This window comes from Onychomys torridus, chromosome 15, assembly GCF_903995425.1.
Source record: "Onychomys torridus chromosome 15, mOncTor1.1, whole genome shotgun sequence".
In the NCBI taxonomy this organism is placed as follows: domain Eukaryota; kingdom Metazoa; phylum Chordata; class Mammalia; order Rodentia; family Cricetidae; genus Onychomys; species Onychomys torridus.
The window spans coordinates 56560253-56632341 of record NC_050457.1 but is presented as its reverse complement, the minus strand read 5'-3'; positions in this window follow the sequence as shown (position 1 = coordinate 56632341).

The window sequence follows — 72089 nt, the reverse complement described above, 5'->3', positions numbered from 1 at the left end:
AGACAAAAGCAGGAAATGTCCTTCTTCATTTTATCAGTTAATTATTTTTGGTAGGGATGCTCTTGACACTTCCTGCTCTGGATTATATATTATATATTTTTTCTGGGATGATATTTTCTTATAGAAAAAAATATTCCAAAACACTTGCCTACTTATTATGAAGCACAAAAATATTATTTTAAGATTAATAATGTCTTAAATGTATTCTTTTTTACCCTGCAGTTCCATTCTATATTACAATTTTGTTGCTGTTTTGGTTTGTTTGCTTGATTTTGTTTTTTGTTATTCTTAAACACTATTCTTGTTCAGTTCATGTTTAGACAGCCATGGTGGTGAAGCTTCCTGGAGATACAATAGAAAGAGGCATTCTAACATGGAGAGAGGAGAGCTCAAGAGGAAACTTCAACCTAAAACCTCAAAAAGGACATATAGGGAAGTAAGGAATGCAGAGAGTGAGGGAAATTGTCTTCCCCAGGGAAGAGCACACCAACTGGATCTAATAACAAATGGTCAGCAATGAAAGTATATAAAAGTAATTTTACACAGATTCATAAGTTTATATTTATGTATTGAGGAATATATTTGTGTATGTATAAACTATACATATGGTGTGTGTGTGTGTTATTATTGGTATTTTTTGATTTTTTACTCTATTCTTTGGGGGGGGGGCTCACCAACCAGCTCCCAAATAAATAACACACAGAGGCTTATTAGTACTTCTGAATGCCAGGGATAAGCTTTCTTAACTTTAAATTTTGTCATCTACATTTTGCCTCTGGGCTTTTCCCTTTTGTTAGTCATTTGGCTAGCTGGGTGACTGGGTGGCTGACTGGCTGGCTGGGTGGTTGGGTGGGTGGCTGGGTGGCTGGCTGGGTGGCTGGGTGTCTGGGTGTCTTGGTGGTTGGGTGGTTGTATCGTTGGGTGGGTGTCTGGGTGACTGGCTGGGTGGCTGGGTGGTTGGCTGGTTGTGTAGCTGGCAGGGTGGCCCTGACATCCTTCTCTCCTTGTCCTCTTGCTCTTCCTTTTCTCTTCTCTTTTTCTCCTCTTCCATTCTTCTTCTTCTGCCATTTAGTCTCTCTGTCTGCCTATCTCTCTCTCATGCCCAGCTATAGGACATTCAGCTCTTTATCAGACCAATAAGGTGTTTTAGACAGGCACAGTAACACTGCTTCTCATAGTTAAAAAAAATGCCACTTAAAGGGATGCAACATAGCTTTGCATCATTAAACAAATGTACCACAGAATAAACAAATATAACACATCTTAAAATAATATTCTACAACATGTGTATGTATTTGTGTGAGTGAATGTGTGTAAAACAATTAAATGAAAAATAACATGAATTTGAAAGACAGCAAGCAGGGGAAGTTATATGAGTGAACTTGGAGGAGAGAGAAGGAGGGGAACCACAGATGCTTATAATATTAAAAATAAATTACAAATACTATTTTTATAACCTATTCAATCAAATATATCTTCCTTTAAATCACTCACACAAACTCCTATAAAATATCTAGAAATATTTTATAATTCACAATATCCTTTACCGAGTTGATAGATTCAAAACCACTGGTGTCCTGGCCACTCATTTATGTGGTCAAAACTGTAATATCCCTAGCTCTTCCTACATTGGTCAACTTGCTCTTCCAATAACTGTATACCATTTGTTTCTTCTAGCATCCAACATATCCAACCTCAAATTATTCTACAATGTATGTATAATGTCTTCTTGATCTGTGAATCTCATACCAGCCTATGACCTAAAGAGTACCTCTGACCTTCCCCCACCAAGAGTGAATGGCAGTACACAATGTGACAGTGGACAGTTTCAGCACTAGAAGCCAGAGTAAGTCCATCCATATTGATCAATCCTTTATTCCTCAATCTAAATGTCTATGAATATATTCTTCCAATTCTTTTTTACATATACTAACTCTAGAAATTCCAGAAAATTCTGGCCTTGTATTTAACCATTGCTATATCTTAAAATCTGGGTGTGGAACATGGCTTCTTTCCCTGATGCCTGGGTTTCAAGGAGGGTTAACTGTGGTTAACTTTGAGCACTGTCTGTATGCCTACAGTGGTGTCAGTAAATCTCCATCCTTAACGATGATTCTATTCACCAACTTTTTTTTAATACTTTTTTACTCAGTTCCCCAAACTCAACACAATGCATAATTCTTTGTAAATTGTCAAATAAGTAACAGAGTCCCTTTTACAATGTTTCAGTGTACACATACCCATTCTGAGAACAGGAACAAGTGAAAGAAGGAACAGGGCAAAGCAAACATTAAACTCAGCAGATCAAATACTGAACTCCATAGAACCATATCCAGCATTGAGACTTAGAGGTTTGTTTGTTTGTTTGTTTTTCCCCTAACCCCAAGTTGGTATTGGAACCTTGCCTTTACTTGAATTCTGTTTGTATTATTAATGTTCTCTGTCTTAAGAGGGCTCCACTTATTTCCTGAGGCTTTCCTTAGCAGACATTATATGCTCCTGGTATCACAAACACAAGGAACACTCAACTGTAGCAAGAGCTGCACTTTTGCACCTTATATATCGGCTACACAGGGAGACCTGCAGGGTTCTTGATTCTACCATGACATCAGTAACTCACTGAGACATGTGTGCATGTGTGCGTGTGTGTGCGTGTGTGTGTGTGTGTGTGTGTGTGTGTGTGTGTGTGTGTGTGTGTGTGTGTGTGTCTGATTGAGATAGAAGCCATCCAGAAACTCTAACTGTTGAAATTTTCAGGTCTGGACAACAACACTGCATGGATGATGCCAACCTATACTTTCAAAAGCAGAACACAGGGTTGACGTGAACTCTTCAGGAAGGAAAATATTTTAAATATATTTATATTTTTATCTCATTAATCTTCAAGAATTACTGCAAATTATACACATATTCTTCATGTATCTCGATTGTCACACTACAGAGTAGTTTATTTCTTGTTTGCTTCTAATTCCTTCAGTACTTATACTTTCTTTGCCCTCAAACTTACTCATAATGTTTTTGTTGTTTTCTGGAATATCTGCCAGGTTTTTAATAGTTTTTCTGTGGCCAGGGCTCAACACTGTCACTATAAGCTTGTCTAAAAGCAACAATAATTATGCCATTCCCGAGTGTCAGCGCCTTTAAAATGTTTCTGCTAGATTAATTAGTTTGTCATCTTTAAAGTCAGCTTTATTCTGAGTCAGAATCTCTGGGTATGGTGGAAATATAGACAGTTTTGACAGCATGTTACATAAGTGGGCAATAATATTCTTTAATCATATTAAGTTTTCCTTAATGCAGTCTTTTTGTGCACTTTACATTGTAGTCATTCTGCCTTCCTGAATACACACTAGAATGCCCATTAAACTGTGCTTACAGAAGTCTCTGTCTTCAATAGCATATATTCAAGTGTTTACAAGTTTATCTTGGGGACTTATTTTATAGTCTTCAGATCATAGTCAGGGACACATAACAATGACCATACTTCTTTGATCAAGTTTTATTTTAAAATTATACCCCTTTTATGTTTCAGATTATAAAGTAATTACATCATTTCCCCATCCATCCCTCCCTCTACCTCACTTAATACTCTCTTTTGTTCTTTTACAGATCAATGGCCTCTTGGTTCATTAATTGTTTCACACACACACACACACACACACACACACATTCTTAAATACATAAATCCAACCTGATCAGTCTGCATAACCTTGACAACATGTATGTTTTTACCACTGACCCTTTGTATATAAAAATTAACAGAAAACCATTTCATCCATTCTCAGAATCCCTTAATTACCTGTAGTTCTTTGGGTAGGTTTCAGTCTGCATGGCTTTCCATGTTTACTTTATCATGTCTGTTGTTCTTATTCTCTTTCAGCACATGACTGAGCAATCCTATTCATCATACTTTGTGGGTGTAGCGTCTGACATTACTACAAGACACAATCCCACAGCAAACTCCCCATCCTCTGGGTATTACAATCCTTTTGTCCTCTGTTCTCTAACATTCCCAAATCTTAGTTGTGACAGTGTTCTGTACTAATTCTTTTTTATTAATTAGCTCTATAGTATTATGAGAGGACAGCTTTCTGGGAGGGCATATTAGTGACTTGTTTCTTCATGGTAACGAGCACCCTGACAGGAGCAACAGTAAAAGGTAAGATTTATTTCCGCTCACATTTCTTGGTGCTATCACCATGGAAGGGAAGTTATGGCAGCTGAAGCCTGAAGAGGAGGTTCACATGTCATCCACAGTTGGGAAGCAAAGGAAGATAAACACTTCTACTCAATTGACTTTCTTCTTTTTATCCAATCTGTGACAGGAGTATTGGTGCCACAGTATTGGTGCCACCAACATTGGATGTGCCTTTTCTCATGTTAACCTTCTCAGTGTAATCCCTCCCCATAGTTATAACCATAAGTTTGTCTCTTTGGTAATTGTAGATATTGGCAAAGTGATAATTCAAACATCCATCATGGTAGTCAAGAAAAAGAATCTATAAAAGGAGATGGAAAAGTCAAGGCGTAGCTCTCAAGGACATGTACAATAAAAGTAAGTTCTTTCCCAAGCCTTACCTTCAATCAATTTATCCCAATTTTCTACTTGTATTTCGAATTCATCAAAGGATTTAACTATTAATTATGTCTGAGCCCTCGTGATTTATCGATCTCTAGAAATATGTATACAAACACATCTCTTAATCAGCTTGACTGATTTCCTGGGGTTTATCAATACAATTAAGTTAGCATAATAACCACAAGTTTTAATGCAAATTAGACTATTTTAAATCAATATATTTTCAATTTCAAGAAGGACTTATGTCTAAGATCAATCTATAAGGGACTACAATTTCCCAGCTGTGTATGTATGACATTATTCAGCATGCCAGGTCAGAAACAAACATCATACATTTTAAATGTACAGCTTTTATGGATATCATTCTCTTACATTTTTAAGAAGTTATTTTTTTTCTGGGTGTGCAAAAGATATGGAGAAACAAATTACTGATAGGTTATGGAAAGTCATAATTATTAGATTTCACTCATTGTCTTCGTTTGAGTACCTTATTGCAATGCTAGCCATTTTTTTTTTTTGAAAAGCATTAGCTGAATGCACTTACCTTATTGTAGTCAATAACTATAATGGAGTCTGTAATAAAATGATGAAACTCAATCTGATAAACTTCAAGTCCATTTAGGGATCATAAAATGGTTGCATAATTAGTATGTCTTTTATGCATACTAATGTTAAAATTTAATGTAATATTTTCTATATAATATTTTCAAAATATATCAAGACTTAAGTTATCAGGTAAATTAAATAACTTCACAAAAATATTGAAATATAATTTAATACTGATATAGTATGACCAAAGCACACCTATTAGATAGAGTATAAAGTGAAAACAGAACCTGCAAGGAATGGATATAAAAAAGGGTATTCCATGTCAATATATACTTTTTTAATTTTTTAAATTTTATTTTACATATCAACCACAGTTTTACCTCCCTCTTCTCCTCCAATTCCCTTTCTCCACCTCCTTTCTACCCCCACATCCACTCCTCAGAAAGGGTAAGGCCTTCCATGGGAATCAACAAAGCATGGTGCCAAAGAGCCAGCTCATGCACCATATAGGTGCCACACAAACAAACCAAGCTACATAACTGTCATGTACATGCAGGGGGCCTAGTTTGGTTGCGTGCAGGCTTGCTGGCTATCAGTCTAGAGTCAGTTAGCTGTCCGAAGTTCAGTCATCTGTCTCTGTGGGTTTCCCTTTCATGATCTAGATTCCCCTTGCTTCTATAATCCCTCCTCTCTTTCTGCAGCTAGACTCCCAGAGCTTGGCCCAGTGCTTGGTTGTGGATCTTTGCCTCTGCCTCCACCAGTTGCTAGATGAAGGTTCTATGATGACAGTTAGGGTATTCACTGATCTGATTAGAAGTGAAAGCCAGTTCAGGCACCTTCTCCACTATTGATAGGAGTATTAGATGGAGTCATCTATGCAGATTCCCTGGTACCATGTTTTCCCCTATCTGCACAATGCACCCCCCTCCATAACTCCTCCAATTCGACCATCTTGATCCCTCATGTATCCAGTCACTATTTCCTCCCCTCTAAACCCCTTCTCACCCCAAGTTACCCAGACTATCTTATTTATTTCTCTTTCCCAGGGCAATCCATGTGTCCCTCTTAGGGACCTCTTTGTTACCTAGTTTCTCTAGAGTTGTGGATTATAGTTTGGTTTTCCTTTGCTTTACACCTTCTGTCCATCAACGAGTGAGTATATACTGTGTTTTTCTTTCTGGGTCTGGGTTACCTCACTCAGGATATTTTCTAATCCCATCCATTTGTCTGCAGATTTCATGATGTCATTATGTTTTACTGCGGAATAATACTCCACTGTGTAAATATATGGGTATTTCTCAGAAAATTAGGAATCAATCTACCTCAAGACCCAGCCATACTACTCTTGGACGTATACCCAAAATATGCCAAATCATACCACAAAGATACTTGCTACACGACATTCATAGCAGCATTTTTCATAATAGCCAGAAACTAGAAACAGCATAGATGCCCCTCAACAAAAGAATGGATAAAGAAAATGTGGTACATTGACACAATGGAGTATTATTCAGTGGTCAGTGTACATTTTTATATAATGCTTTGACTGTCTTCAAGAAAGATTGTAGAATTCATAGACAATGTACTAATCTCTCTCTCTCTCTCTCTCTCTCTCTCTCTCTCTCTCTCTCTCTCTCTCCTGATCAGAAGCAGATAATTGTCACCAAAACAAGAATTTGGACAGATATCAAAACCTCTCTTTTAGGAAACAAATAATGTCAATAATCCATTGAACTTCTCTGAAAAAAAAAAAAAACTGTCTCATGGATGCTTAATTGCTCAGAAACCTGGCCAAGTTCTAATGAGATTAAAGTATGTAGGTGAATTTAGACTCAAAAGAGAATTAGAAGGCGATGGTATAATTGAAGATACATTCTGGTAAAGAAGATTATAAACTTTATAATGCAGAAAGTAAATTATGGTTATCCAAAACCTCATTTTAAATAGGAATTAAAAAAAAATCTCTAGAGGCTCTCAGAACAAGAGGGGGTAATGCAATTGTGATTGATTGTCCACTATTTCCTATATGGCAAGAACATATTGCTAAAAATACAAGATACTAGGCTAATGACATAGGTAAACAATCTGGAACTACACTTGAAGCCCTCCCTATGTCTGTGGCTGTGATACACACAATTGGAAGGGACAATGACATCTGCTAAGTGAGAAAAATCATCAACACTTTTGTGCACCTGTAAGCCCTGAGACCCACAAGATCAACCTGGCTGGGAAGATGTGGCCACCTGAGCAACAGTGATGTGACTGAGATGAGTGAGACCAACTGCTCATGGGCTGGATTGGAGATCTTCTCCAGAAGAAGGAATTCCTGCCTCCTACTGTAGACTTCATCCAAACAGGGCTAAGGAGGTCATCGACCGTGGAGGGGAACTGATTGTTGTTGGTTTGCTTACTAGACATGGTGTCCAGTATAGCATGAATCTTAAATAGTTCTTCTTAATAAAATCAAATCTGAGACCAGGTATTGGGGTGAATGCTGGAAACTCAGAGAAGCAGAACAAGCCACAGCCACCTCACCTCGCCAGTTCCTCAGGTGACCCTGTTTCCTCAGACTGGAAGCCTCTGAGTCCTCGTCCAGAATGAATCTCAGCTGAACTGCTGCTCAAAAGCCTGGAAGCTTAACCAGCCCAGTTCCTGGTTTTCACACCTTATGTACCTTTCTGCTTTCTGCCATCACTTCCCAGGATTAAAGGCATGAGTCACCATGCCTGACTGTTTCCAATGTGGCCTTGAACTCACAGAGATCCAGATGGAAATCTGCCCCTGGAATGCTAGAATTAAAGACATGTGCTACCACTGCCTAACCTCTATGTTTAATATTGTGGCAGTTCTGTCTCTGATCCCAGGTAAGTTTATTAGAGTGCACAATATTTCAGGGAACACAATACCACCACAGTCCAGTTGTCTTCTGTTTCTGTGCTTATATCCAAAGGTAAACACCACTCGCACACTTTGTGAGAGAACTTGTGTTCAGTGGAAGGCAGTGAATATGACAGCATTAGAACACTGACAGTATCTGACATTTGGATGCTCAGCCCTAAGCAGGTTATTTGTACCAATAGTGTAAGGCTCAGAGGTCATTGTGAAAGACAGTCTGAAACAGAGTGAGAAGACCAAAAGCACTGTTTAGAGACACTATCTTCCAGGCATGGGAAGCCACTGCAGTCATTAACTCATTGAGGCTGCTGCTCTGACCTGCACAAGACTAGAAAAAGGAGCCTACTCCTATGGTCCTAGAGACAATTGATTTAAACACAAAACAAGGCCAAAGGTAATGCATGTGAGGAAGAAAGGGAAGGGGTGAACAGGAGTGGGAATGAGAAATGACAGGATGGGGACCTAAGAATAATTAGACTGTGTCATGTACATAATGTAGTTAGAATCAATGTAACTAATAATAGAAAGTTAACTAAAAGGGATAACCAGTTTTGAAGGGATTTATTTGCAACACTTGCATAATCCATTTGAATAAAAATAAATAATGTATCAAATTAAGTAATAAGCAAATAATTACAGTGAGATCTTACACTGTAAGATCTCACTGTTATTTACCATAATTATAATTGTAAAACATAGATTTAAAAACATTACTTATTTCACACGTTGATGTAATCACATACTTTTTTTTTTTTTTTTCCTTTTTGAGACAGCATTTCTCTATGTAGCTTTGCACCTTTCCTGGAACTCACTCTGTAGCCCAGGCTGGCCTCGAACTCACAAAGATCCGCCTGGTTCTGCCTCCTGAGTGCTGGGATTAAAGGCATGTGCCACCTCTCTCTGGCTACACATACAATCTTACTTAATTTTCCTCTTTGTTAGTGTGCACTGATGTCAAAGACAAAAGCATACAAGAACGTTAACAGTTTTTGTAATGAGCTTTCTATTTTCTACCCAATTTCAACAACTTAAAATTTTATTCAAAAAATGAATTATCTACATTTTGAAAAATCTGAGACAATCTGAGTGCAATGTAAATGCCAATATGAGCAACGAGAAAATCCATGGTTGTCACAGTAAACAAGAAGAGTAAAGAGGATGCACACGGTTTATTTGTGGCTCTTCAGAGTGTTAATAATACCACGATGGAATTGAAGACATCTTTCAAAGGTGAAACTTTATTTCTGTTTACTATGTGTTATCTTATTTTGAACACTATTAGTTATGTCATCTATCATTGGGTATTTTCAAAAATTAAAACATAATTGTATCATTTTCCGAATTCCTCTTTCCTGCCCCAAATGACAATATAAGCCTTTACAAAACTCAAATAACACTGTGATGGTGTGGGTGAGAAATGTTTCTCATGGCACTGAACATCTGTATAGCCCATCCACCTTTTAGAGTGGTACATTTTAGCTGGAGTAAGTATGTCACTGGAGGTAGGCTTTGACATTAAAAGTCTTTTACCACTTCCAGTTCACATGCACTGTTTCATGTTTGTGTATAAAAGTGTCACCTCTCTGCTTCAGATTATGCTTCTCCACCATGTTGGATAATTATCCATCTGGAACCACAAACAAGAAAAAAGCTGTTTCTTCTGTTAATTATCTTGGTCAAGATGTTTTATCATAGCAACAGAAAAGTAATACACACACACACACACATAAAAATGTATACATGCACATATACATACAGGCATATATATGTATGCCTGTATGTATATGTGCATGTACGATTTTCATTGCCAGAATACTCATAATATGTGTTCTAAAATAAATTCACAAATTTTCCAGCTTCATGGAATAGCATATTAATGGAATGTCATTCTGTAGCTAATGGGAAACATAAATACCAATTTTTAAAAAATACAATTGTGATCATTAAAATGAGAAGTACTCCTGCATTATTCAATAATACTTTTTAATTTTAATTTTAATAATACAAAAATTTTGTAAAATTCTTTATAGAATTAAGAAAAAATATGCTCTTTGTCCTTTTAGACTAATTATTAAAGTTCTTTTCATAATTAGAACCTGAAAGTACATAAAGTTCTCACGCAGCTACGTGCCTGCTCATATAAATATTACTGACTTCACTGATATTCATGATTTACTCATATAACTTCTCTTGCCAAAGTAGACAATATACAGGTAATTTATACTACTGCTAAAAAATGTACATCACTGGTGAGAAGAATGCACTCATCTTTGCAAGGATCTCGACATTACTCAGACAAAATCACTAGGATATAATTGGAATGACTTACATCTTAGATTAAGAAGAAAGAAAAAATTCCATCCACTTCTTAACCTCATAATACTTACCATATCAGATAACTGAAGAAACTCAGAGATGAGAAGAAATGGGGGAATATAAAAAAACTGAATTACAGGAGAGGAGAACAGGCTCATTGGGTATCTCAGGGCTGTCATGAAGAACAGAGTATCTGGCCTAGGAATAGGCACCTGCTGAGAATATAAATAAATGCACACCCACAAAAACAAAGAATTTTAAAATAGATGTGGCATTCTTGTCAACTTTTTTGTTCAACAAATTGGGTCTCAGAATAGAAGAACAAACTTTATATTTTCTCATTAATATATGCAAAACATTTTACCATTATTTCTTAGAATATATATTGTTCTTAATTTGATAGGTAGAGGAAAAATTTTATAAATATATTTCTGCAAAGGGTTCCAATATATCATAGCCCAAAATATTTTGTCAGAACTTACTGGAAGTAACATAATTGAATAAAGAAAGCATTTAGAATATATAACATTACACTAATGTTGAAAAATAACTATAAATACAAACAATTACTGTGGTGGTATTATGTTCCCCAAAATATTGTGCACCCTAATAAACTTATCTGGGGTCAGAGAATAGACAGCCACTAGATCCAGAAGCTAGAAAATGGTGGCACTCATGCCTTTAATCCTAGCATTTCAGATGCAGAAATCTGTCTGCATCTCTGTGATTTCAAGACCACAATGGAAACAGCCAGGCATGGTTATACATGCCTTTAATACCAGAAAGTGAGCCTTTAATCCCAGGAAGTGTTGGCAGGAAGCAGAAAGGTATATAAACATGAGAACCAGGAAGTAGAATGTGGTTAAGCTTTTAGGCTTTTAGCAGCAGTTCAACTGAGATCCATTTGAGTGAGGACACAAAGGCTTCCAGTCTGAGGAAACAGGATCAGCTGAGGAATTAGCAAGGTGAGGTGGCTATGGCTTATTCTGCTTCTCTGATCTTCCAGAATTCATCCAATACCTTGCACCGAGTTTGTTTTTATTAATAAGACCTTCTAACAATTTGTACTACAAATGACATATTTACTTGACTGAAAAAGACATTCAATAGTTTAGTTTGGGTTATCAGAATTGTTATAATACTTTTGCATATATAATTAAGATTGCTTAATACTAATCCCTTAGAAATTTCCTTTGGACAATAAACACTATATTGACATATTTATCTCTGACCGATAACCCCATTAGCAGGAGACTGAAGTAGGAATATCAGCATAAATTTATTATCAGCCTGATTACACATTGAGTTCTGTTCTGTTCTGGGCAGTAGTGTGAGTAAGACTGATTTCTTAAGGAAAAGAAAAACTAAAAGATTATAGATTCAATCTCTCTAGCCAGGAAGTATTTGCAGCAGAATTGACATTTTCAGGCTAAGAGGACTGATCATATGTGCAAATGGAGGAAAGTCCTGATTAAAAATGTATATCTCAGCCTGTACATCTCATTGGTCAATCCTTCAGCAAGTTTCAGATGACTGTGCTTTTCTCTGTGGTGAAAGAAGAGAAAACACCCGTAATATTGAAATATAAATATATTTTGTTCCTAAGACTCTGTTGAAGTGTGTGTTTATTTTATTGTAGTTTCTTGGTAGAAAAAAAAAAGAGAGCATTCAAACATAAGAATAAAACCTAAAGCTGGGTGAGACAAAAGATTTTGGTAGCTTTAGCATATCCCAAGAGAGGTTAAAAAAAAAAAAAAAAAAAAAAAAGATTTATGTGGTTCAGAGTATTTGGGAGAGAAGATGAACTGAACTCTAGGAACACATACAACAAAAGCTATAGAGAGCAGGAAAAGGAAAAGATCTAGCAAAGAAATTTTCTTTTTTCATTCAGTACCTACAGTCAGAGCTATGAAAAGGATAAAGATGTGCTTGTGCCCAGCTGCTGGATAGACAGGGCTTTAAAAGCCAACTTGAATAGCATAGCAAGGGAATTTAGTTTAAGTGTGAGAAGCAGTTTAGTCTTTCACTAAAATTGAAGTTTGATATTTGTCTAAAAGTTGTTTTTACTGAAGAATTTACTTTGAAACCTGATGTCTTCCCTTAAACCCACATGTTGGTTGAGATACTTCTTCAGTATTATTATTGTTTTTAATTCTTGTTTAGGTTAGTGAGTCCTCACTTAATTCTTCATACTAATGAACAAAGAGAAAGAAAAATGGACTTTGGTGCATAACACACATTTTGAATCACAATCAAAATAGAGAAAAATTATGAAAGACTGTTTTTTGGAAAGAAAAAGGATACATGTACATTTTTTTTGCAAATAATTTTTGCTTTAAAACAAAAATCTAGACAAAGCTAGCATTGAGTTCTTGTTTTGTGCATATATGTGACCATATAACCCTTTAATCAAATGACTATCATGATATTACTTTTAGGGTTGAATATATTCTTTGGTGTGGATGTGTGAGAAATTCTTGTTAAAAGGATATGTAAATTAAGTGGGCTTCCCCAAAGTAAATCAGAATTCTACAGCAACTCTCCTCATAGGATGCAGCAGACAGAAAGCAGATGTGCAATCAATTGGCAGCTGTGATTCTGCATCTTTAATTTTTGGTTATAAGGAAGACAGGCAAAGTGGGAGATCCTGCTGTGGCTTCTTCATATTCTCCTTACCCTCCCTCACCTGCACTCCATCATCTAATCCATATCATAAATCTCCTCAAACACTAAAACATACACGCTAAGGATGTGTTCACAAAACTTTCTTTTATAAATTGAAATGGCCACTTGTCACAGGTATAGTCCTCAACACCTTCCTAGCTCTTCATGTTGAAAGGAACCATTTTCAACAAATAATTTACACTGTGCTCTATTTAAATTATGTGTGTTCAATCTCTTCATCTTGTACTAGACACTTTGTTCCTTATGTCTTTATGTATTAATAAAAGAAATATTTAGTTCTGAGATTTAAAAAATTTTAAGCTACAAAACAAACAGAAAGAAATAAAAGTTTCTAATATACTCAGAAGAAGGAATGATTCCTTGTGAACAAACAAGGAAAAGAAGACACATTTTCATATGAAATTGCTGATTCTTTCAAATACATTATTGATTTTTCAGATTCTATTATTTACAGTTTGTATGTGTTAGAGGGTTCCTAATATCCTGTACTATTTTTATAAATTTATTTTTTGTGTGTTTATTTATTTTTTGTTTTTATGGCAAATGCCACTCCAAATTTGCTATCATTCAATTTTCAACCATGTCTGTCTATACATACCATAAACAATCACCCCCACATTGTTTTACCTTGGATCCTTACACTTTATTACCTTAGTAATATTATATGGGTAAAATCAAACACATACAACTGCTTGTATTAATATGTTTATCATTGAAGACCAAGTATATGTGTATAGGTTTTTTAAATCAGAGTAGAATATATAAGCTTGTTATTTGCTCAGTATTAGAGAATTGGGACTCTACTCTCATGAAGGAAGATTATGAATGCAACCAGGGAGTTTTAAACATCACTAGTTTAACAAAGAAGTCTAGTTGTTAAAAACAGGTCTCTGAATAACTTTACCAGTTATCTAAGTTTATAAGCAACATCTCTTTTCCTGGCAGATGAAAAATATTTTTATATGCATGTATGCATCTAGTTTGGTGATTTTATATGTGTAGTTTTTAAACAGAAAATCAAATAAACATATAAAATATGAGAGGATTTAAGGACATTTTTCAACATGATCTTGTATCAGAGACAAAGTGTGTACACTATGTGCATATTTATGTTTAAACCACTTTTCTTGCCTGAACTGAATTCTTTGTTCTTCAGGAAACGTAGAATCAGAGATGCAATTTGTTTCCAAATTACTTTTTATTTCTTTTCCCTTTCATTATTCATTGTGCAAAATTGTGGGTTTCACTATGACATCTCACATATTTCTATAACATGTATTTATCACCTGCAATCTTAGTTATTGTAAACTGCTCCCCCCATGTTCATTTTCCTTTGCCTTCTAAGTTGATGCACTGTCTCCATTCTTTTAAATCTGTCTATTTCATTATTATCATTACAAATATACATACATATAAATATATAATCACAACCCACTGAGTCTATTAAGACTCCTCATATACGTATACATTGATAAATGACCACTTATTATTGGATAAACAATTTAATAGCTCATCACCAGGGAAGACTTATTCATGCCAACAGTCATTAATTGCATTTAGTTCTTCATCTACAGGTATATTTTGAAGACTTCCTGTACTAATTAGTACATGATATCTGTTCTCATTGTTCAAGTCTCATTTAAGCCACCATATTATGGGATTTCATGGGTGCAAATGATTTCTCCTGTACAGAAGATACAGTGCTACAACAGCTGCCTGGGCTGGCTCTCACAATTTTTCCACCGCTGCTTTCAGAGAGTTCCCTGAGACTTAGATATTTGCTATAGATTTGTAATTTAAAACTGGGTACCAAGGCAGATGTTCTCTCTGTTTTAATCTGTAGTGACGTTCATTAATGGTCTCCATCTGCTGTAAAAAGGAATCTTCATATAAGTGAAAGGTACATTCCTCTGTGGATGTAAGGAAATAGTTAAAATTCAGTTACTAATTGCTTGTTTTAAGAAAGTGGCGGTAGCGGAGGAGAATATCTGGACATGAGTGCCTTCAAGGGAAAATGGGGTGAAATAGGAATGTGATTAGATGTCTGCTCCACTGGAGGATAGCTGATATTTGGTACTGTAAAGGTTATCCAAACTCCATGGATTATCATATTCTCAAAATTCTAACCTTTCATTGTTATTGTGGTCTGGAACAATGACATCTAATTGCCTTTTAAATATTTGTGGTTTTGCCCATATACCTGGTCTGTTCTTAACTTTAGGCAAATAAATTTCTCTTTGAGTGGACAGAGGTCAATGAAATGATACATAATTGGTCAAAAAGTTGAGACTAAGGAACCAGCATTCTCTCTCTAAGTAGAACATCCATATTTACCTCACAACTGCAAAGGCTCAAGAAATATCATGGAAGAGGAGACAGAAAGAATGGAACAGCTGAAACGTGGGAAGGAGTGCTGTGAGTTTTTACCTTATAGAAATAACAAGACTCTTAGAATTATAAACACACAGTACATACCTCTGGGTTGCCTACTCATTAACTCCGTTGCATAAAGCTAGCCCAAATCCTACCATAGATGGGGCACGTGATCTCCAAACTCTTCCACAAACTCAGAGACTACTGAATATAACTTCTTTCTATGGGATGGATAATAATATTTATCATAGGATTTGGACATTGGGAGATAGCTCATGGCCCTGTGGGTGGCTTCATACCTATGCAAGTGTTGCCAGCTGGTGGAAGCCATGCATCTTCTGAGATCAGTGCAGGTGTATAAAGCTCCTTGAATGGCTGAGGCTGAGTCCCGTTGAGCAGAACTCAAGCAGCCAACACATACTGGATTTGGTTGGTTATACAAAAATTAAAAAAACAAATAAAATTAAAAAAAGGAAAATGACATTGTTGGTAGGGAGGGAGCTAGACAAGGAAGGAAAGTTAGATATGATCACATTTTATATAAATGTATAAAATTTTCAACAATAAAATTCAAAACTTAAAATTAAAAGAGGAGACAAACCTGAAATGGTGTGCCCTTGTCTTTATTAACTTTTCTAAGATTATCAAGATAATTTCCCTTCTTTCTGAATAGCATTTCATTTAAAAGTTTATTTGGGCTAAATTGATTTTAATGTCAAGGTTTTGATGAAATGAGCAAGATATTCTGGTTCAGATAATAATTTTGTGTCCTGCTTTAATAACTTCTTCAAAAATGGATTTTACCTGCATTGTCACTGCAATTCTTTCTTTAAATGTTGATAAATTTAAGATGTGCCTTGTGCTGCTATCTGAAGCATAGACACAGACACACAGCGACACCGGAGATGCAGACACACACACATTGTGTGTGTATGTGTGTGTGTGTGTGTGTGTGTGTGTGTGTGTGTGTGTGTGTGTCTGTGTGGACTTTACTTACACTACTACACCTTTTCATGGCTCATCACTTTTATTCCTCTTGATCGTTTCCTATTTCATTGCACCGTTTTTAATTTTTTTTCATTTTTCTTTATTAAGAAATTTTCTACTCACTCTACACACCACCCACAGAACCTGCCATCCTTCAGCCCTCCCTCCCTAGCCGCTCCACATCCCCACATGCCCCAAATCAAGGTCTCCCATGGGGAGTCAGCAGAGCCTGGCACACTGAGCCTAGGCAGGTCCGCCCCCCCCCCCCCCCCCCCTGCACCAAGGCTGCGCAAGGCATCACACCAAAGGCATCTGGCTCCCAAAAGCCTTTCCATGCACCAGGGACAGATCCAGATACCCCTGCCTGGGTACCCCCCAAAACAGTTCGAGCCAAACAACCATCTTCCATTTCCTGAGTGCCTAGTTTACATTTCATGGGCTTCCACTAGTGTGGCTGGTCGTCTCTGCTCATCATCCCATCATGATCTCAACATCCCCCACCTACACCACTCTTGGGCATATACCTAAGGAATGCTCAATCTTACCACAAGGACCTGCTCAACTATGTTCATATCAGCATTGTTCACAATAGCAAGGACATGGAAACAACCTAGATGCCCCTCAACTGAAGAATGGATAAAGAAAATATGGCACATATACACAATGGAATACTACTCAGCAATAAAAAATAATAATATCATTAAATTTGCAGGCAAATGGATGGAACTAGAAAATATCATCCTGAGTGAGGTAACCCAAACTCAGAAAGACAAACATAGTGTGTACTCACTCATAAGTGGATACTAGATGTGAGGGAAGGGATGGCCAGACTGCAACCCACAGCTACAGAGAGGCTAGCGTCACATGGATGGCCCTGTGAAGAGGTGGATGAGATCTACATGAGTTCACTGGGAGTGGAGTGATGGTGGTGTAGGGCAAGGAGTGGGGGATGGGAACATAGGGGAATGGGAGGGTTGAGCTGGAACAGGGACAGAGTGGGAGGGCAGGGAGGAAGATACCATGATAGATGAAATTTTTTATATTAACAGATAGTAATGTTAAAAAGTCTTCCACAAAGTATTTTCTGCAGGTGAGTTATATTTGTATATATACTTTACATTCACGAAAATCTATTAAAAATATTCTTCCACCTTGAGAAGGTGAAACATGTGTGAAGATAACCCATCTTAACTTGATATATGACTTTCACTCGCAGGAAACTTTTCATTTATTTTGGTTTCTGGTGTTAGAAATGAGAAGTTTAATATATTTGAATCTTTTATTTTCTAAGTAACATCTATGTCACAAAGCTTAAGAGGTTTTCTTTTTTATTACTTAGAATTCACAATTTTTACAAGGTATATAAAGATGAAAGATATTTTTAAATGCAGGCTTCTCTTATCTCAGTAAATCTTTACATATTTCTAGACTAAAATGTTTCCTCTAAATCCTGGTAACTTTGTATATTATTTCTTCACATCTTGACCTTCACATACTTGTTTGAAATTTCTTTAGAATTGCTGTGATGTTACTCACTTTTGTTTTCTTGCTTCTATTAACTCACTTATAAGAAAATATATTTCAGCATGAAATCAATCACTTATTAATGCTAGAAGAATGCACATATTTACTCATTTGTTATTTTTAAAGATTGTATCCCTGTGCAGAACTGACAAAGTTACAGTATAATAACATATTTTCTTTCCAATGGTGTTGTTTGTTATTCATTGAAGCAAAATGTAGTCATTCAACAAAGAGTGTAATTGTTAAATATTCATCAAGTTCATATGTGTTTTATAAAAAAGCATTTTCTAGTAATGTGTAATCATAAATGACGCTTTATTTTGTACCTAATTACTTGTCTATATTGTGGATGGGTATGTGCAAAAGTGCAATTACTTATGAAAGTCAGAAGGTAAAGGGTTAGATCCCCTGCAGTGGGAGTCATGGGCAATTGTGAGACCCTGTATGTGGGAGCTCTAAAAAGAACTTCTGAGTTTTTACAAAAGTACTACACACTCTAACAGCTGAACTGTCTTCTCAACATCAATGATGCCGTTTTTTTTTTTTTTTTTTTTTAAGCTGTGTGGTTACCTACTAAGACTTGAATAATATAAACTGTATTATTGAAAAAAGACACACAAATTCTGCAGTAGAGAGATGATTAAATAATAAATAAGTAAAAAAATGTATGGTATTATGCTGGTACATTACAATGAATACTTAAATATAATTTATTTATTTAATTTCTTTTTTTTTTTTTTCTTTTTTTCTTTTTTTTTTCGAGACAGGGTTTCTCTGTGTAGCTTTGTGCCTTTCCTGGAATTCGCTTGGTAGCCCAGGCTGGCCTCGAACTCACTAAGATCCACCTGCCTCTGCCTCCCAAGTGCTGGGATTAAAGGCGTGCACCACCACCGCCCAGCGAAATAATACTTTTTTGTTTGTTTGTTTGGTATTTTTGTTGTTTGTTTGTTTGATTTTTGTTTTGTTTTGTTTTTTTGAGACAGGGTTTCTCTGTGGCTTTGGAGCCTGTCCTCTACTAGCCCTGTAGACCAGGCTGTTCTAGAACTCACAGAGATCCGCTTGGCTCTGCCTCCTGAGTGCTGGGATTACAGGCGTGCGCCACCACCACCCGGCTTAAATATAATTTAATGCAAACACTATTACTAAAATAAATGTTGACATATTTTTTAGGAAATTTTTTAATTCATTTTACATACCAAGCACAGATCCCCCTCTCATCCCTCTTCTCCTGCTCCGCCCTCAGCCTTCTCTCCTACCCACTTCCCATCTCCTCCTCCGAAAGGATAAGGCGTCAAATGGTGTGTCAGCAAAGCCTGGTACATTCAATTGAGGCAGGACCAAGCCCCTCCCCACAGCATAAGGCTGAGCAAGGTGTTCCACCATAGGTAAGAGGCTCAGAAAAGCCAACTCATGCGCCAGGGATAGATCCTGATCCCCCTGCAAGGGACCCCTCAAACAAACCAAACTACACAACTGTTTCCTGTATGCAGAGGGCCTACTCTGGTCCCATACAGGTTCTACAGTTGTGAGTCTAGATTTCATCAGTTCCCAGGAGCTCAGTTCAGTTGTCTCTGTAGGTTTCTTCATCATGATCTTGATGCCTCATTGCTCATATAATTCATCTTCTCTCTCTTCCAATGGGCTTCCAGAGCTTGGCCTAGTGCTTGGATGTGGATCTCTGCATCTGCTTCCATCAGTTACTGGATGAAGGCTCTATGATGATAGGGTATTCACCAATCTGATTACTTGGGTAGGCCAGTTCAGATGCCCTCTTCACTATTGTTAATAGTCTAAGCAGGGGTCATTCTTGTGGATTCCTGACAATTTTCCTAGCACCAGGTATCTCCCTTTCCCTATAATATCTCCCTCTATCAAGATGTCTCTTTCATTGCTCTCCTCCTCCATCCCTCCCCCAGCTCAACTATCTTGTTCCCTATGTTCTCACCACCCTCCCCTCCTCTCTATTATAACCCTCACCCTCAGTTTACTCTGGAGATTTCATATATTTCCCCTTCCCAGGGTGGTCCATGTGTCCTTCTTAGGGTCCTCCTTGTTACCTAATTTCTCTGGAGCTGTGGGATGTAGTCTGATTATCCAATATTTCAAGAGAAATGAGTTGAGCATTGTTTCACATAGATCACTGGATTAAAATACTCACTCCTTGAATAGATGGATACCTTCAACTTATATTTTATGTGGACAGTATGTTCCACTTAAGCCTTCTTAGTCTTTTTTTTTTTTTTAATTCTGTCAGCAAAGTATTAGGAAGGGCAATCTACAATGAGAAATACCTTGTAGAAGCTGTAAAGTCTTCTGAAAGTTTTATGTTCTCTCATCTCTTGGAAGAATACATCACAGAACAGAGAAATGGGAACAAAAGTAATGATAACCCTCAGGCTCAAAATGGGGAGACAATGGAAAAGATATAGCAGGGCCAACTAAAGCATAACAAAGCCACACTCGTAATAAGCACCCTTGCTGACAATTTCTAGAATCATTCATCTCTGTGCTCCACACTTCAACACTGCTACATTGTAAAATCTCTTTACAGCTTTTGAGGATTGATGAACACAATCAATCCATGGAAAAGCTTGAGATCTCGCTGATATAAGTAAATAAATAATATCAGTTGTCAGGAAGAAAATAATAATTAAGAAATGGTAGCATATATTTCACTTGGTCTCATTTCTTTCTAGTTTGACATTTTTGGTTTCCTTTACCTATATACATTCTCTTTCTTTCTTATTGTTTGCTATTTTATATTCTTTGTTTTGGTAAATCTCAGGAGGTACAAATGCTTATAACTAATCCTTATAGTGGAAAGAGTTTATTTTGCCTTAAGGTTCAAGAGGAACAGTCCAAAAATAGTAGTTGGGAGGCATCTCAGAGTGGCCAGAATTATAGAGATCACATCTCAGCTTCCAGCAAAACAAGCGAAGGGGAGACATAGGAGTGGAATGAAGCTGTAAACTCTGAAAGCCTGCCTCTGTTGACCTACCTCTTCAGTAAGATGGTACCTCCAGAAGTTCCATAACCCTCCTCCCAATCGATATCACAATTTGGGGTCCATGTGATCAGACATTTGAACCTGTGTGATAACTTCTCATCCAGATCCCCACAACAAGCACACATGTCAATCCTATGTTTGCATCCCCTGTTTACTGCCCATTGGGTCAGTTTGTGCATGCAGGGAATGATGGGTGAACATGGTGCTCCAGGATGTTAAACATATACTTTGTAGCAGAATTACAGCCCCATCTCTAGTCTACACTTTTGATCACTAGCAAGATGTTAATTGCTATTTTTAAAATGTAACTAATCAGCAAATTCATCTGAAAATGTGAATGTTTTTGATGGGATTACAAACAGAGTAGGTTCACTCTAATAATTATTCAATTACTTTAATTTCAACCTTATCCTCTACAAGTGATAATAACTCCATGTGTCTTTCTATAGTACCTTCCTCTCTTTACTAGCTATAGGTTGTCACTATCAATTAAAAATACATTATAAAGGAATTAATAATGAATTTTCATATACTTTAAATGAATTCAGACAAATGTGAAATCTTGAAAAATATTTTTCATATCTTGATTCTTTCTACTTTGCCTGCTTCTTATATCTTAGTCTACTAAATTGCAGAGGGAAGGACTCCAGTTAGATTTATCAGCATATTCAAGTTCTATTTTCATCAATTCTGACTCATCAGGGTGAATGACATCCTTACATTTATATATCTAGCAAACGCTCAGGGGAAATCTAAGAAAACTGACTAAATTTTGTTGGGGAAAACAACTAAACCATAAAACATAATGGCCTTTTTACTTGGGAGTGTTTCTATTTTATAATGTTCTAGCTTATTTAATTTCCAAAGACATTCTTGCATTTTGAACTGTATATGACTCAGAATATAGAACACAAATTCATTTTGATATTTATGAAGTAAAAAACTTATTAGGACCAGTTATGAATAGATGCTATCATTAAAAAGATTATGAGAATTTCTGCATCTGAAGACATTCAGAGCTCTCAGAGTATATTAATTAACACTAAAAGGAAGTAAAATTTAAAATGATAATTTAATTGAATTCCATTATAAAAATTTTCAAATGTGGAGAAAAGATGTAGAAAAAAACCTGTAATGAGTATGAGGAATTACTTACTTTGAATTGGGCTTATTACATTAGAGGATCAGAATTCATTGTTTCATTTACTTTTAATAAGCTGCTTCACATTACTTTATTATTAAATAATTATAAGTTTTATTCAATTTCCTACTTATATAAATTTGTATCTTATAAGTTTGTTGAAAGTTTTATTGATCCACTTGGTGAAGTATCATTTCCTTTGTAGTGATGCTGTTAGTTCTGTCCTACAAGGAATGGTCTTAATACTTAAATCCACTGCCTACAGAAAGTACATTTATTACATTTCTGTACCCACCTTTGGTATTTCTTATCTTTTAATAGTTACAACATTAAATGAAAAATTGAGTTCAAATGTTCAGATTGGATGTCAACTAGCAGTCCCATAATTCACACAGAAGTGAAAATGTGTTAGCACAAAATTTTCAAAGAATTAGCTTTACATGTTGTTAATTAATGTAAAAATTAGTATCAAATGACTTGCTGTTAGGCCCTGCTATTTTCACATACAATTTCCTATAAGTTTTCAACAAGTCATGGAAATAATTTAGAACTAGATACTTAAAGTTATCTAGACAATATTTTGTCTATGTTAAAGCTCATTGGCCACTGTAGAAATGTAATATTGTTCTCCAGTTAGCTGAAATTAACTGTAACATTTAATGTCTATAAGGTTCATTTTGAAGTCATAAGTATATCAAAATATTAATTTGTAAAAGAATTATTACATGTGAATATTAACATGTAATTAAAGATAAATGAACATATTTGTATGACATGGACATAAGATAATAAATTAAGTAAAAGAAACTGAAGATGCCTATATAAATATCCCCAAAATAATTTTGTCCAAATATTTTCATATGTTATGGTAAAATCACATTTAATATGAGGAGAGATATATTATTCAATGAAATCACAAATACTTAAGTTAAATTGTCAATATTTCAAAAAATTGATGAACAATTTTGTGACATTAATTATAATATAGTAATTGTATACATCAGCTCTATAGAGAACATCAATTTATTTCAGTTATGCCAGTTTATTCTTTCATGTATTAAGAATTCCAATACAATTTATCATTCTTATCAGAGTATCTACAAAAAATATATTAAATATAAATGTGTACTCATTCATACCCATAAAAATATAGTATAAAAAACACCTGAAACTCAATTGATTAAACACATTAAACCTTGAACACATTGCAGACTACCAACCAGTGATTCACAATGATGAGATTCTATCATTGTCTGGACTCCATTATGCTTTATTACTGAGGCAAAGTTGGAATTCAATAAAAGGTATGGGAAAATAAATACGACCTCTGTTTTTCACTTATGCTCGGGATCAAATCCATGGCTTCATGTAAGGAAGGAATACATTCTTCTAACTTAGCTGTAAACTTATCCCAAATTTAGACTCTTCATGGAGTTAATTTGAAGGTCATACTTAAAACATAAGCATCTAGGAACTTATTAATTAAGACATGTGCTAATGCTAAACAGCAAAACATAAGCTTAATAAACAGTGAAAATTGGCAGAAAAAGAAATGAAGAAGAGTCAGAACAGTCTATTGCATTTTTGGATCAGTCATCTGAAGCTGAAAGTTTTTCTGTGTCAGACCTGGTCCACAGCTGCTCAGACCCAAGTGAACACACAGAGGCTAATTAAAGCTGCTCAGTCAGTAGCTCAAGCTTACTGTTAACTAACTTTTACTCATAAACTCAGCCTATTTCTGTTAATCTATATGTTGTCACATGTTCCATGGCTTTACCAGAATTCTCCTTGTCTGTTTATACCTCCTGCCTGGCTACTGACCAATCAGTTTTTTATTTATCAACAAATCAGACCAAGACATTCACAGCATATAGAAGACCCCACAGCAGTCATCCATAAAGCTGAACTTAATAATATAATCTAGCTGTAAGAATATTTAATGATACAATTTTTATAGTAGAGAAAATACCTATAATAAAAACATCAACTACAAATCAAAAATGATAAATTGATCTTTTAATATCCATGCAAATTAATATTTTGAAACTACTGAAAATTATTAGTGACACAAGGATTTTTAAGTTAAAATGGGATATGCAAAAGACAGAATAAATATTTTTAAAAGAATATAGTCTTAGATTTTTTGAATGAAATAATGTTATTAGTTATATTTTTCATTGTTGTGATAAAAGTCTTAGCAAAAGTAACCAGATGGACAAAGGCTTCATTTTGTCGCATAGTTTAAGGACACACTTATGTTAAAGTCTCTCTCAGCAGAACAAGTATGGGTCTGGTTGTCATTTTGAATTCTCAAGAAGAAGCAGAGAGGAAAGCATTCTGGTACTCAGCTCCTTCTCTTGCTCCATTGTATCCAGTCTAGCAGATAGGGTGTGTCTTCCTACCTGGATTAACCTAATCTAGAACGTTTTTCACATACATCTCTAGAGATTTATCTCCAAAGCAGTTTGAGATCTGGTGAAGCTGACAGTCCATAAAAATCATCACAGTAGGTAAGTGCTAAATATTAATTGACTTTAGATAGGAGGATGGTAGATTCAATTATGGTCAGTTTGAACACATTAATAATAAATCCAGACTCAGCAATTAATATGCCAGTGTCATATTAAGGATCGAAAACAAGGCCCTTCCCCTTTACTCATTCAACCAAGGGAGTGAACAGATTTGAATTCTTTACGTTACTCTCCCTGTCTCTTGTACTCTCTTGCATAAGTATACATCTGGGTTTGCCAGAATACTGAGCTGTGAGTTTGCATCTGTGTCTGTGTGTCTGCCCCTAACAAGGGATCTTCTCTCTTGTTTCTTGTATAGCACAGAAAGGACACCATAGGGAAGGAAGGAAGGAGAGACAAGTTACAGAAATCTTTAACAATGTTTTACAAGGGATTAAGGCACTAATTCCAAATGACCTAGATAACAAGTGGTGGTACAGATTGTTTATCAAGCAGTGCTCATGTATTATGTTCAACATTGAGGCTGAATATTCAATTTATAAGACCACTCTCAGTGGATATTTTGCATTTTCAGCAAATGGTTATCATGACAAATATGCATTACTCATGAGCTGGGGCAATAAAGAGTATATAAATTGGAATTACAGTTGTCCATTAGCTCAGGTTGTGGAAGTTGATTGCACGAGAAATGCAGTGAAAGCAGGTTGTAAGCTGGGCAGTGGGGGCACACACCTTTAATCCCAGCACTCAGGAGGCAGAGCCAGGCAGATTTCTGAGAGTTCGAGGCCAGCCAGCCTGGTCTACAGAGGTAGTTCTAGGGAAGGCACAAAGTTACACAGAGAAACCTTGTCTCGAAAAACACGCAAACAAAAAGACAAAACCAAACAAACAAAAAAAAAGTAAGATTGTGTTTTGTACAGCCTTCTTAAAGACAGGTTAAAACAAAACAGGATGAACACACAATGAGATAGCACACATAAGTATTCAGTTACCTCAATATATATTATTAACTTTGCCTGTGAGGTCAAGCAAAATACTAGTCTAGTAGAACATAAGGTATTTTTATTGTAATGCATTATGAGAGCTGAGCAATGCAACATTTGTTGTCTTACAATGTACCATGTTCTTACAACCATTCTATGAGATTGCATTGTGCATTTAAGTTATTATGTACTTATCAGTATTAATTGGTAAATATTTTCATGCCAATTACTAAAGGGTGATTATAAATAATTATATGTAAGTAGATAGGTATTTTTAGTATCTTAAAATGTATTATTTTTTCCTGTTTTAAATGGAACTTATTATTCATAATAAAAAGATGACTGTTCATATGTCACATATTTTTATGAATTACCAAAAGTTTTGTGGACTTAGATTAATTCATGTTTCTGATCATATTTTAACAAGTCATGAATGATGTTTTTGCCTTTAGTCTGTTAGCAAAATGACTGCATTCTTTTCAATAAAATAGCCTTTATGTATTCAGCAATGCTATTTTGTTTTTTTTTTATGTTATTATATCTGAAATACCACAAGAATCATATTTTTATACTCTCATAGATTCTGAAAACATTGAACAAAATTTTAAATAATTTCTGAGTATTTTTATTTTGAATTCTCAAAGGAGATAAACATATCACACAGTTGCTATTAGAAAATTGCTGGTCCTTATTTGCTTTGATTTTTAATTGTTTTGACTTCACATTGCTCGATGATGGCATATTCATCATTATAAAAAATTTTCTCAATATTGTCTTATTATTTCAAGTAAAAAAATGAAGAGGAAGCTTATTTTTAAATCTCTAATTATTTTGAAAATTTACATGAATTATTATATAATTTATAAGTAATAAAATTTAATATAAATGAATCAGATAATTTAGACTAGTCTCTTGCTGTTCGTAAGACAGATGGCAATGTTTCTAAAGTTATAAATATAAATTATAGTGTATTTGCCATTGGGTATTCATGTGCATAATTTCAGATATATGTGAGTACTTATTTTCATAAATATGTAAATATTTTGTTTCATCTTTGGGGACCAAAACTGTGTATTACATCCAAATAACGATCTAAAGGGAACAAATATCTACTGAACTCGGTTCCAGCATTCATAATGAACCTAATTTGCCAAACTAAATGACTTTCAGAATGTGACTTTTCAAAGTGAGTCGAGTATCACAGAAAGAAATAGAAGTGTCTGTATATTGATGCTGAAAGCATTCTGCATTGACATTAAAGTGAAAAAATAGATAAGAACAATTTTATAAAAATCATTCAAAAATTTTAAAAATTATTTTAAGATTAAAAAATTAATTAAATTACTTTCATATAAGATCTTTTTTTCTAAATCATAATGTTATCTTCAATGACATAGCTTTTTAAAAACTAATTATTTAGAAAATGTGAAATTGGCTATTCAAAACTTAATTAGCTCACATGAAAGGATTGTTTACATATAGACAAAAATCCGAAGATTATAACACAGATTAATGGCAGTCGATTTGTGTGCACCTAGCTGTGCCCTTATAAATCAGTTGTCTTTTAGAATTTCTGAGTTTCACAAAAGTTGACCTTCAGTGAACTTTATTTAGTGTCATGCACACAATGTCTCACATTCCAACCCAGAAGACAATAGATCTTATAAGATCTTAATGAAAATCAAATTTTTCTATATTCAGTAATTAGCTGGTAAAACTCATTAGTTGAGGACCTATAAGACTAGTGTTAAAGGTGATTAAGGCAAGTTAATGATTACAAAAATAATTATATATCCACAGTGAACTTCAGGATTATAATTGGACTGTCTTTCCCAGTTAATTAGATAATTAGCAGACAAAGATTGTTTAAAAACTTTGAGCAGTTGGAAAGTGACTTCGTAGGAAATCTCACATTTACATATGCTCTTTAGGATAATTTGATGTCACAGATCTTACAAAGTTAAGAGGCAACAATGTAATTTTCATTGCTCACAATAATTAGTAGTTATCCAATTAATGCTTTTGTTATTGGTTTCTTTCCATTCCAAATGAAATTTCATCAAAATAGCAGTAAACATCAACCAAACACATAAAATAAAATTACATGAATTTGTTGCTTGGTTGCTTCCAAATACTAAGTAAATACAGATGAGACTATGTTTTGATCTTTTACTTTTTCAAAGTATAAACTAGAATATGTTTACTAAATAATTCAACTGTCATGTTTTTCATTCAACACTATTTTAATTATGAACATGATTTGACTGTTTCAACAACCCTTAATTCTATGTGCCTGGAATACTGTCCTAAATTGAGACTCATTTTCATATTGCTACTTCTAAACCAAGAAAAAGTGTCCCTCATTTATTGAACCTTATTTATATCAATTTCTATCCAGAGAGCTAAATAATAGGGGAGAATAAACTGGTAATATCAGTTATACCCATTCACTTTTATTTATTTATTTTTTGACATAGGCACTCAAATCCTGAGAGAACTATCTACAACTAAAATCCCTGAAAATAAGAATTATTTTTTGAACTTTTATAGATTTTTGGAAATTTTAGTCACATAACAAAGTGTTCTAAACATTAAAATCAGTGAAATATTCATAATCACTATGCTGATTCAAATGTACCCAATAATATTTGTTGATTAAAGTCTTTATGCTTGGAAGACATCTATAGTTATCCTTACTTTGATATCTGTAATGTGACGCTATTCTTGTACAGATGAGACCAAAAGCCTATTAATCCTAGATAGGGAAATAATGGCAGACTAAAGTCAGGAAACCCCCCAAATCTATTTGGTGAGCCAAATACTTTTTTTGTGTGAGTAAATGTAAGAATATGAGTGAGAGGTTACTTGCAACCTAAGAAATGACTTAAGACAGCTGCATCAGCAAAGACCACCTCAACATGAATGTTATCACATTACAGCTAGAATCCTGAAGAGCATTATGAACCTGTTAGGATGTTCCACAAGTTGAAGAGTGTCTCTTCTGGGAGTTTAGGTGGCTGAGACTCTTCCAGGTAGTTTCACTGACCTCTGCTTCTTTTACGTTGCTGAGCTGGTTGGTCTCCACAGCTTCTTCCAAGAATGAAGGCAAGGAGAGACCCTGCGAATCTGATCAGTTTCAGGTACTTTCTGAAGCCTTTGAGTTATTTACATCTTGAGCTTGATGAACTTCCCTAAGGATGGAAAGTTTCATCTCCCCTTAAATCATCCTGCATCTTAATAAGTTCCCTATCTGTTTCATCTTGAAGAAAATTCCTGCACAATAACATGCAGTAAAACTTGGTATTTAAATATTCACATTCAAAGTTCATGAATTCACAAACAAACTCCAAACTCCTTTGTAAATAGCTGTTCTTGCTATCATATTCAACTAGGAAGATATTGATAAGTGGGGACCATATTAAAATTTTGATAGAGTGTTATAGGAATGACTCTTTGGTTGGTATTTTACGAAATAGATACCTTTTTCTTTGGACAAGGGAAAATTATATCAGGTGAATGGATTACTGAGAAAAATTCAGATATTTTTTCTCAAATGAAAACATTTGGACTCAAAATAATACAAAAACAAAGAGTTACACTGCCACGCCCACGACGGTGTCGCCCGCGTGACAAATGCCTTGGATAAGGTAGTTACGTGGGAAAGGGGGGCTCTCGGCCCTTGGGTCTATGCGCCCGGCGACCCATCATCAATCTGCCCCAATCAAGGTGCCAGGCTACACGGAACCACGCAGATCTGCTTGCAGAGGCTGGCTGGCACTCTGCCTTCTTCTCTTTGTAGCTGTAATTATTGCTGTTTCCTTGTATATTAATTCCAAGAAGTTAACTCTTAATGTTCCTGATGTGCCCCATAAAGAGAGTAATGATTCCTCAAAAGTGGCTTCAACACCCCCACCTATGATTCAAGCTCTTAGGCAAACAGTTCAAGAGGGTCTCTAAGTTTGGGGGAATTCATGAATGATTTAGAGCAGAAAGAACTTATGATTCAGAAGGACGAAGATTCTAGCGAAGAGAGAATGAAAGTAAAGGTACAGGCACTCATAGACAATCCACACGCGCAGCCGACAGCAGCTGTGAGGAAGCAGTTACAGGAATTAGTCATTCCTACAAGAATTATTCAGGGACAAATAAAATTTCTCATCAAGGGTCGATGGTGGCAACCCCCTAACTTTAATCTTAGATATAATAATTATTTAGAGCCATTACATTTTACAGGAGCTTATGACGTACATGGGAACCGATGTGTGAATCATTAACGGTATGAAAAACAGAATGGCAGAAGTTACAGTTCATGGAAAGATTAGCTAGGTACCACCCCCCCCTGGTGGCTTCTCACCTGCAGGCAAAGGTTAAAATATTTTCACACAAATGAAACCATGGTTAAAACAATGATGGAAAGGGTTTAATTTTGATACAGAACAAAGGTGTAGAAGGAAAACTACAGCTAGGGCTGTAATGTTCTCTGTCCAGATGAGGAACCACAAAAGAAAAAGTAAAGGCTATACTCATGAGGTTTGTTAATCATTCTGAGAAAATTGTGTGACTACACTGTTGATTCTATGTCTATCACCCTACTGGCTGATTGCCATGTTTCCTCAAGTCACTGTATAAAATTCACTACTTGGTCTGAGTCAAATTGTAGCAGCTTCACAACATACTCTCGATCCCACTTATCCTGAGTACCTTCACCCCGTTCTCCCTCGGTCTGGTGGTCTAGCTGAGATCCAGTCCGCAGCATTACACCATGGACTTATACTGACAGACTATGTTTTTTTGTTATTATTTCTCGAGCAACGTAGGATCATCCTGTGGTTTGTTGGGGAAACACAGTAACTACTGACATGGGAAAATGGATGGATCAGAATGGAAACTGGGACTTTCCTGGATGTGGAGGATCTGGAAGCACAAAGAGTATTCTCATTAGAGTACTGCTGTGAGCCATGTCAGAGCACTGGAGAACTGGAAGGGAAAGCATATGTATGTAAGGTACTGACACTTTCCAAGAAAGTCTGCAGTGGAGTCTGTAAAACTCTTCCTCCAGATGTAGTACAGTGGCTGTAATAAAGGCCAAGGTTGGATGTTTTGCTTCTAAATCTAGTTTAAATAATACAGGCAAGCATAAGGATTTAATAAGAATAGGTAACAGAGGACAGAGGAAAGACAAAACCCATCCTCTATTCATCTATCTCTTGATTCACTTCTGCTAATATATTTGCTGTGAGCAAAATGGTTGTAATATGGCCTGCTCCATATGAACCTTTATATGTAATTCTTAGCATGAGAAAGCAACATCATTTGTCTCCACAGTTGTGTCTCTCATCCCCTGCCCCCAACAAAAGGCATTTGGGTAAGAATTAACATGCAATACAATCATTAAACATAAAAGTATTATTGGGGGTTAGTCTTTGTTGTTTTCCCACAGTCTCAGCCTGATGAGTCCTGGTGTATTTCCCAAATTCTGAGCACACTCTCCCTCTTGGGACATCTCCTTTTGATGGATTTGTCATCTGCCTTCAGTTGTTTAATTTTCCAGTGGTCTCTGGATGTCCTGACCTGATGCAACCAATCAGGAGACATCTGAGATTTTGTTCATGTTCTGAAAAGCTACAAGCATAATTTCACCTCGATGTTAAAACATCAGGCCCTTTTTTAAAATTAGCATTTATTTTAGGTTGTGTCTCCTTTCAGGCAAATGCTTTTAGACAGCAGAAAATCCATTATCTTTTAAAACATTGTTTTTATTTAATATAGCTAAACAGTATAATAGTATGTGAGGATTTAGGTGGGTTTAAATAACCCCTATTTGTTTATTTATTTATTTGCTTATTTATTTATAAGTTGCCAATTAAGTATTTGTTGGTGTTATCCCACAATAACTTGACCCTGTGGATAGGAAGGGATTTTAGTAAAATGATCAATCTTAAAATTTCTCAAATAATTTGTTAACATAAACAGGACCACTATCTTTTTTTATTTGTAATGGATCCTAGAAAGGACTACTTGGGAAAGTTATGCTGCAGATATGACATAATGATATTTTCCTGGAGTCACCAGGGTCTCATGCTGTTCTTCGGGCTGTGCTTTGTACCTGACTTAGGAAGAAGCTTTGTGCAAGCTTCAGGTGCACTTTGAGCACTGATCTTTACATAAATGACAGCAGAGAATGTCCATGACACAGACAGCTGTATTTTCAGATGTCAAGGTTATGTCCATTTATTACTAATTATGCAATAGAAGTTTGAAATATTGTATAAAATTTGTCTTTTAGCTCAATAAAACAATGCCTTTAATAAACAGAAACAGACTTCACAGGTTTAATTTTTCAACAATGCAGTGGGCACAGAGGTCCCATGAGCTTTCAGTTTGCTTAACTAAGTATAGAGAATCCTAGAATTCTATTGTCTCATACTCCAATCTGGAGACTGAGCAGTTGGCAAGACAACCATCGAGGAGAGTAGCAAGGTCTCTGGACTCCTGGAACTGGAGAAGAGATTCTTAACAGTGTACCTGACAACCTTAGATTTGGAAGAAATTTGTCTGGAATATACACTTTGTAGGGCAAAAATTAGAAAGCACAGAAATCATCACTGGTGTACAAGAACTCTGAGGCAAGGGAGAGGAAGAGATGTAAATTCTGTATAACTAATGTGGAATTTGTTCAGGACAATAGTGACCATCTCACTATAACCTCCAAAATGATTTATTTGATCATTTCAAATCATATTAATATCAAAAATTTTGAGCAGGTCATAGATATTAGGTGGAAAAACAACAAAAAAAAACTTTTTAAAAGAGAAACTGTGGTGATATATGCATCCCCCAATACATTGTGCACCCTAATAAAGCTTATCTGAAAATCAGAGGTAAAAGACAGCTACTATATTAAACATAGAGGTCAGACAATGGTAGCACATGACTTTTATCCTAGCATTTGGGAGGCAGATCCATCTAGATTTCTGTGAGCTCCAGGCCACACTGGGAACAGAGCCAGGCGTGATGGCAAATGCCTTAAATTTCAACACCAGTTAACCAAAAGGTCTGGGGGTCTGTACAGACAGACAGGAAATGATAGAGCTGGGCAGGGAGAGGAAGTGATCTAGCTGGGTGGAGACAGGAAGTGAGATGGCAGGGACAGACAGGCATATAGGCATGGATATGCAGGAAGTAGGTCTTATTGGTGGAATTATTAAGGCCACTCCACATAGTTAAAAGGGAGGTTTATTTTGTGGGGTAACTTACAAATGAAGGGATAGGTTGCAGGGTCTGGGAAAAGTATGGCGCAGTCTGGCGGTATTCTCTGGAGAACTCTGCTTGGTCTACCTCCAGCATCCAGGGTACTGGAACCAAGAGAGGCCTCTCTTCTCTATTCTGGGTCTTCAGCATCTGCCCTCAGCCCTGCCTTGTGGGCATGATCATTATGGAAGCCTCAATGGGGGTTGGAACTTCCAGGCCAAGGCTGGAATGGCTACACACTACATGGTCTCTTTTTGGATGCTTAGGACTTGATGAGGTGATGTTGGCTGTGGCTTGTCCTAATCCTCTAATCTCTTGTGGTTGTTTTGTTTGTGTGTGTGTGTGTGTGTGTGTGTGTGTGTGTGTGTGTGTGTGTGTTTTCAAGACTGGGTTCCTGTGTGTAGTTTTGGTGCCTGTCCTGGATCTCACTCTGTAGACTAGGTTGGCTTTGAACTCACAGAGATCCGCTTGGCTCTGCCTATGGGTGTTGGGATTAAAGGTGTGTGCCACCACTGCCTGGCATGATCTGTCAGTTTTAACCCCAATATCTGGCTCCCTGTTTTTTATTCTAAGACCATTTAGCAATTTGTCTTACAGGAAACAAAACAGTTATTTATAAAAATTGTATTGAATTGGATTTAGGAAGAATTAAATAGCTAAGAAACTGAATGAAATATAGAAACAAAAAGGAATATTTTTCAGTTTTTAATCAGTCCTACATTTTTGGCAATTTCATTTACCTGGACTCGGTCATCCAGTGAGCAAGGAAGCAGAGCAGACAGAAGTGAGGGGGATTGATCTATCCTAAATATCTATATTTTCTTTTCATCATTTTCTAAATTATGTACTTATATAGTATTTGCATTGTATTAGATACCATAGATATATTTTTTAAACTTCATAATTGTATCTGAACTAAATGTACACATATTTTTATAACATTTTCTCCTAAAACTATAGAATGTCAATTATTCCACAAACAAATTTTATCAGGAATTATAAATAGTATAAAAGTTTTTTTTAAATATCCAGAACTATGTGCATGGGGTAAATGCACATGCAACAATTTCTCCCTCTATTTTAAAATAATTTTCTGTGAGGAGCTTGAACATCTTAATGGATATGAGTAAAGCAGATTTCAAGAGACTATGCTGTGCAAATACTGAAGCCCAACTATATGCAATTCTCTAATAGTTAGCCTTCAATATTGAATATATATTAATACATTTACATGTTTACTTGAATTAATATAGACATTGTACTGTTTTAGAAATAACCACAATTTAAAATAACTGAAAATCTATAATCTAGTTATGTTGATTTAGTGTATTTATCAAAAAAGAAATAAATATGATTAATAGTCAACTAATTTTCAAAATTCTTTTAATATGAAGATTTAGCCAGTGTATTTTTTTCTAAACATATTTAAATGATTTTTCAATTCTTAAGATTCTCTGGGATTGGGCTGGAGAGATGGCTCAGGGGTTAAGAGCACTGAGTGCTCTTCCTAGAGGTCCTGAGTTCAATTCCCAGCAACCACATAGTGGCTCACAACCATGTGTAATGAGATCTGGCGCCCTCCTCTGGCCTGCAAGGACACATGCAGGCAGAACACTTTATACATAAATAAATAAATAAATCTTTTATAAAAAATTCTCTGGGATATAGTTTAGAAATCCAAAACAGATATTTTTACTGAGGTTTTTCATAGATTTATCTTTGAATATGAATGGTGTTGTCATGACATTTTGTCGGAATATGTTACTCACAGAAAAACCTCAAAGAGTTAGTGTTGATACCCTTATTGCTTGAAATATGACAAGTTATTTTTGTTGTATTATTTCAATTATTTGTTCTTCTTTGTACAATAGCAATTCATAAAGGATGAAGAAAAAAATCTCCTTAAATCTCACCTGTACCACTGAGATGAAAAATAGAATAAATGACCCACTGTTATATGTCCTTGATTGAACCTCTAAAGGCATTATGAACATCCTTCAGCTCTCATAAACTATTTTCATCAGTGATGTTAAGGAGATCCACACATAAGCTCAACTTTCTATATCTAGAAACTTGCTACAAGATATATGGTAATTATTTTATTTATATATTTCCAGTGTTATATATAGAAGTTTTTTTTATATAATTGTATCTAATGATCTCTATTATTAATGAAATAATATATTCTTAACTATACCATCTTTTATTTAGAGTATTTTTATAAGGCTGATTTGATAAATTGGTTTTATTTTCACTGGTGTCTCCTCCTGAGACTCAAAGACCAGCCCCCAGCTTCCATCTGCCCCAGAACTCCCATTTGGACCAGAGGTGAGTGCCTGAACTCACACCCAGAGAGGCCCGCACCTAGGTCCCAGCCCTGGGCACCAGCCATTCCAGGGAAGATCTGCCCAACTTGGCCCCAGGTTCTGGCCATAGGGCAGGACTCCAGAACCCCACCAGGAAGGTTCCCCCTCTCTAACACCTTCCTGTGGACCCTACAACCTCCACACCCTGCCCCCACACCCATCTGCCAGAGACCCCAGCCACTTCTTGATACTTAGAAACCAGTCCCCAGCTTCCATCCTGCCCCGGAACTCCCATCTGGACTGGAGTCACCAGCTCCCATCCTGCCCCAGAACTCCCATCTGAACAAGATAAGGAGACCCCAGTACATACAACAAAATAAAGAGCAATACAGCATCACAAGAACCAAGCCTTCCTCCAACAGCTAGACCTGAACATCACGGAATGGAAGAAGTAGAAGAAAACAGCCTTATAAATAACATCATGAAGAGGCCAAATCATGACTTCATTTATGAATTTGTAATCATTTACATATGAGATAGGTTTATTCTATATTATCTTATTGGGACACTGTTACATAATGTACTAAAATTTGTTTATGTTTTCCCTGTTGGTGTAAGCTGCATATTATCATTTGTATTATGTAAATGAATGTTTGTAAACTTACCTGATTCTTCTTTTTAAAGGCTTTTAAATTATTTTATGTTTATGGCTGTCTTGTGTGCATGTACACCTGTGTACCACTACTTGTCTAATGCCTGTGGAAGACAAAAGAGGGTGTTGGGTTCCCTGAAACTGTATTAACAGACAGTTGTGACCCACCATGAAGGTGCTAGGAACTGAAATCTGGTCTTCTGGAAGAGTAGCAAATGCTCTTAATTGCTGAGCCATTTCTCTGCCTCTCTGATTATTTTCTTAAGACTAGTTACTAGATTCACTGTAGAATACACATCTTTAAAGGTTTTTACGATGCTAAAGTTTCTCTGTAGAAATGATAAAGTAATTCAAATGCCACTTGCAGATATCTATGAAAACACAGAGTTCCCTAATGCCATGTAACAATGTCTGTTATCTGTATCTTGTTTCCAGCCATGGACTCACATAATAATATTGCTTTGTATATTATTATTTAAGGATACTGACCATTTCAATCACTCAGGGGTTATATTTTTGTACTATTTGTTAATTTTTCCATTAATATGTCCTAAATATTCATAATAATAAAATGGCTAGAATATTTTTAAAAATAATCCAGATGAAAATGATACAAATGTTACCCAATATGCAGATAATTACATATTTTGCAAGTGTTAGTATTCTCAGTCACTCTGAACTGCTTCCTGTTATTTTTTCAATAAATAAAGTTTTATTATATGATTCAGTCTTTTGTTTCTTTTCTAACCTACAGACATAGTTCTTCCTATGCCTATTCTCCTGTAGTAGTTACCCATGTCTTGGTATTATAGATAATTTTATAGTTAAAATACAGATATCTTCCTTCTGTAAGTCATTTATGAATATTATGTTCATATTTATGGACAAAGCTGTAAAATATTTACATAGTGATTAATTTATTAATAATATACTAAGATGTTTATTAGTTTTATTATCATGCTATTTTCAGATATTCTTTATTATATTAATATTAGTCTACATGTTCCTAAATATTTATATATTGGGTGAACAAGTGAAACATTTCCAAAAAATAGTAGTTAGTAGTATAATCACACTTTTTTTAGGATAGTTGGGTAATTAAATAAAGAAGTTTTACAAAATAATTTAATACATTTTCTGTGGTGCAGTGTGCACAAATGATTGTGTAGGCTTGCCTCCCTATGGAGAGTTCATAGGCTGGAAATTGAAATCACATATGGCACTCCATTGCCATCTCGTCTCATCAATTCTCCCATTCTCAATTATATTTCCTTTAGTACACATGTATTTCATTTCCTTGTAATTTTTGGTGTGTAAGTATTCACCCAACCATTTACTCTCACTATGAAATTGAAATTTATGCATTTAAACTTTATTACCCTTGTATCAGTGAGGTTGAAAATCTTTTGATGCTATCACAAAAATTCATTCTCTTCAGTTCTCCATTGGTTGTCATATTTTTCACCAAGTATTCTATCTTGATAATTTCACAGTTGATTCATTTAAAATCCTTTATATACCCAAGAAATATATTTATGACTTGTACTTAACTATAGTAAACAATTAGTGGCATTCTCTCAAATATGTTAATGAAGACTATTCTCTAAGTCAAAACTCTTGAGGATTTTTGGTTTTGATTAGCTTTTTTAATCTGGTGGATCAATGCCTTTTAATCCTAGTATCTCTGAGACTCATCTAGGGAACTTTTAAAAGTAATAATGTCCTCTTCTGAAATTTTGATCCAATTGATCTGAAATAGTGCACGGCATTACATGGCTTAGATGTGTTCCCAGATGGCTGCAGTGAAATCTCTGTTAGTAATCACTGGATGAAAAGGAGGCGAGTCTTTTACTGCATATGCTAAGGAGACCACGTGAAACAACTACTGCTAAAGAGGCTGCATGAAACAGGCACTGTGCAATAACTTCTGCTTCAAGAAAAAGTTTTGATTTACAACAGTCCCCTGAGTTGTTGTACCTCCTTCTCCGGGTGTGTGATGTCTTAGCTCTTTTCTCCCATGTATTGACAATTTTGTTCTTGTCCTGGACATCTTCTAGTGAGATATTTGTGTGTGTGTGTGTGTGTGTGTGTGTGTGTGTGTGTGTGTGTGTTATTAATTTTGTTGTTCTTTTGAGAAGCTATTCATCACTATCATGGACAATACTCTCCAATTTAGATGAATATATGTGTATATATTTTTATATTCTATTCATACAAATTAATTTAAAAGTCTGTATAATCATTTGAATCATGTAGTTACAATTCTATAACATTGTACTAGAACACTGGCTCTTTCTATATTACCCTGTTTCCTGTTGCCATGACAGAATATTCAAGATTGTATACTTTACAAAGAAAATCAATTGGATGAGGAGTCTGATTGCTGAAGAACCCTAAGAGCATGATCACCTTCTGGTTGTATCAGATTATGACGGTGAATTAGAAATAAGAACAACAAGGTGCCTATTGTGTCATTGGATGAGAAAAAAAACTGAAGGGTACAAAGAAGACAGACTTGCCCTTTATATTACAGACCACACCCCAATAAGGTGATTTATTTCTTAAGATGCTCATGAATTTGTCATATGGACAGATGGCTTCATCACTACTTTTCATCCTGCCACTTCCTGACTCTTAATTTCACTACCCAGAGGAAAACTGCCATCCAAGGAACATGTTTGTTCTATGTGAGTATGATCAGATTCAAGATTACTAAAATACCTACGTTAATCCATGGCAATTACAGATTATTTGAAACCAAGTGTGATTTTTATACCTCCAAGCGTGACATAAAAATATTAAAGATGTAACAATAACCAAAATATTAATTGTAAGTAAAGCTTATGGATAAAAGTGTATAGAAAATTAATTGTTACTCTTTTATATAACATGACTGTCATTAGTTCAAACCCAATTATGTATCTTTTCAACTTCTTGTGACATGAATACTAAAATTTAATAGAAAAAAAAACACAGGGATACTTGTTTTAAAAAAGCAGTGGCCAATATAAATTCAGCTGTTCCTCATACTTATGACTAATAAGATAAATGCAACACTGGGTAGATGGGTAGGTCAGTAAAGGGATTGCAATGTAACATAAGAACCTGTGTTTGCATACTCACAACCTATATGATAAAAAAAAATAAGAATGAGCATGTTGCTATGGGGTTCATATTTGAGGTGTCTGGAAGAAAGAAAAAGTAGAATTCCTGGGACATACTGCCCAGCCAGTTGAGATGAAATGGTAAGCTCTAGGTACAATGAGAGATTGTCTCAAAAAATAAAATAAGGTAGAGAGTGACTAAGAAAAATAATAATGTAGAGAGTGATTTATTATTGTGGCTGTAACTTTTTTCTCATCCCCAAGCATTGCAGTATCACAGCTAAGTTCCCAGTCTTCTGGCTTTCACACTATTTCTGCTCCCAATTCCTTGGTGCTCTCCAGTCTTACATGCAGGTGTTTTCTTGTTAATTTATCAGTTGGGACTATGTACCCTATAATTAGTTGTTCTCTGGTTTTGGCTTTTTAGGATTTTCTCTGACTGTCAGCATTTTCTTCAAAGAATGCTTATCTGAATAGGAGTAAAAGCTACATTTATTCATGAATAGAAGGATAAGAATTTGTAATGGAGTTAAAGGTTTATGCTTTCCATGCCAAAGTGGCACAACAAGGTCTCCTTCAAGATCCATGACCTCACTAACCTTGGGTAACTGCCTAGGTTTCTGGTACCAAGCATAATTTTCCTCTTTTGGAGGAGGGCATTAGTCCTATCATACAGCTGGTGGTTATAGCCAAGATATGAATTCCAATATTACAGCTTTGGGGATATCTCATCATGCTTTACAATGATGAAGTTTATAGGTGTCACAGCAGCACAGGAAATCTATACCCACAATACTGCAATAACACCTCTGCCTATAAAAGAACAAAACAATAACAATAATAGACAAGCTAACATGTAAGGAGAACTCTCAGGGTGACCTACCTCTAGACTAAGAATTGCAAACAAATGACTTCTGAGAGAGGAAGAATTGGTCTTCCCTGGGTATGTTCCCAGTAATTGGTTATCCAATACTAAAGGGTAGATTTTGAAATAATTTACATACAATTAACAATAAGGAATTCATTATATTGTATTAATGTATTCTAACATGCACATAATAGTACTTTAGTATATATATGTATATATGATGTAAGATACAAGTAAGCTAGCCAGGTGGTGGTGGCACACACCTTTAATCCCAGCACTCGGGTCTGTGTGTGTTTATTTGGGTCTGAGCGGCTGCAGAAGTGCAAGGATGCAGGAGTCAGATGGACACAGGAAAACTTCAACTATATCTTATATATATTGTACAAAAATAATAAAGCAAAAAGGAGTAATTTATTGAGAATCAATCATGTAGGGGGGTCATGGAGGTGGTAGTGGAAGAGATCACAGGATGGGCTGGATGGAAGAAATAAATGATGTATTAGCATTTTAATTAAAATAAAAATATTAATATCTAAAAGAGAATAGACACTTGATATCAACTACAGGCTCTATACATGCATATGCATACCTCCATGTACTTACACTCATAGGTCCATATGCTACATACAACCATATGAGCTGAATCTTGTGAAATATGTTCTTTTAACACAAAGTAAGTTATGAAGTAATAGCATTTAATCAGAAATGGTTCAGCCAGGCTTTGCTTTGAAGCACAAAAGCAGATCCTCTTATTGATGTGGGATATTCTCTATGCTATGAATGTGATGCTCTGATTGGTTAACAAATAAAGTGCTGATTGGCCAGTAGCCAGGCAGGAAGTATAGGTGGGAAAAAGAGAGGAGAATTCTGGGAAGTGGAAGGCTGAATCAAGAGACACAGTGCCAGCCACTACCATGAGAAACATGATATAAGATACAAGTAAACTAGCCAGGTGGTGGGGCCACATGCCTTTACTCCCAGCACTTGGGAGGCAGAGCCAGGTGGATCTCTGCAAGTTCGAGTCCAGCCTGGGCTACCAGTGAGTTCCAGGAAAGGCACAAAGCTACACAGAGAAACCCTGTCTCAAAAACAACAACAACAACAAAAAAAAAAAAGATACAAGTAAGCCACAAGCCACATGGCAAGGAATAGATTTATAGAAATGGGTTAATATAAGAAATAGATTGCAAGAATCCTGAGCCATTAGGCCAAACAGTTTAAATAATTTTGGGCCTGTGTGTGTTTATTTGGGTCTGAGTGGCTGCGGAAGTGCAAGGATGCAAGAGTCAGATGGACACAGGAAAATTTCAACTACAACTTATAGCGTGAATGTAGAAGTAAACTGCTAAATAATTGATACGTTTTCTTTTTTCATCTATCTGATTAAGAAATACCGAGTTTTATAAGTTTAGTTCATTTACTTTCCTTCAAGCTAGCATGTATAAGAACTAGACCCTTAGATTTCACTTTAATTTGCACATTGATTATGATTTAGGTCATTTGTGCTACCAGACAAGTGTGTCTGCTAAGATATTCTTCATGCCTGGTCTCCATATTAAATTATTTTAACATTATTGATTCAGATAGCATTATGTTTCTCCTTTCCAAACAACACTTTGATATTTGTCTATTGCTCCATTATGTTTGTGTCTCCAGATTTCTAGTCTAGACTCTTCTTACCCTTAGATACACCTGACTGTTTATTTATCCAACATAAGCATTTACTCTCACCTGGTTGTAGTATTTCTTTCTTAGCATATAAAATGTCCACACTGAGTATAGTTTTCTAAGTCTAGTCATATAAAAACTACATGTTATCTTTATTACATTTATTTATTGTTTGTGTGGGGGCATCCACACATGGCACAATGCAAGTGGGCTAGTCAGGTGATTAGTTGAGGGAAACATTTTTCTCCTTACATTTTGCTTGTCCCTGGGTCCATTTCAAGTCATAGTGTCAAAAGTGAGTTCCTTTTCCAGCTAAGCCATCTCCATGGATCATTGTAATTTTTAATTTTTAAAGTAAGATTCCAGCTGAGTGATCTCCATGGGTCATTGTAATTACTATTTTTTAAGATAATAATGATAGTATGTTTTGGTCTGCAGACCTCTATTCATTGTCTTTACTGGATATAATTGTGTGCCTTTGGTTTCTATGAGAGTACTAGCTATCCTGAGGGAAACTTCAGAGGGAACCATCTTACTAGATGCTTTCATTAGTCTTTTGCCCAATATACCCAGGTCAGAAGAACAATTTCATGTCAGGACCACTAAAGACCTTCATGAGAGTTCCTCTAGCTTTGCCCTGCCCAGGCATAGTTCACCATCTTCTAATTCCAGAACCAGGGTTATGAGTTTTCCCACCCCAAAATCTGCACCGTCCATAATCTGTGGGGTCATGTAAAAGGGTAGGTCCTATAGACAAAAAGCTGCAGGATCTTCATTACACAGGGCAACAACAGGATATCCACAAGGAGTCCCAGTGAGGACCTAGCATCGAAAGTCAGCAGAAACCGAGGCCTCAAACCAGATCAAGGACTGTGCAATGCACACTTGCAAGTAAAAGACATATGGACAAAAGTATTTACTACATGATTCACTGTCACACGACAACTTCCATGACAAAATTCCTCCCCCTTTTTTTCTTTTTCTCTTAAGTTTCATTTTATTTTTTATTTTTGAGGGGTGTTTGCTAGGGCAGAGGGCACTCAGGAGGCAGAGGCAGTCAGATCTCTGTGCATTCAAGGCTAGCCTGGTCTACAGTGTAAGATCCAGGAGAGGCTCCAAAGCTACAGAGAAACCCTGTCTCGGAAAAACCAAAGGGGGTAAAAAAAAAAAACAAAAAAAAACCATGATGTGAAAGACACAAAAAATAAATAAAAAAGAGTTTAAAAAAATGTTACTATGTGACACAGGTTGACTTCAAATTTTACCATTTTCCTTCATCAGACTTTTGATTGTTAAAATTGCTGGTTGCTATTACCATGCCTATGACATAATTTCCTTATTGAAGTCTCTACAGAGGGGATTAATACAAATAGTCTGAATAATAACAACATTATGTTTTTGTGTTGTATTTTATTAAGAAATAAGACCTTGTTAACTAATGGGATTCTACTGATTTCCAGCCTAATGAGTTAAGCCAATTACATTGTGTTTTTCTTAGCTATTCATATTATCATTTAAAAAATTGTACATAAAAATTATAACATTATTTATGTAGAGCTTTAATAGTTGCTAAAGTTGAGTTTATAATCTTATTTATTTATATGATTATTTATTAAAAATAGATTATTTCCTCCTACAGTATATCCTGTTCATGATTTCCCCTCTCTCTACTCTTCCAAACCAACTCCCCAGTTCTCTTCTCCTGAGATCCACTACCTCTCCATTTCCTCTTCAGAAAATAGCAGGCCTCCAATAAACAACAACAAAAAATTCACCAAGAAGTTTAGCAGGCCTGCTATATCTACTTATATCTTATATGTAGGTTATGAAGTACTCTGGTGTTATTGAATTAGTTCAAATATTTGACCAATATTTAGAAAAATATAAATCATCAAACAATTTCAGTAAAGTATAGATGCAGATTATAGAGTTATTCATATCATAAACTAGATGGCCTATTTCAGATTTTGATAATTAAGAATGTGTAATGACAGAATGTTATGAGGATGATCATGCTACCTCTCTACTGATAATAATTTTCTTAGCAAAATTCTTATTCAAAAAATTGGAAGGTTTAGGTTGTAGAAATAAATCAGGAGTGGGAGGGATTGGCTATCTTCATCTCTATCCTGAAGTAAACTAGCCATTAGAATTTTGGCAGACTCACTTAGATTTGGATATTTATTCCAGATTACTAAGTGTTTAAACATAGTGTTGAATAGAAAAACTCTCCAAATGCCTTATGATCTGTTTAAGGAAGAAAAATCACTTAGAATTTAAAAGCCATTTATCAATGTTACATAGTACCTATTTGATTCAGTGAAGGCTTCAGATCTTAGATTAATTCATTAATGGTTGACTTTTAACAAAAGGGAAAATATATTCATTCATGAATGGATTGCATTAAATCATATGCTTAATCATGAAACAATCACTGTGTTCCTAAGCAATTATAACTAAGGTTTAATTTGAATTAATATTATGCCACTTTTACTGATTTTGTTTTCATTTTTTATTTGTTATAACAACTTCTCAGTTTTAATTATACCCAAAATATTGAAATTGTCAAAAATAGTTCACCATTATTCATAATCAAAGCAGCAGAGAAGAAAAATAATATGTGAAAATAAAATGTGGACTATGCTACTTCAAAATATCTGTATTGTGTGATATTAAAATGCAAATTTGAATATATCAAGTGATTGTGTTCTTGTATGAATCCACATATCTGGTTATGCAGAATTTTTGTAAATAAAATTACTACTAATATTAGCTATCTATCTCTGAAATAAAATATAGTATATTAAGTTATATGTAATAATACAGAAGTATGAATTGATACAATAGGAAATATGAGTCATAAAGGATGATGCTGCTAACGTTTTCTAATTTTAACTCCATTATAGATTTTTCATTTCTTTCCTGGTATATACGTGAATTCAATATTGGTTTTTGAAGAAATAAGAAATATGAAATATGCTTTTATCCTATAAGAATCCCACATGTTATGATTTGAGGAAGTTTTCAAGGAAGTTGGTCTTTTTATTTTAATTCCTTTGTACAAAATGTTTAGAAGAATATTTTATATATCTGTATAATTTATTTTCTTACATTTGGGCCACAGATTACTCTCTCTCCTCTCTTCTCAATCCCTCACTCCCACTCCTGCTCTGTTCTCTCCCACTCCTGCTGTTTGCTCCCAGAGATCTACTCTTCCTCCATTTCTGGGTAGGAAAGGACAGGTCTCCCATGAGTTTCAACAAAACATGGCATATCAAGTTGCAGTAAGACTAAGCACCTCTGCATATATTGAGGCTGGGGAAGGGTACCCAGTATGAGAAGTAGGGTCCCAAATGCCACTTAAAGAGACAGCTTCTGCTTCCACTGTTAAGAGTCCCACAAGAGGACTGACTACGCTACACAACTGTAAAGTATATGCAGTAGGTCTGGTCAGTCCCATGAAGGCTCCTTGGTTGTTGGTTCAGTTTCTGTGAATGCTAGGAGCCCAGGTTAGTTGATTCTGTCTGTTCTGTTTGTTTGTTTTATTGTGGTCTCCTTGACCCCTATTGCTCCTATAGTCCTTTCTGCTCCTCTTCTTCAAGATTCCCGGAACTCTGCCTAATATTGGTCTGTCCATCTGCATCTGTTTCCAGTAGTTACTGGGTGAAACCTCTCTGATGACAATTAGGCTAGGGATCAACCTTGTCACAGGAGATGGTCAATTCAGTGCTAGCTACTATTGCTAGGAATCTTAGCTGGGGTCATCCTAGTAGATTGCTGGGAGAGTCCCTTGCATCAGATTTTTTCCTGATCCTGAAATGCTCCCTCCTCCCCGCGACTCCCTTTCAGTAGTCCCTTTCAGTACTCTTCCCATCTGCCCCTCCCCCAACTTGATGACTCATGTTGCAATCCTCACTGGCCTCAGTCCACTCACAAAGACTCTTCTATTTCCCCTTCCCAGCTGTCGCCCCCATGAGCCCTCCTTGTCATCTAGACTTTCTGAGTCATTTATTTTACATCTAGTATCCACTTAGGAGTGAGTAGGTACCATGTGTGTGTTTCTCAGTCTGGGTTACCTCACTCAGAATAATTTTTTTCTAATTCCATCCATTTGCCTTCAGGTTTCCTGGTGTCCTTATTTTTAACAGTTGAATAATATTCCATTGTGTCAATGTATCACTTTTCTTCATCCATTAACCTTAACTTTTCCCTTTTTCTTTTATTAAAAACTATATTAAATATCTCTATTACATTAACTAATATTTAAATAATCTTGAACTAAAAATAAATAAGTTACAAATGTCTTCTAGCCTTTTTTGAAAATAACAATTATTATTTTTTTTCTGACAGCAGGCAGAAAAATAACAATGAAGAAGACAAGGACAAGAAACTCACCAAGACCTCTAAAATGATCTAATTCCTCTAGCTGGTCCCTGTCTCATGAAAGACATGGTCTTCCAAAATGATAAGTACATGACTAAGTACATTTTCACACAACAACCTGTACATGTGTGTTACTTTTTGTATTGAAACTGCAAAAATCTTCTTTAATTATTTTAATGGTAATTTGAATTTTTATCACATTCACTAACTTGTCATTAAACTGGGAAACAATATTTAAGTGAATTAATCAATATTATCAAATAGTGAAGTTTAGTTTTAGTTTTAGTAATAGGAATTTCTTGGCATGCAATTAGCTCTATGAATTATCTGCTTAATCACATTTTAAATGTTGTATCATTATTTAATTTAAGACATAAATGAATTTTATTTATGTGTGTGTGTAAAACAGCTACTCAAAAATTATTAAAATAATTATTTTACCCTAGGTTAATTAGAGTTTCTTTCACTTCTGTTAGAAATAAGAATCTAAATTATATATCAGAAAAGTAATAGGCATAGTATTTTATTATAAATCTAAAAGATTTACTAAGGTAAGGGAAGCCATAAATTTCTGTCTTCACATAACATTATAACAATAACAAAATAACTGTACTATGATACTTGTATTAGCATATTATGTTAGTGCTTATCAGTGATTATGTTATGAACTTATAAATGTCATGGATGACATTAGAGATTCTGATATGTTGACTCATAGACATTCCTCAACAAACAATTTAATAGATTCTCTTGAAAGTATCCCAAAGTCAATGATTCTTGGTTCAAAAGTAGAGCACTATCAGTGTTTTCATCATAGTTATTAACAGTACAAAAGCATGTTTAATTTAATTACTTCTCCTGACAAGCACTTTGTGAAATAAAATAAAATGACAAGTAGTAGCTAAACAACACAGGAAATTAAATATTTGAAATATGCAAAATGTGTTAAAGCTGTAGAAGAAAGGATATCATAAGACTCAATCAAAAAAGGTAATTTAAATTGTCATAATTTAAAACAAAAAGTGGATGATTATATATCTGAAAAACATTTGCTTGTCAAGCAAAATAAAGCAACAAATTATAACCAGAAATAGCTAAATAAAATGGTAACCTTTTGAAAAATAGTGACAATCAAAGGAGAGAAATAATCAAAGAAGTAATATAGAGGATGAGAAAGAGAGATCTAGAAATACTTCAAACATATAGTGTTACCAGCTCTTGAAGAATAACAGTACCAGATGATGAAAACTATTGATTTCAGTAGAACATGTCACGTAATTGAGGTTTTAGAACACAAGCAATTGTTACTTTTTTCATTATTGACTTGTTGTTGCTGTGATAAAGTTCCATGACCCAAAGTCACCTGGAGAAAGATTTGATATTGGGTTATATTTTCTTCAGGAATACAGTCCAGTGTGGTGAGGAAGGCATGATATTCAATAAGCAAGGTAAACACAGTTCTTCTGTACCTTAAAAGCAGAGACAGAGAACAGGAAATGGAGCCAGGACATTAATTTCAAAGGTCCACTCACAATGTTGGAACTCCTCCACCGAGGTTTGAATTCTTACAAAGTGCTTTCTTTATTCTTCTGAAAGTAGCAAGACAACCTGGGCCACGTGTTCATATTTATGAAAATCTGGAGGAAGAACATTTGCATTTTAAATCAGCAGAACGCATTATATAGTATTTATTATCAGATATTTAGTAAAGATTTGAGACATCAGATATTTGATAGACATTTAAGACATCTAGTAGACATTAAACATTTAAGTTTGATGTAAATTTGAATTTCAGGACATGGATTGATTTTGATGTTGTGAACAATAGTCTAAACACATACAATTTGAACTAGTAGTATATAACAATTATTTAATCTGTTCTTTTCTTTCTAAAATAATATATTTTTTATAAGATGTATACAGTTGTCCTAAGAGTACACTGGGTAAAATAACAAATAAAAGTTATTTAATAGGTTTTAATATTGAAGTAATATACAGTTTGAATTTGCTTTATTACTAGGTTAATATTTCTTGAGTAATTCAAATAACAATGTGACTTATAACAACAGAAGATCAAGCATATCTTAGGAACATCTAAGCAGTAGCAAACCTGGTATATGTAAATGTCCAAGGATAGGGAATGAGTTAGTAGAAGTAAATATAAACACAAATATACAATTTTTGCATTGCAAATTAATTTAATTTGAAAGATAATATTAACATACAAAAATAGTAACCAGCACAACAAAATATTGTTACCATGAAAAACATTTCTAAGAAAAAGACTATTTTTGCACAGAAGATAAAAATCCATCTTTACATGAAATATGTATAAAGATATATTTTTGCATAAAATGCACATGCATATTTTTACATATTTACTTTATGTACGACATAATCCAGAAATAAAGTAAGTGTTGTTTATGTAAAGAATCATTAACTTATTATTAACTTTAAAACACATTTAATATGTACATATTAATCTAAGGATAATTCATTTTAAAAATTGTTAATCATCTATAAGCTAACTAACCAAAAGAAGAAAATGTATAGTCTCTTATAAGGGGTTAATATTCCTCTAGTTTTAAAATTCTTTCTTCTTTCATTGCTTTTACATCGTTCCCTCTACCTCTCTTTCCTCTTATTGTCCCCATGACTCTTTCCCTCAGATGACCCCTATATCCAAGGCAGAGTCTTCTTTAATTATTGTTGCTACATATACATATAAACAAAGAAATACATAAATACAACCTATGAGTTCTTTCAATGTTGCCTGCATGAGTATATTTCAAGGCATGTTCCCTGGTTATTGGTTGACTCATTAGGGCCTCATCCCTGGGATGTTCTAATTCTCTCTCTCAGAAGTTTTTAATGGTTTGTAGCTCTTTCTCTAAGAATGGGCCACAGTAATACTGTACCCATCTATGTTGGGATCTCAACTGTTGTTGGAATTCTTCATGTTGTGTTTAGGTAGCCAGTTTGGTGAGATGTTATGAGTAAAGTTTCCTTGCAATAACTGAAAGCACAATCTCAAATCAGAATTTCCCATCTTCTAAAACTCATGAGTTTTCTTTAATTCCTCTGCAAATGGCCCTTGAGCTTTAGGTATAGGAGCTGTGTCCTTTGTGGCTGGCCACACCACAGTCATTAATTCTTTGTATTATGACTAGCTTTGACTTTCAAAATGGACTCTATTGCTGCAAAAGAATTTTCATTGAATAGACATAAGAGATATACATAATGTGTGTTTAAGGATCAATATTTAGAGTGCAGTTAAGGAATTACACTGCTAAGGTAAACTGTCAATATTATATTCTCCTCTAAGATCCATTATCTTATAGCCCCCACCCCCTAGTGTTTGGATATGTTTACAGTTCCAGAGAAAAATTCTATCTTGTTTAGTGGATATAAATCCAATTAGAAAACTCATGGTTGTTGTCAATATATAAGTGAACTACTGTATCTTTAATAGCAGTGTGTGCTATGCTGGTTTTTGAAGTATATAGCCATTGAGTAGGACTAATTGTTTTTCTCTATCAGCAGCCTGCATAAAAGGAGAATGAATTTCAATGTGGACCTGATATTTTTATATGTACATTTACATACTTAAGGTCACTATTAAATAACACAAGATAATAATGATTATTCAAATATTTGAATAATTTTGCATAATAAATTCTTATTACACTTGTTTCTAAAACATCCATTATTTTGATAATTTTAAAACAAATTAAATATTTCATTTAAAAATGACAACAGGCTTCTTATAATTATTAAAGTGAGAAGTCTCTAAACCACTTAGGAAACATGCACTCTTCTGTCAGAAAGTCATGCTTGACAGCTCTGAGTGTGTTTTCTTTTTTTTCTCTCTCTTCACAAAGTACAAATTTTGCCCATTTCTTTTTTCTATTTCAGTATCTCAAGATCAATTTGACAATGATTGCCCATTTGAACCATTTGAGAAAGAAGAACAGAGCAATTTTTTCAAGAACTAACCAGTTTCAAATGGGTAGAAATTCAGATTCCAGACAGCCAAATGACCATTAAAACAAGGATGGCACTAGTGGAATATGAAACTAATTTGAGAAATTGGTGTTTTGACACTTTTTATTATAGAAGCAGTCACATAAACTCTCCATTTCCTTCTCAATATGAGTAGAAGTTGTTCTTGCTATAGAAAACAAAGAACAGCTGAAGAGCAAAACTCATTTTTTATAGAATTTCAAGTGACTTAGACAAAACCAAGAAAAGAAAAATGATGTAAGTGAGGATACAATAAGTGTGGGAAACTGTTTAGCATCTGACCCCTGCCACTCAGATCCTCACACAAGCCTCAGCAGCTGACACAAAATCAAGCCAACAGACAAAGTGGAAGAGAATTAGATAATGTTTACAATCTGGAGTGTATCTAATATCAAGTGATGACACAGTAACATCTTGATCTCTAAAATTACATATGTGAAAATATTTTTACAAGATTGTGTAGAGTTTATTCACTGCTGATTAAATAAAGGATAAGAGTATTATCATTTGCACATCCAGATTTTATTATGAAGCAACTTAATGTAGTACATTTTGTATAAGGACATATATGTGCATACCTAATAAGCTTGATGAAATATTTAGCTTAATTTGGCATAGCTCTTTGGAGAATATATATGTATATATATAAAATCAGAGTTTTGTAGCAGAATATTTCATTGAAGGAAGAAGTGAAATTATTTAACATAACAACTACTTGAAGTTATAAACCACATCAATATCTACAATTGGCATTCTAAAGAATATTAATGCATCTTTAATAAATCATTATTAAATAATTCCCTGAATTTAATTTATCAAGTATCAGGCAGTTTCATTACTCTTAGAGTATTGGAACACAATAGCTCATTAGGAAAAAATATAAAAATAAACATATAAATCTGTGTGTGCTCCCAATCTTAAATTTTTATTAGACTTTATTAGATATTTGGTTTTCGTGGTATAACTGCAAGAATAAGTTTAATCCATACTTGAATAAGAAAATTAAATTGGAAGGTATTCTTTATAAGCTAAAATAGGTCTTCTACATTAACACTGTTTTTGTAGGAGAAATATATATGAACTTTGTGCTATTGTATTCATAGAATCCTTTCCAATTGTATGGCTGTCCTTGTTCAGATTCATGAATGCCACCTGATGATTTTCTAGTTATAATTTTCATACTGTGCAGTATTTTTTCCCTTGGAGGCAGTGCAAATGTTTTGTTAGATATAAGGCTTCTCATTTCTGATTTCAGGAAGTCAACATAACCCATCTGCTGCTTTCACTTCCCAGCTGTATGCAGCTCTGCCAAATTGCTCTAAGTTGAGGTTTATTCTGTCTTTCTATGCTATCTTTTACCCAGTGCACTTACATTTTCCTTGGGTAATTCACCAGCAACACAGGTGCAGATGGTATGCAGAGAAGAGCAATGCATTTAGAAACATGTACTCTGCAGCTTCTAGGAGTTTTGGCGGAAGTTTGAATTACCATTCTCAGAAGTCAACTTAGTTAAGCAGTTAGAGTGGGTGCTAGAGTATCAGACTGAATGTAGCCTTCAAAGGGTCTCTGACTTCTAGATGTGAAATTTGTTTAAATATTTTCCTGAAATAACTCATTTTGATACTTAATTTAAAACAATACATAATGTAAGATCTTTAAGTTTGCAATAATTTCTTAACTACATTGAATAGTGACATAGATAGATGATATATGATAAGAGATGGATGCAAGATAGGTCAATGTATAGACAATTTATAGAATGTTTTTAGTAATTAGCTGTTGTTATTAAAATACTATTCAAAATTTCACATTAAATGAAGACTAATCTTCTTGTATGGCAATTATTAGACTCATTTAATATAAGAATAACAAAAAGGTAAATTTTCATTAATAATACTACTGTAATGCACACTATCTCCTAAGAAAGACACCAAATACAAACCTTGGTGAGAAGTTATTACCCAATAGTTTTCAACTATAAAAATGGCATCTGGCCACCACTGATTTGCTAATTCATATTTTTATATGGGATTAATTAAACATAATTACATACATTATATTTGTATACCTGAGTTATTTAAACGAATGAAATAATATATGAGAATAACTGGAGGATAATTATTTTTATTCCAGTCTTCGCCATCTTTTTGCATACATAAAGAACAGCAACATGGAGGACATAATGCATTACACTTGAGTGCAGTGCTTCTCAACCTGCGAAATGCTGGAACCCTTTAATACAGTTTCTCATGTTGTGGAGACCTCCCAAACATAAAATTATTTCACTGCTACTTGATAACTCTAATTTTGCTACTATTATGAAATGTAATATAAGTATCTGATATAGAGGACATTTGATATGTGACAAAAAAAAAGGTTCACAACCCATAAGTTGAGAACTGCTTAGGTTAGTGAAAGATTATGGGAGAAAGAGTAAATCATATTGTGACGTTTTCCTCAATTGAGTATAGTCACTCTATAGTGTCTCCTTAGATAAAACAGGGACACAATGTACTTTAGACTGTGCTTTAGATACATATACTAAGTGATAAGCAAACCATAGCCCTTAGAACTTGTTCCTTGTTGCTAACAAAGAAATGTAGAAATGTTATTATGTGTCAGTGTATTTTGCCTTATGAGTAAAGGTCTGTAATGGTAGTGAAAAGACTCTAGTTATGAAGTTGTGCCTTTTATTCTTGAAATGACAGGAGATATCCATCATGAGTCAATGTCAGTTGAGATAACATTATAGCGGTGTTCTGGTGACATAAACGTCTGGATAAAAGCAAATAAAGTACAAGTTTATCTACAGAGCTATCCAATGTACCCTAGGATTTTGCTTTGCTTCTGAATTTGGCATTTTTCCAAATGTCCTATATGCACCTTAAAACAAAAGTGAAGGCGAAAGCATAGCTCTGTGTAAAAGTTTAAAAAGAAGGACAAACTGATCCTTTTCTTACCAACCTCCTAACATTCTTCTTGCACCATAAAAGAATCATCAAAGAGAGTCACTCGATGTTTCCATTAAGAAAAATGAGCTCATCGTGTGCATTCACTATATAAGTTCATTTCTGGTTAAGATCCGAGATTTCCATTAGTTTAGCTATTTGTCACTGTGCTTTTTCCAATCTTGGTCTCAACAATTCATACTCTTATAGTCCCTCCTCTTTCTCGCAAATTGGACTCCTGGAGATCCACCTGGGGCCTGGCCTTGGCTCTTTGCATCCACTTCCCTCAGTCACTGGATGAGATTTCTAGCACGACCGTTAGGGTGTTTGGCCATCTGATCACTAGACTAGGTCAGTTCGGGCTTTTTCTTGACCACTGCAGGGAAAGTGAGACAGCTGATTAGCTTGAAGTGTTTGCAAGGCACCCAGGTAATGGGACATGGACCTGTACTTAGTGCATGAACTGGCTGTTTGGAACCTGGGACTTATGCATGGACACTTTGCTCAGCCTGGGAGGAGGGGACTGGACCTGCCTGTACTGAATCTGCCAGGTTGAGCTGAATCCGCAGGGGAGTCTTGGCCCTGGAGGAGATGAGAATGGGGGCTGGGCTAGGGGAAGGCGGGGGTGGGGTGAGAGTGGAGAGGACAGGGGAACCCATGGCTGATATGTACAATTAAATTAAAAAAAGAAAAAAAATTAGAGATTTTCCATGAATGTAACAGATACAATATAATTAAAGTATGAAATTCAAATAGAAATTTTGTTTTACTTTAAAGGACTAATATATTTTTAACTTCACTTTCTTCCCCTTGATGAAATCGATAATGATATTAAAGATAGTATGAAATATTCAAAAAAATCCTCGTTTTAATTTTATTTATTTATTTTTTTTGTGACAGGGAATCATTATATTACCTTGGCTGGTATGAAACATACTAAGTACTCTGGGCTGTTCTCAGACTCTACGAAATCTCTCTGCTTCTGACTCCCCAGTGTAGGGCATATAGTCATGTTCTCTGCTTGGCTCTTTTTTATTATTTTAATTAATTTTATTTTATATTAATTGAATCAATGATGCAAAAACATTGACACAGTTTTTAAAAACTTAAAATATCACTAAAGGAAGTCAGAATACACAATGTTTACTAATTTGATTACAGTGCAGATTGGAGGTTATAAGATTTTAATATTTAAATATTTTGCATATATCTTATGGCTACCTTTTTAATGTAGTCACACAATATATATTCAGTAGAATAAATTCCTTAGAATAATTATATTCTAAGATTTCTCTTAATTTTCTTGCCTCGAATTGATTCTAAAAATATTTAGTCTAATATCATATCTACTAAAGATAATATAGCTACTAATTCTGGGAGAAGCATAAGTAATAATTTAGGTGCCTTTTACATAATCTAATATTCATACTAGACTTAGAGGATGAACATTGTGACTGAATTTGAAGATATGAATTATGTATACATGAGTGCTGCTGTTTTCCATAAGGCATACAAAAGAACATTGGACTCTTTCTCTTCTTTTTTTCCAGACAGGGTTTCTCTTTGTAGTTTTGGTGCCTGTCCTGGATCTCACTCTATAAACCAGGCTGTCCTTGAATGCCCAGAGATCCGTCTGGCTCCACCTTGTGAGTGCTGTGATTAAAGGCATGCACCACCACCGCCTGGCATTGTGACTCTTTTGACATCTGTAGGAAAAAATAAGTTTATCTCTCCCATGTTACAGGTAACTCTTTCCATAATAAATGTATTAGTAATGGAATACAAGGATTTCACTGAATGTGTCCATTTTCCAAAGAACTTTTGTAATTGTCAGGAGTTTCATATTCTAGATGGTCTGTGATATCTTCATAATGTCAGAGAATTTTTGGTGTTGTTTGTTTTGTTTCAAAGAGTTGGAAATGTAGCATCATCTTGCATCTTGGAACCATCTCTATTACCCATAGATTTGAATCAATGATGAGAATCACATGACCTCATAGGACAAGAACAAGGAGCTGAGGATGTTTTCTCGCAATCACCAGGACATGAGAATGCCCTCAATGAGTACTTATACTAGAATGGATGACTGTGAGAGCTCACCTCTCCTTTATTGTAAATAAATGTTGTAAAATAATACATACTTCTTTAGGTACAAGGGTAATCATACTCTTCACATGGTATTACTTTTCTGTCATTCTTTTTTCTTAAGAAGAAAAATGAAAAAAGTCAATTACATTGTATTCATAGTAATGAAGTGCTTTAGCTTCCAGCTGTGTTTGGATGGGGTCTCTTTTCTTATTTACTGGACTAGAAGCATGTGAGGCTAACATACTCCTTCTCAGTGAATAAGGATGTAGGTGAGAGACTCTTTCCCCTGATCATTACGAATCTCTTCACTATTATGAAGCTTCTTAACCCACCATACTTTTCTAGAGAACTCACTTCTTGCTGACCCCCCCCCGCCTCTATTTTTTTTTTTTTTAATTATTCTGTGAAATGTTCAAATTACTGTTTAGGTAAAAAGACATACTCAATTTTTTTCACTTTATGAAAATAAATAGTTAAGAGTTTAAAGCATTGTATCAATTTTTGACATCTTACTCTAACATTATAAAGCTCTGAAAGGTAGGATTATATATGCTTTAACTCAAATTCCTTTTTTTTTTTTTTTCACAGAATAACTCCTATTAGCTAACACTGAGTAGTCGCTGGGCTTTGTAATGGAAAATTTGAGCTTAATAGGTATTGGAGAGAACTAATTCGGAAATTCGAGTATTTAAACTTTTTAAGCATTTGTAAGTTTTAGCTTTAATTTAAGATTTACTCATATTTTCTGATGGAATAATGCCCTTTTAGAAAAATTAGGGGGAAAAGAAAGTATTTTTGTATTTCTATCAAATATTAGATGTCTCAAAAAGAAGTTTTATCCATTAATATTATTAATAATATGTACAGAGACATAAAGTAGTATAAGTACTTTCTATTATATTCTGAATATAATTATCTAACTCTCATTTCACTTATAACTTTGTTACTGAAGCTTAACATTAATCTTTGCACTATAATGATCTTAAAATTTAATTAATTTTCTTTGTTGTACTTCATGTTTAGGGTCTTAAGAAAGAGATAGTGGCCATGACTGATTAGCATTTCTAGATCATGCTCATTTTTGGATTTTAATAAATTCTGATCTAATTATTGTCTTTTAATTATCTTCATATGTTTTCTTTACTGGTCAAAATTGATTTTCCTTAATTCCATTTCTGTAAATCTGACAGTTGCAGTACTTTGAAACAAAATTGCCCAGGAACTGCCAAATAATTACCAAACTAGTAACTTTTTTGTAAATGCTTTAATATGTTCACCTATATCCTATGATGCAGCAGAAAATACATACTTTTGATCAAGCATAATTTAATTAATATGCTCATATTCAAGACAAAAAATACAGTTACATAGTATATGTAAAACTGCTTACATTTATGCCAAAAAACATAAAAGTAATAAAGCTAGAGAAATTCAGACAAAAAAATTCATGTGCTTATTTGTATATTGTGTGCCCACAAACATTAAGAAATTGCTGCTTTTATTACAAATATTTCTGTTTAAGATTATGCTGCTTTTAAATATTGTGTTAAATAACTAAAATAAAATAGAAAATAAAGAATAGGTCAGACATATTTTTTAAAATAGAAATGCAAAAAAATCACATAAAACATGTGTCCATAAATTTCAATTTTAAGAAAATGAACTATGTAAAACTAGAACATTTTTGATAAGACCATTTGACATTTTACCAAGTTGAACTATTCTCATAGAAAAAAAAATCCTCTAGAAAAATTAAAAAAGAAGAAAAAAAATGGGATGAAAACTTCATTTCAGGCATGTTTAACTGCAGGCAGGAAAGTAAGGAAAAAAGACGTATAGGCTTGAGATGGTGGCAAAGCATGAATTCAAAGAGCTAAGTGTGCTTTGAAGTGGATAGCTGCCTTGAGGTATTTTATAATCATTGGATAGTGCATCTTGAGTTTTAATTATTTGCCTATATTGAAGATCAAAACAAAACATGGGCCAAATTCTAATCCCTTGTATAATAAAAAATAAAGCTTTGAAAGGGCATGTTATGCATAAATACTAGATGAAACTAAATTTCCACCACAAACAATTAAAATATAGCAGTTATATGCTTATGGACTTACAGAAAGAAAATAAATCCATGGAAACTGCACAGCTACCTGGACTCTGAATTCACTGTATTTATAAGTGTGAGATTATAAGACTGGTCATTTAAACTTACTGTGAATTAGTAATGGTTACAGACATTTATCTGATTCATTAGTTTAAGGAAGTGTCTCTAAAAGCAAATTCAGAAATACTGATCAAGCAACATAGATTTGCAATGGGAATGGCAATAAGATAAAGTCATACATAGATAATAAATAAAGACTAAGCAGTAGGAATGGATATGGTTTACTTTCTGTGTAAAGCTTCTGAACTTAAAGTGGAAGAAGAATGGATCTTCAAAAATAGGCCAACTAGATTTGGGACAAAAATAATTTTCTTTAAATAGACACCTGATGATAAAGATCACATGTTTTGTCCCAGGGTTAAAAAAAATAAATATGAGATAACTGAAAAAGAAAATAAAGTACAGAGACGCAAAGCTCCCTCTAGAGTGGTAGGGTGGTGTGGGAAGGAAGTGATTTGCCAGAGACCCTGCAGAAGCAGAGAGTCCATGTATCTATGCATGCAGTAGTTATTCGGCAAGTGGAGGAAGCATGCAGGAGATATTAAAGTTCACAAGAAATATTTACAATTTTAAATCTTGAAGCATAATAAATTCACTCTCCAAATGATGAAGAACAGTTTGATTGATTGATTGATTGATTATTTATTCATTGCTGTATCATAGTGAAGCATTCAAGCACTAAATTTAATGATGAAAATATAAAAAATAAGACATGGAATATGTGGGAGAAAGTGGTGTAACAAGATTGACTCTAAAAGGAAACCTACATTCAGAAAACATATAGTTGATCACGTGTGCCAGTGACACGATTGAGCATCCTTTGGGTATATACTGAAGAGTTGTATGACTGGGTCTTGAGGTAGACTGTTTCTCAATTTTCTGAGAAACCATTATACTGATTTCAAAAGTGGCTGTACAAGTTTACACTCCCCCCAGCAGTGAAGGAGTGTTCCCCTTGCTTGACATTCTCCCCAGCATGAGCTGTCTTTAGTATTTTTGATCTTAGATATTCTGACTTGTGTAAGATGATATCTCAGAACTGTTTTGACTTGCATTTTCCCTGATGGATAAGGATGTTGAAACTTTCTTTAAGTGTCTCTCAGACAAAAGAGATTCTTCTATTGAGAATTCTATGTTTAGGTCTATATCCCATTTTTTAAATCTTTTTTTTTAGTTTTTTGTTGGTGCAAGGGATACTTCAATGAATATACAAGGATGACCCCAGCTAAGACTCTTAGCCATAATGGATAGGTAGCCTGAACTGTCCACCTCCAGTAATTAGTTTGCAGACTATGCCAATTGTCATCAAAGAGCCTTCACCCAGTAAGTGATGGACATAGATGCAGGAGACTCACAGACGAGCATTGGGCTGAACTAAGGGAAACCTGTTGAAGAAAGTGAGGAAATACTGTAAGCGCCAGGGGTATCGAGGTCATCACGAGAAAATCCACAGATACAATTACCCTGAGCTCATAGAAGCTCATAGAATCATAGTGAACAGCTAAGGAGCCTGCATGGGCCTGACCTAGGCTCTCTACTACATATATGTGTGACAGTTGTGTAGTTTGGTCTACTTGTGGCACTCCTAGCAGTGGGATCAGGGCCCCTTCCTAACGCTTTGGCTGGCTTTTTGGAACTGTTTCCGCACACTGGGTTGCCTTGCCCAGCCTTAATAGAAGGGGAAGGGCTGAGTCCTACTTCAACTTGATATGCCACGCTTTGTCGATATCTATAGTAGACCTCTCCTTTCTCAATAAAAACAGAGGAGTAGTGGATTGCAGGTGGAGGGGTGATGCTGAAGGGCTGGAGGGTAAGTAGATGGAGAAAATAGGAGAGAAGGAAGGGGTCAGGTTGCAAAACAAATGAATACACTTAATTTTAAAATGAAAAATAAATGTAATATATTAAAAATTCAGCAGAAATCAGTTATTTGTACCACATATAAAACTTTTAAGATGACCTTACACACAATTATCTTAAAGAGTTTTTTTTTTTCATATTGACATAACACCAGGAGAATTTTATTTTCTTTTAAATATATTTCTGTGAAATATATTTGTTTCAAATATTACAACGTTTTATTGCTTTGTTTGAAAATTAGGTGGATTTTTTTCAAAAACAAAACATAGAAACAAGTATTGAAAACACAGAGATCAATAAACTCAAACTAAGAAACTGAGAAGAGAATGAGGAGTCCTCACACTCTTGTCAGTATGAGGCCTAACAACAGTCTGCAAACTGCTGGGAGGGTTGTTCTCATGTTTATTCATGACACGAGAAAAACATGCAAATTTCTAATTCCCCTTTAGTCACAAAGTTCTGTGAAACATGATAATGCAAAAGAACACCTGAATGATGACAGTGCCTTCATGCATATTTTGGTTATACTTAATAAGAATATTATGAGTTTTGTTTTATAATTTGAACACTATGTGTTTATATGTTTTCAAAATCTAGTAGCAGGTATTACTTTGCAGCAAAACTAATGGGGAAAAAAAAAAAAAACTTTGAGAATTTCTGTCCTTTTTACATCACGACTACTTCTACTAAAAACTAAAACAAACAAATAAACAAAAACAGTATTCTAAAAATGTTAGTCTTATTTTCAGATGCAAGATGGAAAAATATCATCTAAATTTTTATATCTAAAACTGCACCAGACATCACTGGATATTGATTTTTTTTTTAATTATTTTTTGTTTGTTTGTTTGTTTTTTTGTGGAGCTGAGGATCAAACCCCAGGCCTTGCGCTTGCTAGGCAAGTGCTCTACCACTGAGCTAAATCCCAACGCAAAACAATAATTTGTTTTTATTCTTCATGTTACATATCAACCGTTCCCCCTCCTTCTCCTCCTCCTGCTTCCTGCCTTCCCCCCATCCACTCTATCCACTCTATCCACTCTTCAGAAAAGTTAAGGCCTTCCATGGGGAGTCAACAAGGCCTGACACTTGCAGTTGAAGCAGGACCCAGCCCCTCCCTGCCCAGTCAAGGCTGAGCAAGGCATCCCACCATATGGAATGAGCTTCAAAAAGCCAGCTCATGCACCAGGGGTCAATCCTGGTCCCACTGCCGGGGGTCCCACAAACAGATCAGGCTACAAAAAAGTTGCCCATATGGAAAGGGCCTAGTTTGGTCCCATGAAGGCTGTCCAGCTGTTTGTCTAATGTCTGTGAGCTTCCACAAGTTTGGGTCATTTGTCTCTGTATGTTTCCCCTTCATGATCTTGATGCCCCTTGCTCATAGAATCCCTCTTCCCTCTCTTCAACTAGACTCCCTTAGCTTCGCCTGGTGCTTGTATTTGGGTCTCTACATCTGCTTCCATCAGTTACTGGGTGAGGGCTCTATGATGGCAGTTAGGCCATTTAATTTCTTACAGGGGAAGGGCAGTTCAGGAACCCTTTCCACTGTTGCTGGGGAATCTTAGCTTGTAAATCTTAAAACAATAAATATTAGTTCCTTTTTATTTTTAATAGAATTTTTGTGGTTAAATACCCTACCTTTTAAGACAACAGATTAATTTTTTAAGACTTATTTACTTATTATGTATACAGAAGAGGGCACCAGATTTCATTACAGATGGTTGTGAGCCACTATGTGGTTGCTGGGAATTGAACTCAGGAACTCTGGAATAGCAGTTGGTGCTCTTAACCTCTGAGCCATCTCTCCAGCCCCCAGATTAATTATTTTGGAACAACTTCTGAAATGCAAACTTTCTGCAAGCTGCTTTCCAAAGATGTTTGTTTTAATTACTGTATTAGATTCATTTGTCTTCTATATCAGAACCCTGACTCAATTTTGATTGTTTGAAAGCCATGTAGTTATGATTCTCACTGTTTATTTTATATTAGGCAGTAAGCATATATAATATATATATATATGAATATATTTCACATATGTACATATTAATCTTTAATACAAATATTTATATTTGTATACTCATATTGCCAACGTTTTATCTATTGGAAAGTATTCACAGCTCCTTCTTTTTAAACCATTTTTAAATATAAGGTATTGAGCTGGAGATGCAGCTAAGTTAATAGAATGCTTTCCTAAAATTCCATTGCCAGCCCCATATAACTGGTTGTGACGATGCACACTGGTAATTGTAATACTTACAAGGTTGAGGCAGGATAAGCAGAAGTTCAAGGTCATCCTGAGCTATGCAGTAAGGAATCCTAAACTGCAAGCAGAAAAAGCAAGGGACTGTTGGCACTTTTTTTTTTTTTTTTCAATGCAAAGAAGTACACTACAGCACACTAACTGTTCTATTCCTCAATTAGATACCATTGTCAGGTAATCCACTTATGCAAGACCATGTCTAAATTGTTAGCTGACAGTCCCAGCCAACGTAGGTGCTAACATCATTAGTGAGATGTAGGTTAACTCTCTCAGTGACAAAATGTATGGAATTGAAGACTGTTCTGTGTACAGATAATACTCGTGCTATATACAAGTTATTCCTAACCATTAACAGTGACACTGTCCTCTGGTCTACCTTATCAAAGTTTCTGGAAACTCATAAAAACCCATCCCTCATGAACTTACACTTATCATATCTATGGCCTTAGTAATGATAAAACAGTCACAAATAATGACATTTTCTCAACAAACCAGGAATTGCAGTATTTAGTTCAACAGAAATCAGCTAACATAATATCGACAAGATTTGCTTGCTTGCTAGACATACTGAAAATTAAATCTCCATATTACTCAATGACAACTAGATTGATTTATTCACAGTAAGCCTTTATTCTGTCACTCCTAAAATGCAATAGGACAGAATTTGAATATATATGCTAAATATTCCATACAATTAAGTAATTAAACTTATTAGCATATTTCTACTTCAGTATATGACATGTTATTATCGTTTTTTAAATGTTTTACATTATAATTCTGACTTAAACATTTTAAAAATCTGAGTTTTACTTCATGACAAAATCCTACCAGTATTTTGAACTTCGTGTGATATTTGGAAGTTAATATCTCTGCCATAAGTCATTAAATGTTTCATTCTTTTTATTATTATTATTATGTGTTTTAATTTTACACATCAGCCAGGGGTTCCCCTGTCCTCCCCACTCCCGCCCCTACCCCCACCTTTCCCCCATCCCCTCCCCTCCATTCCTGTCTCCTCCAGGGCCAAGACACCCCTGGGGATTCATTTAAACCTGGTGGATTCAGTACAGGCAGGTCCTGTCCCCTCCTTCCAGGCTGAGATTGTGCATGAACAACCTGGACGACAGTGGGAGTAATGAAGGGCAAGATTTGAGGGAAAGAAAGCTTAGGGGAGCAGGAGATCCCAGCTGGATCAAGAACAGAATGGGAGAACAAGGAATAACAGACCATGATAAACGATGACCACATGAGAACAGGAATAGGCAGAGTGCTGGGGAGGTCCCCAGAAATCCACAATTTTTCATTTCTAATCTAATTAGAAGTAAAGAAAAATGAAGTAAAATTAAGTTTGGCATATTATTTATATATTATGTACAACATGAAGTTTATAATGCTCAATAAAATTATTAATTTTCCTATAATCCATTTTACCTTCTTTACACTATACATGTTTTCTGTTCTCTTATCATCAAACATTCTGTTAACTGTCAGCTTTACCAGTTGTTGAGACAAATGAACAAAAGCAAAGAAATGTAAATGAGCTCATCAGTTATTTTAAACACTTTGGATAGTCCCAGAATTCTAAAATAAGTTACCTATATCAGTAATGTAGCAATCCTGATGAAGACACACACACACACACACACACACACACACACACAAACACCACATTAAATAAGCACGCAATAAAACATATCTGAATGCCCATGTTTACTATGGCATCATTTATCACAACTAAGACATAGAACCCACTCATTTCCAAACTAGTATTAACGAATGTGATTGTTGATATTCACTGTAAACTTGACTGGATTTGTTATTACCTGGAAGACTAGCTTTTAAGCATGTCTGAGCGAGCATTTCCAGAGAGAATTGATTGAAGAGGATATACCCAACCTGAGCATGACTGGAAGTGAACTATGTAGTTATACGTGCTTGAAAAACAGGCTCCAATCTTATTTTATTTCAAACGTCTCTTACGTGCTTTGAAATGTGCTCATTTGTGGCAGTGTCCTGAAGTAACTTTGCTTGGAGCCCAGCTGCTCTCTTAACACATTGCTGTAACACACTTTCAGAGCTTCTTCACTTCCATCTATTTTCCCATGTTTCCATATCAGGGCAATTTTCAAACTTTTTCTGCAAGGAAGCTCCAAGCTATTAATTAATTTGCTAGTTGATTATATTTTCCATTGCATTGCTTCCAGCCAAGAACTCTATCTTTTGAGCTGCAAAAACAATTTGTTTATATCCATTCACAATTTGCATTATTGGCTTCAAATATGGCTCTTAGTAATATTTTTATTCAGTTATTGCACTGAGGATTTCTTTCTCATAAAAAACAACAAAATGTAGACTCTTTGGAAACTTCAAAGAAATAAAATCCATATGTTATGTATCTCCATAAATTCCACCTTTTAAAAACTTTGTTAAGGAGAGAATTACAGATAGTAGAATCTGCTGCAGCACAGTAGCACACCCATTCACTTGCTAAGGAGTTTCATTGAGGAATTTATATCTGTTTTTAGTGATCATATTTCTGCACATTAAAAATACTTCAATGTTTTATTTTGTTCAAGTTTTTAGAAAGATACAATTCTAATAATTTCTCACTAGAAAATTTGTTAAAACATGCAATACATTAAAATATGATTGTACATGATAGGTGTTTTGTCAATGGACTGATTTAAAGAGTAATTTAAATGAGTATAATTATTTTGCTTATAAATTGTATGTTGAAAATTCATTTAAAAAAATTGTTAAATCATGAACTCACAGCTGCGATTATCTTCATAGGGCCTGTGAACAGTCAATCACAAATAGAGAAGAAGCAAAAATCATCCTAAATCTCTCTGGTGCAGTATTGCCTGTTCAAGGAGAGACAATCATTGTTTTCAGTTGCGTACATATTGATGACTGAATTGGGTTGCAAAGGATAATCCCATAGTCATAGTCTAACAAATAACTCTGCCTAAACACAGAGAGTCATCAAACAAAACAATGTGTTGTGGGAAAATGATTTTTAAAGTTCGGAGAATAGAGGTTTATAGGATTAGGAGGGAGTACAGGAAGCAAGTAAAATCAGAATGTATTGTCAACATTGTCAAAGAATAAAATTTTTAAAGTTCCTTGATATTTAAAATTATAAAAATACATTTTATGGCAAAGCACACTGAATCTTATGAAATAATTAAATTTTATTGTCAGTAATTACCAAAACAAATACTGTATTTTTCATTTTCTGCACTCTGGGAAATCAGCACTATTCTTACATATGAGTGAATCGATAGTCACTATCATGTTATACATCCAGTAGAGGAATGTTCTTATAACAGAACACTCATGTATTCAGAGTAAAGAATAAGACGTCAGAAAAGCATTTTATTCAGAACAACAGTGAAACTTCATGTCAATCTTGTTCGAATTGCTGCTATAAAAACTGCCAGTGACGCGATGAATAAAAGGAATATATATATATATATATATATATATATATATATATATATATATATATATATACTGCTACTGAGAATATAAATCAGTGCAATTGTGGAATGCAGTTTGGTAATTTCAAAAATTCTCAAACTTTGATTTTCACATTATCTGGGAAATCTGTCACAGGGGAAGAAACGATATCAGTATTCAAGTAAATGAATAAATAAAACTAAATGGCCATGTTTATCATGGGACCATTCATAAAAGCAAGGATATGGAACCAACTTAGATGTCACAGTAGTATAAAAAGACATGATAGTTAATATTTATTGTCAATTAGACTGGGTTTTTAATCTTTTGGAAGATTAGCATCTGGTGACATCTGATAGGGTATTTATATAGAGTGTACCTGAAGAAGACCAACCCTGAACACAAATGACTTCATAGGAACTAGAGTACCAGACCAAACAAAAAGAGAAAAGAAAGTGATATTGCCACCAGTGTTGGCTTTTCCCTGTTCTCTTATTGCTAACATAATGTGATCAGCTGTCACCTGTTCCTGTCACCAAGCCTTCTCACCATGATCAACTACTTCCTTTCCTAAACCATGAGTTAAAATATGCTCATTGTCTGTTTTTCATTCTGCTGTGATTTTTGACAAGAAAATCAACCAGAATAAACTATAAAGAAAATGGTGTTTTGATTTGCATTTTCATGATGACTAAGGATGCTGAGCAGTTCCTAAAATGTTGTTCGGCCATTTGAGATTCTTCTGTTGAGAATTCTCTGTTTAGCTCTACAGCCAGTTTTTTTTTTTTTTTTTTTTTGTTGTTGTTGTTGTTGTTTTTGTTTTAATTGGATTGTTAGATATTTTGATGTCTAGTTTTTTTTAGTTCTTTATATATTCTGGATATCAGCCCTCTGTCAGATGTGGGGTTGGTGAAAATCTTTTCCATTCAGTAGGCTGTCATTTTGTCTTATTGACCATGTTCTTTGCTCTACAGAAGCTTCTCAATTTCAAGAGGTCCCATTTATTAATTGTTGATCTTAGTGTCTGTGTTACTGGTGTTTTAGTTAGGAAGTGATCTCCGGTGCCAGCGCATTCAAGACTACTTCCTACTTTCTCTTCTATCAGGCTCAGAGTAACTGGATTTATGTTGAAGTCTTTGATCCACTTGAATTTAAGTTTTGTGCATGGTGACAGATATGGATGGACATATTTGTAATCTTCTACATGTTGACATCCAGTTATGCCAGCACCATTTGTTGAAGATGCTTTCTTTTTTCCATTGTATGGATAGAACCCTCATCCAGTGACTGATGGAAGCTGATGAAGACATCCTTGGCTAGGACCCAGGTAGAGCTCCAGGAGTCCAATCAATGAGAGAGAGGAGGGATTCTATGAGCAAGAGATATCAAGACCATGATTGGAAAAGTATAGAGACAACTAGCTAAACTAGTGGAAACACATGAACTGTGGACCAATAGCTGAGGAGCCCCCAAGATACTGGACTAGGCCCGACGAATAAGCGAGACAGTTGTTTAGCTTAAACTGTTTATGGGACCCCCAGGCAGTGGGATAAGGACCTGTCCCTAGTGCATGAGCCAGCTTTTTGGAACCTAATGCCCACAGTAAGACATTTTGCACAGACTTGGTGCAGGGAAGAAGGGCTTGGACCTGCCTCAACTAAATGCACCAGGCTCTGCTGACTCCCCAGGAGAGACTGTACCTTGGAGGAGGTGGGAATGGGGATTGGAGAGGAAGGCTGGGGGGTGGGAAGAGGGAGGACAGGGCAAGCTGCGGTTGGTATGTAAAGTGAATAGAAAATGTCTTAATTAAAAAAATAAAACTGAAAAAAGAAAATGTCATTGATATATATATATATATATATAATTATATATTATATATTGATTGTAATATATTATATTATACACATGTATATTATATATATTGTTATTCATCTGTAAAATTGAAAATCTGGCCATTTGTATAGAATGAACTAGTCTTTAAAACATGATGCTAAATGAAATTGGTTAGAATTAAAGATATAAGAAGTCAGTGTTCTCTGTTACTTGGGAGCATTTCAGAATTGGATTATGTAGAAGACAAACTGAGAATAGAACTTGGTAGGCATTAGGAGGCTGAGCTAGAACTATGTCAAGTGAACTTCCTTTTAGTTATTGAATTCTTTCTGCATATCTTGGTAATGTCAAAGTCAGAGATTGATGTTTTTTAGTCCTCATTTGCTCTTTGTGTGTGTGTGTGTGTGTGTGTGTGTGTGTGTGTGTGTGTGTGTATGTGTGTATACTTTTAGAGGTGGGGACTCAGGCTAAACATAGAGCTCACCAATTATGTGAGACAAAATGGACAGTGAACTTCAGGGGTATGCCTGTCTCTGCTCCTGTGGGTACTTCAGTTTGAGCCTATTGAAGCGGAGCATTGGAACACAAGTCTCATCCTCGCCTGTCAAGCACTATCCAACTGAGCCAACACATCAATTCCCATGTTGAAATTATTTAAGAGTAGACATATTGTAGATACTCCATTAGTTCGTTTAAAGAATCAATAGACAAACATATCATCTTCTGTTGCCAATGTAAATGGATACTCTGTGATGCAGAACAACTGAAACACCTCAAAAAGTTTTCCATTAAGTAAAATTCAGTTGTATAATTTGAGTTAATAGATTTATTGTTATAACTAAGGAATATCATAGCCCCCATCACCCACTTTCAATTGAAAATATGGCACAGTGATCCCAAAGTTATCCCAATATATAAAATTCTCAAATTTGAGCTCCTTGTACATAAGGAACTGGTGTTCTTCACACTCTGACTCGGAGAACTTGAGTATTAGTTCACAGCTTGTACCATAACTTTGTTAATAATGGCTATGACTCCTTTATGGCATTCACTTTGCGGTCAGAGCTGTCCGTAGAGACTCATTTTCCTTTCCTCTTATGTCTGTAACAGATGCTTCATACAGTTCCAAAAGTTAATGCCTCCTACTTACACTTGACAAAGTTGAGTTCAAAAAGTAAAGCAAAAAAAGGGAAAAAGGGGGGGGGGGCTTTATCTGACAAAGTCTTACAAGCACCAATTTAAAAAAAAAAAAAAGGCCTACAAAGTTGTACCAATCTGAATAATCAGTTGCTTGTTCTAATATAATTGCTATAAGGCTGTTGATTCTTGGCATATAATAAAATTTGTTTTCATATTGCTTTGTTCAAGAAACAAAGTATTTAAACCAAATATGAGAGTTTTATATCTAATAATTACTGTCCTAAATTCACAATCAAGCCATTTACAGTACAGTTAAGCAATTCTAGCAAGATTTAATTAAACTGTAAGTTAAATTCAAAGATTATCTGTACTGTATAAAATTATTGAAGTGTCAACTCATTTAACTAATATAACATCAGGGCATTAAGGAGTGCATATCTGTATTAGTGTGATTTCATTACATTTGTTATCATATATTTGTTATCATATAAGGTTACAGATGTGAATTCTTCTAAAATACATGACAAGATGTACTATATCCTTTTGTAACATGCTAGCAAAGCAAAATAAAGGCTACCAATTGACGATAACACAACATTGAACAGATGACCCCACTGATTTTTAAATATTTTGAAACCCTGTAAGGCACTACCATTTACCATCTTTGCTTTGAGGTCATTCTCATGGAACAGTGTAGAATGTCCTGTACCCAGGACATCATGAAACCAAATACTACAATGCTAAAGTTTAATATTGTTTGACTCATTAATTTATATCATGATGATAACCTCTGCAGATATTTAAGTTTCAATCAATTTTACAATATTTTCAAATGTGATAACATTTTTTTTTACCATATGTGTTAGAAATCTACTTTGATAGTAGCCCTCCTCATAAAGAAAAGCAGCAGGTCTAAAAAGATGGTATACTATTTTATTCATATTTACTTTATTTATAAAGAAATAGTTTCTATAACTGTAAATTAGAGATTTGTGATTTTCTTGCTGCATGATAGAAGGCTAAAGAATATGTTCATGATTACAAAGCAATGCTGTTCACCATATAATCACGGATCTGCATCACAGGATGCAAACAACGCCCTCCGAAATACGTCAGATATATCACCTGTCATCTGAAACACAGCCTTGCTGTGCCCTTCTCAAACTGGAAAAACATAGACATCTTCATTAATAAAATATTATCATTCAAATGCATATAAATATCTGATTATCTTACAATACTACTAAATCCAGAGAGTAGACAGTTTGAGAGATTCAGTTATTCATTATTGTCGTGATGGATGTATCATGGATAAACATCATGTTTCCTTCCTTATTCTAACATAAAAATATTAAACCACAGTTTATGTAAGTAATTTAAATATATATCTGACAAATTTTGCTGTCAACCCTGTAAAGGATGTGCTACTGTGAATGTACTATAGTCAGCTAAACATATGCAGAACAAATATCATGCTATATAAAAATATCAACTAATAAGTTTTATTAAATATTTTGCATGACTTTGTAAATGCTAATGAAACTAAAAATATGTTTAAAAGCTCATTTGTGCTTAGGAAAAACTTTCAATATCAAATGTTTATTCCATGTTTTTTTTCTTTTTTAATTGATTTGATAAGAATTTAATTCTGGAATGTGTATTGGTTGCAAATATGTTTTTAACTATGTTATTTTGAAATATTTTCTTCTAACCCTCAGGTTAGGTTTTCTTTATCATAAAGATATTTTAGATCATTTAGATCATTAGATCACAAATAATATTTTAATTTATGTGAAATAGATTTATTTTAAGAATGTTGCTTTTGTTACTTTATATATTAAATACTTATCTAACTTACTAATGATTGTTTCTCCTTTGTTTACTTGTTTTCTGCTTTGAGATAAAGGGTTTCTGAATCTTTGTTAACATGCTTTTATGTATGCTATGAAGTGTATAACTTTATTTCTATTAGTGAGATAGTAATAATTACAGAAATAATTTTGAAATGCAGTTGTTTTCCTATTGTATTCAGACTTATTATTAATTTTGTCAAGTTTTAATGTCTGGATTTTCTTTAATAATTTACACAGTTCAACATTAATATACAGTTTATGTAGTTAGAGTTTTCCTGCCTGGCCCAGTCAGGACAAATCTCTCTCACCCGCCAGTCCCACAGTCACTCAGACCCAACCAAGAAAGCACACAAAAACTTATATTGCTTACAAACTGTATGGTCGTGGCAGGCTTCTTGTTATCTGCTTTTTCTATCTTAAATTAACCCATTTCTTTTAGTCTATACTTTGCCACATGGCTTGTGGCTTACCAGTGTCTTTACATGTTGCTTCTCATGGCGGTGGCTGGCGGTGTCTCTCCCCAACCTTCTACATCCCAGAATTCTCTTCTCTCTTGTCCTGCCTATACTTCCTGCCTGGCCACTGGCCAATCAGAATTTTATTTACACAGAGCGATATCCACAGCACTTCCCCTTTTCTTTTTTTTTTTCTAAGGAAGGTTTTAACTTTTACATAGTACAATTACATATAATAAAACAATTATCTAGCAAGAATTACAGTTACAATATTAAAGAAGATATTCTATCTATCTTATATTTGTGAGTCTAAGGTTTTATATCTAATTTATCTTGTATCATAACTGAGGAAATTATAACTATCTAGTCTTCAACCACATCAAAGACATCAGAAGGATTTAATATTACCTGAGAACTGGGAGAAGGATGCAAGCAACTTTTGGGAGCCTTGCAAGAGTAGACAGAGACAGCTGGCAGCCTGGACAGTCACCTAATGTTCCTTTGTAAAGTTGGGGTATCTGTCTTCAGCCCACAGGGCTAGAGTCTCTTGGTCACTTTTCTCAGTGTCCTGTAGAATGTCTGGTCGTTTCCTCTGCAAAGCAGGAACCTGAAGGACCATTTTGTCAAGCAAAGTTTAGTGGTCACCTTTCTATGGGTCCTGTATGTCCAGTCGATCAAGCAGTCCAGGAAAGAACAGTTTCTTGCCCAAATGGCTACTTTTGCCAAGGTGAAGATAAGATATGAAGTGTTTTCAATGCCCATCTTCCTCTCTGAAGCAAATCGGTGCTGCCAGGAGCAGACATGTCTCACTGTCCAGAAAGTCTAAATTTTAAAAGTATTTTAAATGCCATATTCTGTAGGTCTTTGAAGTATTTGAAGATTACCTATCTATCTGAAATATGTCTATGTATATCTAGAAGACTTAACTAACATGGCTACGATTATCATAGATGACTAATTATTAATCTATTTTTAATTATCCATTACAATTTAAAATGAGCTATACAAACATAATACCTTAAACACGAGTAGAAATATACACACAGTATAACAAAATTAACTTTAAGTTTGTATCAATAGACTAAAGTCTATACCAATGTAAAACATTTTAAACAAGTTGTTGCTCTTTAGAAGTAAGTTCCTTAATCTACCCTTTTGTCCTATTATATCTACATCCTATCCCCTTTTCTTCTTTAGAAAGAGATCACATTTATAATCAACCCGATTTAAATAAAAATATTGGTTTTTCTCTGCCCCACATCAGAGAGCTCTTCTGATTTGGGACACAAGAAGCTCTTAACCTTTTCTTTTAACAATATGTCTGGGTTTAGAGAAGGAGTGAGCCAATTCCATCTCCAAAGCCAGTTTGATAATTTTGGGAAATTGGGCGTAGTTTTTCTTACTACTTCCTGCTGGACGGGGGCGCTGTATCTTATGGGGACACAAAGAAAATTTTAGGATTATGGAGTAGTCCATTAGGGTGAACCTCTGAGCCAGTTGCCTTGAAACCATTCTGGATGTCAGATCATCTGGGCCATGGTGTCATCAGAGACCTTTCAGGTGGTCTTGGCTGATCAAACCTGATGTATCTTAATCTGGAATAAATCCATAGCCTCTGGCTTTCTGTGGAAACAAAAGCAGAGACTCTTTTCCAAAGCAACATATCCTTATATCCAAAATTTGAAGTCAAGGTACCTTTAAAATTTACATACTTGTTTAACTCAACAGCTTTTACGATCAAATCTTTTTCTGCAGTTAAAAATCCAAAAGATAACATAAAACAGATTCTCTGTGTAATATCCATCTTTGTAAGACTGAAACGCCGCTGTGGCTGCTGGCTCTGCCCACCTCAGCTTCCCAACATGGCGGTGGTACAGTTTACCGCCAGCTCTGGGTCTGGAGCCATGTGTACCATCAACTATCAGAAGCAGTTCTATCAAAGCAGTGCATAGCCCAGAAATCTTTTTTTTTTTTTTTTTTAAACTAGCAAAGGCTAAATCTACCACGCAGCAGAGTAAAGTGCCGCTTGTAGACTCCTCATTCCCACCGCACTGCAGGTCAGACGCACATGCCAGGAACCCGCCATAGTAGTTCAAACCGGCAGGCTGCCACTAACTTGAGAGAGACAATTAGGAAGCTGTTTTTAGCTCTGTCTTAGGATCTTTTTTCTCAGGTTTTAGGTGGAAACTCTTGCCAACACGTTGGGCGCCATTTGTAGTTAGAGTTTTCCTGCCTGGCCCAGTCAGGACAAATCTCTCTCACCC